Source organism: Ctenocephalides felis, unplaced genomic scaffold (genome assembly GCF_003426905.1).
Source record: "Ctenocephalides felis isolate EL2017-DRISC unplaced genomic scaffold, ASM342690v1 CF-g0.4_SCAFFOLD_03192, whole genome shotgun sequence".
NCBI classification, from domain to species: domain Eukaryota; kingdom Metazoa; phylum Arthropoda; class Insecta; order Siphonaptera; family Pulicidae; genus Ctenocephalides; species Ctenocephalides felis.
In genome coordinates, this window is record NW_020539346.1 from 1 (window position 1) to 52218 (window position 52218).

General features: G+C 28.6%; 2 protein-coding genes across 2 annotated transcripts; both read right to left on the bottom strand.

Annotated features, from left to right (window-relative positions):
* Positions 1–7212: 7212 nt before the first annotated feature.
* Positions 7213–25107, bottom strand: LOC113381900 (brain-specific homeobox protein-like). The gene is made up of 5 exons (XM_026620549.1): positions 24808–25107; positions 19539–19722; positions 18824–18949; positions 18557–18757; positions 7213–7451 (listed from the first exon to the last, which is right to left on the bottom strand). Exons 1-5 carry the CDS (start codon positions 25105–25107, stop codon positions 7213–7215), a joined length of 1050 nt encoding a protein of 349 aa, XP_026476334.1.
* Positions 25108–38923: 13816 nt separating this feature from the next.
* LOC113381899 (transmembrane protein 145-like) lies at positions 38924–44794 on the bottom strand. Its single transcript, XM_026620548.1, has 13 exons — positions 44702–44794; positions 44010–44159; positions 43443–43585; positions 42278–42512; positions 41738–41875; positions 41342–41426; positions 41047–41262; positions 40909–40972; positions 40728–40833; positions 40530–40661; positions 40296–40457; positions 40072–40217; positions 38924–39506 (listed from the first exon to the last, which is right to left on the bottom strand). Exons 1-13 carry the CDS (start codon positions 44792–44794, stop codon positions 38924–38926), a joined length of 2253 nt encoding a protein of 750 aa, XP_026476333.1.
* Between the last annotated feature and the right edge of the window lie 7424 nt (positions 44795–52218).

Consider the following 52218-nt stretch of genomic DNA (forward strand, 5'->3'; position numbering starts at 1 on the left):
TATACACAAAATTATGGTTCTTTAGCGTACGTTATATATTTTTTTTTGTCAATCAAAACTTTATTAAAGACGTTTATAATATATTACAATAATTTGATAATAAATACAAGCACTTAAATACAAAATTATACACAATAAATTAAATACAAGATAAAAAATGATAAACGTTTATTCGTGAAGCAAATTCTGTGTAAACGTCAATTAATATATGGTTCAATACAGTTTATAAAGGTGATTTAAAATTTTAATTATTTTAGGTGATTTTAAAATCGAATAATTTATTTTAGACAGTAAATATGCTTCAGTCACTGGTCCAAATTTTACATTTAGCTTTGTTTGATAATAAAATTAATAAATAAATGTACATATATTTGTGCATGAAACGATCGCAAAAGCCTATTTTGTAGAATCATATTGTTAAATATATTTCGAAACAATATATGACAGTTTGCCTTTTATAAACAGTCGATGATAGCTAACTTAAGAAATAATTTACATCTCTATATATACACTGCCCTTAAATTTCATGTCACGATTCAACTCAGACCTCATTCCTAGTTTTGAGCAGCGTGACCTTTTGGAACGCATGAAACGCTTCCTTAATTGCAGTAATAATCTTCGTATTATACATCCGCATATATATAAATATATGTATATATATATATATATATATATATATATATCGATCAGGCCCCCACTTAAGCCTCAATTGTACAGCGTACTTTCTCATTGGATGATCCACCGCCACTCTCTTTTGGGGTTTCGTGTTATATAAAATACAATTCAGAGATGGGGCAGATACGTATTTCTTAGATGTAAATAAAATATAAGTAAATGTTTTAAATTTAACTGATTTAATATTTCTTTATACAAATTATTATTATTTATTGCTATATTAATTTTATTTTTGAATAAAAATAATGGGATAAGGTATAAGATGCAAATTCCCGGTTTAAATAAGCTATCGTTCGTATTTTTGGTTTATAATTCATTTCTCGAAGGAAGTTGGTTTTCTCGACATTTCAAGTCTTTCGGAATTATTTGACACCAAATTGGATTATAGATGTGTTGTGTATATGGTAGCCAAAATTTGACTTTCCGTTAATAAATTTAAATCCATCCAGCCTATTTTATCTATGAAACTGAGGACTAACGTTTATTACTTTTGCGAGAGACGATTACCTTAAAACAAAATGTCACATACATCTAGTAATTTATTATACTTCCAGAAACAATTATATGTGGCAAATAATGTTTTAGTTGAGGCTTTGGGGGTAGCAGCGTTTAGATCGAAAATGATTGAAGTATATGGGGTGACTTTTAGTATTAATTTTTATTTTTCACAAAATATAAGCCTTTTCAATTCACCAAAAGGTAAATTTCACATCCAATTAGTTTTCGACTATTGAAAAGATAAATTGTTTTCATTGTCGGCGCGTGTGTTGCTTTATCTTTTCAACTCGATACACGTTTGGAATTATTTGATACAGGGGTTAGTTACTTCATACGTAACTATTGAAATACTGTTCAATGTTAGAAGTAAAATTTAATTATAAATGGTTTAATATATTTATATTTAATATATCCTTTTTCTATTAATGTCTACATGATTTTATTTTTACTTTTTACTTAACTTATACTTTATTCATTTTAAACTTCTCTTATTACATACTCTTTGTATCCTATTATATTTAATTACAAATATTTTAGCATATTAGGTATTCTCCAAGCAATCTCGAATATTATGTCTTTGGTATTATAATTTATTATTTCCTAGAAGTAGATTTGAGAATCTTTAATTATTACAATCTGTTTTAAATACATTAGAGCGAGTTTTTAAGGATTTTTGGACCCCCCTCCGTCTTGGTGATACATGGTGATATTCAAAATTACCCCCTCCTCCACCAAACATCACGAGTATTTTAGTTACGTGATAAAACTGTATTTTTTTTATTTTTTTGAAAATGTTGAATTAAAAAAAGCAGTTAAAAATAAATACACGTTATATCTTACTATACCCCTCCTTCCCACAAGTGATATTTCGTGATTTTTGTCAAACTCCCCCTCCCCGTAAAATCTCACGTGATTAATGGGCATCCCTTTATTGGTGAGAATTCACACTTCAACAATCAAACTGTTCTGAAATTTTAAGTTATAATTTTTTGAATATTTGATACAAGTGTATTTCGAAGAGTCAAACAACAATGACCTCAAAGTTTTTTCCCCCTGCATACTTGGGTAGTTGGCACGAGTTTTGGTCCGCAGTGGATGGTAATAGAGCATTGTTAGTTTAGTTCATTTAATAAACACCGCCTTTGCGTGCCCCGCGCGAAATCTGATTACACTTTCAATGGACTGAATCAATCAAATTATTTAGGTACGCGCTGAGAACTTTGTGCACGAGAATACATACATAGTTACTATTGTAATACCTGTTTTTTTGCTCTTGTATGAAAAATGTGCTAAGAGTAAGGAATATGGTAGGGGGAAGGGCAATAAGGGAAATAAGACAGACTGATTTGATAAACTTCATTTAAAATGAAAATTATTTATACCATCGAATAGGTTTGTAGCTGTCCCGAATCAAATAAAGGTCAAGTAATGGACCAATTCTGAGAAAAACCTTGATCTTTTTGGCAAAAAGTCGAGTCGTATAACATGGTTTATCTGAAAATGGCATGGGCCTGCTAGTACTAAATATTTACCAATTCAGATATCATAAGATGTCAAGAATCTCTTATTTGGCTCGAGATTATCTACAGATATTATTTATACCGAGTATTTTCTAATGTTTCTATATCCGTACCAAACCGTTACCAAGTACCGCACTCCAACCTCTATCTAAGCTTCGTTTTAGGTTGAGATCAAGTCGCCCGTACCGGCTGCGGAACAATTGATTCGAAGTACAATAATTGATGAAATAATGATAAATAAATATAAGTTTAAGCTCGAATATCATTCACGTGAAAATGTTACTACCTTCACTAAAATTAAAGTTCCCTTGTGTAAAAGTTGTGTAAGGTAGTGAAATTTTTAAATAAAAATAATGTTTTAATATGTAAATTACTTTAAAAATGTTACAAACATGTACATAACCATAGATAAACAAGTAATAAAAAATAGTAAAATCTAAACATAAATAAATAATAAAAATATTTAATTACAAATTTGTATTATGAACGACTTGATCTCAGTAGATATTGAAAACTTTAGTAAATAAAAATTAAAAAATAAATAACAGCTGCATATGAAAGTCTGGATAATTAGTACACGCCAGTATGCGAATTCATATTTGATAGTTTATAAAATTTCAATTGTTTTAAAAATTCTTTGATTTAGCGTAGGGTAATTATGTATGTAAGAAGTAACCACAACATTTTAAATAAATATGTCTAAAAGTCTATTGTAGCTGATGATACATATTTCCCCATTCTTAAAAGTTATGCTGGGGGATGGAATGAATCAAATATAGATAAGGTTTCATTGCAGGTCTTACACGCATTGCACTTTATATACTATGTCTGAATCGTGGGATCAAAGAACATTACCAATATTTATTTGTGTTATTAAATTATTGGTCACGTACACGTGCAATGTAACAGTATTGTTCTGAATCGTACATGAGATGAGGCATTCAAAGCGAATTTATTACCTAATGCAAAAAGTGTGCCGCAAATACGGGAGCATTGACGTCGCGATTGCAAGCTCAAAGGGAGAACAATCAATTTTTATTATCACTGAATTTTAGAAGCACTATTAAAATCATGGGGTAATAATTGTTGGAGCAAGTAAGTTGAAATATTTTTTCTAGAACGACGAGGCTATATTTTACATTTTATTTAATAATTATTTTTATATTGGATTTTAGATAATACTCTACCTTTTTGATGGAGAAATTGATACTGAACTAAATCAATGTATCGAACTGATAATTAGATTTTATATAAATCTTCACTTTTGCGCTATTTGTTTATTTAGTATATTTATTTATTCAATTCCCAAGATTTTTTTTTATATTACCATATAATTTACAAGTCTCCTTAGTGCTGGACACCTAGCAAATTTCATAAAAACTATAACAAATAATTGTTAATGAATAAAAATTTACAGTATTATTAGTCTAAGTTGAGTAAGTGTATAAATAAATGCACAAAAATTTAGAAATTGATATGATTACGTTTCTATACTCAGTAGAGTGCTAGTGGATGTGTTATCATCCATTGTTTTTTTGTAAATCACATCAGATTTCTTGATGTAGGAGCCACTTTGATATAATTTATTTGATTCTATGAAATTTGTTTTCAATCTACCATGGCAAGGCAACAAATCATATAATGAGCTTCAATAAAATATTTGGTTATTATAAAATAATTAAGTGTTACATTTTCTAGCTATGAGATATTTATTTTTAACAATTTCGATTTGGAAGTAGAAAAGATTTAATACGGGGTCATAGCAGTTATATATGAGTGACATAAAAAATAGAGTTTTTCCAGGAATTGTGACTTTTTCTTGTCTTAATATAATAATTTTGGTACCTTATATGGATAAATACGTTAAAAATCATTAAAAATTTATCTTAAATATTAAAGCTGGATTTACCTCGGACGCAATAATTGTTATAGTTCACGACACGGATTAAGCATAATTCTTTCAATAATTTATTTACCTTATCAAAACAATTTTTTGCAATACTTATGTTTTGAGATGGACAACAAGTAAAACTATAGAGAAATGACTGTCAAAATACCAGCTAATAAGTTTGGATAATCCTCGAGGCGGCTTTTGTAATTTAAAAAGTACTTAGGGGGCGTCCATTAATCACGTGAGGTTTTTAGGGGAAGGGAAGATTTGATAAAAAATCACAAAATATCACGTGGGGGAGGGTGGGGTATAGTAAGTTATCACTTGTATTTATTTTTTACCTGTTTTTTTTTAACAAAATCCAAACCTTTTCAAAAAAAAATTAAAAATTTTACAATTTTTCTTGTAACTAAAAATACACGTGATGTTTGGTGGGAGAGGGGAGTAATTTTGAATATCACCACGTATCACAAATGGGGAGGGGAGGGCCCAAAAATCCTGAAAAACGTGATTAATGGACATAGTCAAATAAAAATGGTGTGTGATGAAAACGATGACTGCAAATTAAAAATGATTCAGATCGATTAATTATTCTGCGAGAGTTTTAAGGCTAATTGTGGAAAAAAAGTTAATTTCGATTCCAATATTTATAAAAATATTTTCCGGATTTAAACATAATATTGTATGGAAGTTTCTACGTATAATCCGTGTCTGCCCTTGTTTCCAATGTTGAAATGCAAATAACTAACTAAAATAACTTTTTTTGTTATCCCTTAAATGTGAAATTGTATAGAATTTTTTTGAAAGGAGCTATTTTCTATTTCAAGCTAAATACCCATATTAATACAGTTTATATTAGTTAATTTTCGAAGAATGCTTTTGATAAGTACCTTCGGCATAACAAAGTTATTTCACCCTTTGGCTCTCCTGCTGCGTTCATTGTCATTTTATTAATACGTCAAGTTGAAAGTGCGATACGACGCATACAAAACGCAATATGCAAGGCGGGTGCCCTTTCGCTTCCTAAAAGGACTAAAAAGTTCTATTATTATCTGAGTTTTGATCTTTCAAAATCAAATTACATGTAGGATATTCCTACGGTGGCTTTATTAATGCCAGGCGGCAGATATTCGTCGGATTAGCTGTAGTAGGAACATGTTTATTAAATTTCTGTGGAAGCAGTTCCACTCCGTCAGTCGTACGATATTAGTGCGAGTTTTTCTCAAAGACTTGTAAAAACATGCACAAGAAAAAATCATATATGTTGTTTGAAATTTTATATTTTTCAAAATGTAATGAACACAAATTCAAAATTAATAGAATTTTATTAAAATTTAATTTATAATGTATTTTACCCTGTTTCCAAATAATTTCAAAATAGACCCTAGTAGTTAAAAATATTTTTGAATGCTTGTAATAATGCTTGTTTTAATAAACAATATTTTTCTAAAAAATCTGACATAAAATCACAAAACATATTTTCAGATCTACCTAATAAGTTTTTTGCTTTTCTAAGAATTTGAAAATGCATTTATGACCAGGATTTGTTTGAACCAATATTTTTATTACATATGTAACAGATGAAAAAATAAAAAAAATATTTAAATAAATTTACTTAATAATTAAGAATGATTTAAAATTCTATCCTAATCGATTAATACTAGATAATTCCTACACGAGCTTGCATTCAAGCAAGTAACAAAATAACAGAACCATTTAAATTTTAGGTATTTAATTTGAATTAATATTTAGATAAAATTTTCATAACCACAAGAAGTATACACATTCAAATATATCTAACATCCATATTGTCATTTTGGCTTAAATTGCTAAGGTAAATATTATAAATACTCGTACATCTAATTTTGTATATTAAGAAATAAGCAATATTACTATTAAGATTTGTATGCGTTCTGGATTGCTTATTTATATAAATTTTATGAACAAATCTGTTCCAAATATCTCGCAACGGTCACATTTATTTCTATTTAGTAGATCATGGTTGCTCATGTCGCTAGAAGTTTATTATATTGATTGTTTTAATTGTATTAATAACAAGTTTCAGCAGCTTTTTCTTAATATTTCTTATAAGTTGCCTATTTTAAAAACTCAAATGAACTGGTTGACCTCCAAAACTAATAGAAATTTAGCATGGTAAAAATCAATTACCAAATTAGGAAAAGGAAACAGAATTGCTGTGTTGTTTTTGGTTTTCTAAATACCTCATTCAATGAATATTTTTATTTGATCACATTTTTGTTCTGGAATTCACAGAAACATCTGTATAATATAAAATTAACATAAAGCTTTGCAATAGCTCGTTTTTGCATTCTTAGAATATACATATAATATATTAATCTATGTGAATTGGTTTGTTTTACTCGTACATTTACTTTCACATATTACGAATTTTTATTTATTATTTTTCATTTTAGAGATCAAAGTCTTTCATATTACTTCCAAGCCCAGCTTGAATATTAATGTGTGCAAACCTGATTGCGAGAACTTGTAAACAAACCAATACTGCGTTTGTCTTATTTTGTCAAATTTTTGCTATGAATATATTAGAATATATTAGATATATAGGAGTCTTCTTATTATTAACTCATAACTTTCATCAAACACCTATTATTTTTGCGAATGCATGTAATCTGTATGATGATCTCGGACAACTGTCGACATATCAACATGTCGATGATGGTTGGTAGAAGGGTCACCAATTATGTCAACATCGCTGTCGTCTTCGGAGTTGTCGGAGATGTCGGAGTTGCAACGGTTTGTTGTTGGTGAACCGTCTGCAAGTTGCCGAAGTTGGGAGGCGGATTCCACGGACAACTGGCGGCCGCTGAAGTCTACAGGCTCGGAACCTGAAAATAAAAATTACTGTAAAGAAATAATTCTTTTCATTTGTTATAAAATTTCTGAACATTGATTCATATGGATAGCAGAAGATGGGCTTCACCATGATTTAGTAAGTAGAACTATAAGATTTTTAACATAGGGTCCAAGCTTGTGTATCACTTTGAATAGCTGGATGTCAAGCAGTAGCGAAATCGATTTTCACTTTGAAATATAGATACTCATATGCCACATGCTTTCAAGCAAAAATAATTCTTGGCCACATTTCTGCAATATCCCAATTAAAAAGACAACCGTGGAGTTAGAACGCTTCTTATGGCGTTCAGTATTACAACTAAATTATATGCCAGATAGTAAGGATAATTAATGAATTGCCTAGTAATAACGTCGTTCATAGTAATAAGCAGAAATTCTGACTACATTAAAATAACAAACTAGTGGTGTATAGCATCGTGCCTTAAGGCAAATTGCTGGAACCGTACCGTAACGAAATGTTCGAGGAATATTGAATGTTTCAAATAGATTATTATAAATATTGTAACATTGTCTATTATTTATAAGAATTATATAAACTGAAAAAAAATGAAAAAAAAAATTGAAACAAACAAATTTTTTTGCCAAAAGCAATTATTTTGTTGAAACAAGCAGAAAGCTCTTTGAATCATTCAAATCGGACGCTTAGTTCTCTCAAAAACTGCAATTTTTGCACATTTAGCTCTGTATCTTTGAAATGGCTGGACCTGCCTTCGCCAAAAACTAATCACCTCTTCTCCTAATCGTTACAAATTGAATATTTTTTAGATCATTCAAATCAGATATTCCGTTCTCTCAAAAACTCTATTTGTATTTTCTGCATTCTTTGCTTTGTATCTCCGTAACGGTTGGACCTGCCTTTGCCAAAAACTAATCAGCACATCTTCCTATCAACAGGAATCGAATGCTTTTTGAACTATTCAAATCGGTTAATCCGTGCGCTCGAAAACGTGGATGAAAAAATGCGGACATACAAAACACACACACACACTCACATCCATTTTTTTGAGGTATGCCAAAATGTTCAAAAACCTTCAAAACGTCGAAAAATGCAAAAATTTTAGTTTTCGATTTTCGGCCCATTACTATAACTACCCTACGGGAAGTTAAAAAATGCAGCAAAGCTTATCAAAACAGTATGATGATATTGTTCGTACTTTTATTGGGAAATTAAGGTATCTTTTTTATTGTTCTTTAATTTAAATTGGTCTCAAAAGCCAAAAATAACTAGTTGAAGGTGCATTTAGCCTGAAGGCAAGTTGCATGAACTTCCCGAAATGTGTAAATAGTATACTTAATCGATCCAATTTTAGAATAAGCAACTTGATCTGCCTTTAACAATATTTTTTTATTTTATAATTATTAAGAAATTTATATTTATCACTATCATTGATTATAAAAAAAAATATTTTTATTCTTTTTTATTATTTTTAATATAATAATCTGAATACATAAGTGGTTCTCATTGTGACAAAATTGTATCGACGCATACGATTATTTTCCAAATTGTAGAAAACGATGATAATTATTATAACTTGATTAAAGTAAAGAATTTCTTGGTCATTTCACGACCTTGGAGACGAAGTATATTTTCTAGGCAGAGGCTTCATATGTTTTTGATTTTTCAAAATCGGTTCGGTAGGATGAGCTTAAATGTGGACGAAAATTTAACACTTTTTTTCAACAGTTAATTACAAGAAAATGGCTCGGTAGATTTTCACCTAAAATTAATCAGTACCATTCCCAACTAATATCTTTCGAACAGTTTTTGATTTTTCAAAATCGGTTCGGTAGGATGAGCTTAAATGTGGACGAAAATTTAACACTTTTTTTCAACAGTTAATTACAAGAAAACGGCTCGGTAGATTTTCACCTAAAATTAATCAGCATCATTCCCAACTAATATCTTTCGAACAGTTTTTGATTTTTCAAAATCGGTTCGGTAGGATGAGCTTAAATGTGGACGAAAAATTAACACTTTTTTTCAACAGTTAATTACAAGAAAACGGCTCGGTAGATTTTCACCTAAAATTAATCAGCATCATTCCCAACTAATATCTTTCGAACAGTTTTTGATTTTTCAAAATCGTTCGGTAGGATGAGCTTAAATGTGACGAAAATTTAACACTTTTTTTCAACAGTTAATTACAAGAAAACGGCTCGGTAGATTTTCACCTAAAATTAATCAGCATCATTCCAAACTAATATCTTTCGAACAGTTTTTGATTTTTCAAAATCGGTTCGGTAGGATGAGCTTAAATGTGGACGAAAATTTAACACTTTTTTTCAACAGTTAATTACAAGAAAACGGCTCGGTAGATTTTCACCTAAAATTAATCAGCATCATTCCCAAATGATATCTTTCGAACAGTTTTTGATTTTCAAAATCGGTTCGGTAGGATGAGCTTAAATGTGGACGAAAATTTAACACTTTTTTTCAACAGTTAATTACAAGAAAACGGCTCGGTAGATTTTCACCTAAAATTAATCAGCATCATTCCCAAATGATATCTTTCGAACAGTTTTTGATTTTCCAAAATCGGTTCGGTAGTATGGAGCTTAAATGTGGACGAAAATTTAACACTTTTTTTCAACAGTTAATTACAAGAAAACGGCTCGGTAGATTTTCACCTAAAATTAATCAGCATCATTCCCAACTAATATCTTTCGAACAGTTTTTGATTTTTCAAAATCGGTTCGGTAGGATGAGCTTAAATGTGGACGAAAATTTAACACTTTTTTTCAACAGTTAATTACAAGAAAACGGCTCGGTAGATTTTCACCTAAAATTAATCAGCATCATTCCCAACTAATATCTTTCGAACAGTTTTTTGATTTTTCAAAATCGGTTCGGTAGGATGAGCTTAAATGTGGACGAAAATTTAACACTTTTTTTCAACAGTTAATTACAAGAAAACGGCTCGGTAGATTTTCACCTAAAATTAATCAGCATCATTCCCAATGATATCTTTCGAACAGTTTTTGATTTTCCAAAATCGGTTCGGTAGGATGAGCTTAAATGTGGACGAAAATTTAACACTTTTTTTCAACAGTTAATTACAAGAAAACGGCTCGGTAGATGTTCACCTAAAATTAATCAGCATCATTCCCAACTAATATCTTTCGAACAGTTTTTGATTTTTCAAAATCGGTTCGGTAGGATGAGCTTAAATGTGGACGAAAATTTAACACTTTTTTTCAACAGTTAATTACACAGAAAACGGCTCGGTAGATTTTCACCTAAAATTAATCAGCATCATTCCCAAATGATATCTTTCGAACAGTTTTTGATTTTTCAAAATCGGTTCGGTAGGATGAGCTTGAATGTGGACGAAATTTAACACTTTTTTTCAACAGTTAATTACAAGAAAACGGCTCGGTAGATTTTCACCTAAAATAATCAGCACCATTCCCAACTAATATCTTCGAACAGTTTTTGATTTTTTTAAAATCGTTCGGTAGGATGAGCTTAAATGTGGACGAAAAGTTTTTTTCAAATTACAAAGAAACGGCTTGGCAGATCGTTGCACAAAACTGACAAACGATAGTCCTCACCGAAATACATCAAATGGCTTGTTAAATTTCTAAAATCGGTTCAGGCGTTTTTGAGAAAACGTCGATCAAAAGTCTAATTTTGACAAATGCCAAAAAGACCATACTGATTTTTGCAAACTTTGACGAATTTTTAAAGCTAAACCAGTTGTCGTAGGCCGTAATATTTTAGTATGACCTAGAAAAACTATGGTATCTATCGTCAAAAAAATAATCATAAAAATCGTCGAAATTTTTTTTTAAAACTTTATTACAAGAAAACGGCCCGGCCGATCTTTACCAAAAACTAATCAGCACGATTCCCAACCAATATCTATCGAACGGTTTTTGAATTTTCAGAATCGATTCAGAGTTGCGGGCTAAAACGTGGACGAAAAATTTTTCACTTTTCTGCAATTTACAAAGAAACGGCCCGGCCGTTCGCCGCAAAAACTCAGAGACGATAGTCCTCATCGAGATACATCAAATGGCTTTTAAATTTTTGAAATCGGTCCAGCCGTTTTGGGAGAAAACGTCGATTTACGGCAAAAAATCTGTTCACACACACACACCACACACACATACACAACACCACACACACACACACACACATACTTTTTCCAAATTTGGTCTCATTCGATTCAAAATGGCTTGAAACGTCCAGAAAACATAAAATTAGCGATTCGGATTTTTTGATGAAAACATAAACTTCTCCTTCGGGAAGTTAATAAAATCAATTTCACTCTAATCTTTCATTTAACTCCTTTCATTTAACTCCTTGGTATTAATGCCCATTAAGAATACTTATCAAAAGTATTTAATCAAATAAAAATAAATTATGATAAAATGACAAAGAATCAAAGAATCTAACATTGTCAATTATATATTCTTTAGCCTTGATGTTTTTATATGAATTGTAGAATTGATTGTGACTAGACTGTGAATTTTGGTAATGAAATATTTTTTTCTTCTATTCAACATGGCGATTGTTGATTTGATTTTTATAATATTATTCCAAGTTCTATTTGTGCAGGTTTAAAGATTGCGATAGTGCATATTGTAAATGTAACGTCTTGTAAGACTAAACCAATTAAGTTTCCAAGAGAGGATGAAATTAACTTGTTAATAGAACTAATGGAGTATTCTCTTAAGTTTAAACAAGAAGCGACGAAGGGAAAATGTGGTTCAATTTTCTTAGAACATGTTACTTCCTAAGTTTCCTTGACGAAATCATGCAATTAAATTAAAGTTGAACCGAAGACCACGAACTTAAGCGGTTTGATTACTTTGAAGGAGCTACAAGATGCGACGGAAAATTATATTTTGGTGGAGAAGATTATAATTTCCCGTATTTATGGTAATATACATTGATGATGAGACAAATCACGATCTGGAAACGTTATAACTTCAGGAATAAGTTATGAACTCTAGCGTTGTGAAATCCTATTTACACACTTACTATTAATATTCGTTTCACTCATAACAAAAACGTACTTAGATTAGTCATTTATTTTTGTGTCTTTAGTGCATTTGTGCAAAAGCTGTGATTTTTTTTTTTATAATTTAACTGTTATTGATTATCGTTGATTGGTTAAATATTCTGTTGATTGTAGGTAAGAGATTGGTACCAGAAATGTGTTTATAATAATATAATTTAGAAACAACACACATATGTAAAATTTAATAAATACCTTTCAATTTATTCATAGAAGTATAGACTAAAGTCCGAAAAAGGCAAAAAGTATAATTGTATATTTACTTAAATCTCATAAAATTCAAGAGCCCCAAACAATTTTTTATGCCAAACCCTAAGCCACAGTACGCTTCTGTTGAGTATTATCTTATTTTTGTATTTCTTTTATTAATTTACAATTAGAACATTAACTATATTCTGTAAGCTATTTTGTTTCAGATTATTTAAATATAGTTATAGATAGTAGTTAGTCCGAAACGTAATTACTATTAAATATGCCATATTTTTTTAAGTTTTCCTAATTGTGGCGAAGGAGCAGCGAAGCAACGAGTAAATTGAGAAGATTTTCTAATTTGTGATGATAATTAGGATAATTTCATAAAATAAGTTTTATGTTCAATCTTTGAAAGTCATATAGAATATGTACTTCTAAATTTTGTATTATTACTATATTTACTAATTTATTATATATACTATTTAGATAATATAAGGTATTATTGTGGCTTAAGGTTGATAAAATTGTTTTTAATTACTGGATGGATGCCCAAGAACAATTTTATCATATTATTTCACCATCTGAAGTAAAACCTCTCGTTTTATGTATATATATATATATATATATATATATATATATTTAGATAATTTTCTGAGTGTTATATCTTCCGTAATCGCATTCGAAGATTGTGTGCTAATAATGAATTAAATAGTAAATGATTTTAAATATTTAACTTCCCATATGTTATAGTAATCGCAAAAAACTCGAAAATGAAATTTTTTATATATCTTTACGTTTCGAACATTTTGGCATACCTTGGAAAAAATAGAAGTATGTGTTTGTGGGCGTGTGTGTGAATGTATGTATATGCGGATACAATTTTTTGTCGACGATTTCGAGAACTCGGATCAACCATATTCAATGATTCAAAAAACATTGCTGATTAGATTTTGGCAAAGGCAGGGTCAGCCGTACTGCCAAAAACGGTAATTCAAGCAAACAAATATTTATAAAACGTGTTATTTGTATTGACGAAATGAAGAACTGAGGAAGTTTTTGGGAAAACAAGTCTAGCGGTTTCGGAGATCCCATAAAAAAGTGAAAAAAATGCCATTTGGCGGATAAAAATGATTATTAGACATATGCACACCAAATTATCACATATTTTATAGATATTTTAATAATAAAAACAAACTTTGTTAACATTTCTATAGGACCCGTACCAATGTTTATCTGATATACTATAACGCGGCGCCCACGCGCTTCGATATTTCGTTTCTACGCAGCTAACGCATCGCGTTTGCTCTGAAAAGAAGTTCCCAAAATATTTCAAAATATAAAAAAAACGAAATTTCTCAAAAAGGTCAATTTTTTTAAAAAAAATTAAAAAATCCCAAAAATCGATTTTTTTCAGAGTTCTAAAAAAATTGAATCTGTTCTAAAAAAATTATTTTTTAGTACGGGAAGTTCCAGCAATTTGCATTAAGGCACGATCCCATGAACCACTAGTTTATTTTTTTGCATTGATTTATATTATTATTGAACTGTTGTGTTGATTTTACTTAATAATAATTAGTTCTACAGTCGTAAACCCTAGTAGTTGTTCCAATCTCTTTATGTTGAAGTATATTATTACAAAGATACCCAAGTATACGAAGATGTCCATTTTTTTTTTATTATTTTAATAATTTTTACAACTGTCCTGAAACGAACAACAAGTAAAATATTTGACATGAAACTGAAGGCGTTGGCAAAATACAAATCATCTGACCATTGCCAGTGATTTGTCGAAGGTCTTATCTATTGAAGATGTCCAATTGATTTGCACAATCGAAAAAGGCGCTCAGGTGATGAACTGTCAAAAGTCGGGTGTTTAATTCACCTGTAACAGCGACATATCCTGTTGGAAGAACTAAATTGCATGCATTTTTGACGTCACATCTATCATTTTAACAATTCATCTATCTTTGTTTACATTGCCGAATCCAGCCGAATCAGTCTTTGTCGTGTACGTGTACCTTTAGTTCTTTCTCCCGTAACCTTCGAGCTGTGCGGATGTCTGCAGCAAGTGACATGTCGACCACGTGATAAATAATATTATATACGTCCTAAGTAATAATTTTAGTATTTTAAGTGTTTTTATCATTTTATGGTATGAGTTTTAATCCGCAGTGTCCTGGAATTCGCGGAGAGTCATCATTGATAACTTGTTGGTTAGTATTAAAATATGAAATTGATCTATAAATTGTCACGTTATAGATATGAACGAACAATCTCTTGATCATGTGTACTCACTAAATGGCGGAATTCTGGTCTAAAGGCATGAACTTTATGCGAATTTTGAGAGGGCGCAAAAAGGCATTATTTTTAGTATATTTTTATAATTATTAATTGTTTTGAGTATACAAAAAAAATAACTAGTGGGGTGTATGGCATCGTGTCTTAAGGCAAATTGCTGGAACTTCCCCTACCGTAACGAAATGTTCGAGGAATACTGAATGTTTTCAAATAGATTATTATAAATATTGTAACATTGTCTAATATTTATAAGAATTATATAAACTGAATTGGAAAGTTGAAATTATTTGTTTAAAGTATATTAGAACTTTAGTCAGAATTAAAAATAAAATCTGAATTATTTTCAGTATACAAAAAAAAACTTTTTGAAAAAAAAAATTGACAAAAAAATTTTTTGAAACTAATTTTTTTTTTTAAATCAATTATTTTGTTAAAACAAGCAGAAAGTTTTTAATCATTTAAATCGGACGCTTAGTTCTCTCAAAAACTGCCATTTTTGCACATTTAGCTCTGCATCTTCGAAATGGCCGGGCCTGCCTTTGCCAAAAACTAATAACCACTTTTCCCAATCATTAATAATTGAATGTTTTTTAGATCATTCAAATCGGATGCTCCGTTCTCTCAAAAACTCGATTTCTATTTTCTGCACTCTTTGCTCTTTATCTCCGTAACTGCTAGACCTGTCTTTGCTAAAAACTAATCAGCACATCTCCCTATCAATAGGAATTGAATGTTTTTTGAACCATTCAAATCGGATATACAAAACACTCACACACACAGATACATTTTTTCTAAGGTATGCCAAAATATTCAGTAACTTTCAAAACATGCAAAAATTTTCAATTTCGATTTTTGGACGATTACAATAACATACCCTATGGGAAGTTAAAAATAGCTATAGTTTCAATTCTAAATGAAATGGGGAAACTCAAAAAATTGACACTTGTCGGTGCGCATGATTTTAACCCTCCAAATAATCTGAAGAAATATATATATATTATTAACCTAAAAGAATATCGCCTTCGAATAAACTAAATGCAAGTTACAATCTTTTTTTTCACAAAATATGGACTGTCTGGAAAAGAACTTTTTATGGTATTGTCGATTTTTAAAAAAAGTATTAAAATTGGGATTTGGGGATGGGCGTAGTTTACAGTATAAACTTTATACTGAAGAAAAGACTATAAAGAAGATAGAAGACCCTGTGAAAATTTCATGTAAATAAGTCCAGTAGAAGTAAAAAATCTTAAGTATCATATCGAAAAAGACAGTTTATAAAAAAAACGCATCACTCATCAAAACGCAAAAACTCATCTTGCAAAAAAAAAACGCAAAAACTCATCTTGCTCACGTTTTTTGAAACTTTTAGACTAGAATACATTCTAGACCTTAAGTAACAAACACTACTAAGTATTTGTTAATTCTAATTCATTTGTGTTTATTGCTATTTTGATTCAATATTATCCCATTCAGTTATACATATATATATATATATATATATATATATATATATATATATATATATATATATATATATATATATATATATATATATATGAGAATAAAGAATGTATAGTATATGAGTAACTGTTTTTTGAAATTACACTAAAGATGAGGCACACCATGGTCTCGAAACGTTCGTAATTATTAAATAAATTTGTGTTAAAAATCTGAGTGTTGCTTTGTTCATATTTAATATTTAATATATATATATATATATATATATATATATATATATATATATTTGTTTGTATGAATGTATACAATTATAATATGAACCAAATTGTTCGTTTCGACAAACTAACTCATGGCATATTTAGTGTTTTTTTAAATTGAAGCAAAACTGATTAATTAGTATCATATTCGAATGAACAAGAAAACAAGGTATCTAATATAACATCTTGTTTATTAATTACAAGAATTAGTTGAAACTGCGCCTTTGTTAATATTACACAAATTAATTTGTTTTCCTCCCGTTTAAATTACTTTGAAAGATCATGTGCTAAAATGTTTGGAATTAATAGATAGTATCTTCAATTTTCATTTCAACATCTTAATTATTATAAAAAATGTTTTATGTACATATAACGTAACATAATTATAATTTATTATACATAGAATTCATAATATATTTGTTTTTTTTTTATTTCAGGCTACAGTTTACATTCGGACGCGCCGGGTTGGTTTTAAAAGAATGTGTTTCGATTTTGGTGTTTTAATTTTAAAATGTCTTAGTAGTTATTTTAAAATAAGTATTGTGTTTGTTGTTCAGTTTTAGTGAAGTGATTAACAATTATTAACTGGTGATAGTTAAAAAAAAAAAACTGTTCAGATCCTGGTTATCTGCCTTCTGCAAACTGCTAGGTAAATGATTTTGGTGTTTTAATTTTAAAATGTCTTAGTAGTTATTTTAAAATAAGTATTGTGTTTGTTGTTCAGTTTTAGTGAAGTGATTAACAATTATTAACTGGTGATAGTTAAAAAAAAAAAAACTGTTCAGATCCTGGTTATCTGCCTTCTGCAAACTGCTAGGTAAATGATATTTTTTATTTTCAACTATTTAATTCATAAAATATATTACGTCAGTTTTAATATATTTAATGATTTTTTTTATTTCAGTCAACAAACTGATAGCAGCAGCAGGTTAGTTTATTTCTAATTCTAAGCATGTTGTTAAGAATTTAATCCTATAACAAGTATAGTACATTTATTATACTTATACGTATTTAAATCAAATTTAATTTAAATATTAACAAGCATATTATAGTTTTTTGTATAATATGCTATGTTTGAGTAGTTTTCTCTCATAACAATTAGGAAACAAAACGAGTATAAAACGAAAAATCGTAAGTTCAATTTTTCAATGCATTTACATTCACAAATTTTACGCAGATATAACTTGAATAAATTTATATGCATTAATATTTTTCTGAAGTATTAAATTTGAATTCAATTTCTGCTAAAAGCAGTGATACATAACTTACAGGATTATGAAAATTAAGTGAGATTCGCTAATTCTTATGATACGTTTTTAGAATGTTTTCTAGTTTTTTTTGTAAAAAATAATTTTATAGTTTTGCATTGTATGGATTTTTTCTAAAGGCTTTAATGTGCAGCCCTGGTTTTCTAGTGCAACTACTGCAAAAATAATTTGTTTGACGACTCCTGCCATTAATTTTTTCATTAGAAGATTATTAGGTGCTGGTTTCATGACTTTTTCGTCCCCTGCATTTCGTTGTTATCTGAGATCGATATATATTTTTTGGATAACTACTTTTATGATCTATATCTTTATCTTTTATGATCTTATATTTGGTATTATGATATTTATGTTTTTTTGTTACTATGACATGCGTCCAAAAAGGGATCGTTCAAGTATTACGTAAGCAGATTTAGTACAATTATTTACCCACCCCCATCCCCCATTGTCAGCAAAAGTAAGTAAAACTGTCACCAAAATGTCACAAAATAAGCAAATCAATAAACCCCCCGCTCCCCTATAGTGCTTACGTAATACTTGAACGGCCCCAAAGTGTTAATATGTAATTTGTTTTGAAAATTACCTGTGCTGGTTCCATGATTAGAGGCATTGGTAGTTGTTTCATTACCGACTGTGGCTCTTCTCCGGAGTTGTTTTTTATGTTTCATTCTTCTATTTTGAAACCACGTCTTCACTTGAGTTTCTGATAGACCTAAAGCCCCAGCTAATTCAACTCTTTCCGGAGTTGAGAGATATCGTTGGGCTTCGAAACGTTTCTCTAATCCTACAAATCAAAATAAGTAAATAGGTTATCAAAATTATTTTTCTTCAATTTATAAATTGTAACTACCTGTTAGTTGGGGATCTGAGAAAACTGTTCTCGCTTTTCTTCGCCTACAATGTCTCAGTGCTCCCATTCCTAATGCCAATTCATGCGCAGTTCCACCAAAAAGTGGACCTCCTGGAAAACTCAGTCCTGCTGATAACAAAAATATCGAAAATAGTTATTTATGAATAGCAACAAAAAGTTTGGATGTGGAAATGTAAATAATAAAATATCCCGATCAAAACCATTCGGTTCACATATTTTTTTTTAAACCGAACTTTCTATAATTTAATTTTTGTTTGAAGTTATGAATATTGGTAAAAATCCTTGAAGACATCAAGAACATCATTTTTTGAGAAATATTGAGAGCTGAATTAATAGAACATTATTATAAAAAAATCTGAAAAATTTAAATTAAGGTTTTGCATTTAACAGTACATTTTGATCATTTAAGAGTACATTTTGATTATTAATACTAATATAGAACTGAAAAATAATTGTTCTTACATTTCATTATATTGTTATTACATTGATTTAAAACTAGGTTGCTTAGTCAAGTATTTATGATTTGTTGTATTTGCACAGTACAGTGCATTTGAATTGAAAAGAGGCCAAATTCTTCAACCAGATTTCATCGACTATTTCTTTATCAATGTAATTTTTAATTACAAAATTTTCAGATTTCATTTGTTTAGCTTTTTTACATTTTTTACGTTTTAAATACTATTTGGGCTATTACCTTGTGTTATAAAATAAGGGTCGACGCTTTTGTAAGGTGAGACTCCTGCAGGATGGCCATTTGTAGAATTATTTAAATAGGCTCCTAGAGCCATTTGAAAATAAGATCCTTCGGCATAATGTGGTCCTTGATAAGGTCCCGTACTTGCGTAATATAGGGGTGAATCGTTATTTGTTGTGTACACCTAGAATTTAATTTGAAAAGTGCTAATTTAGATAATAAAATAGAGACAAATTGGAGTTCTAAGAAAAAGATACTTGCAAGAATCTTTACATTCGTATGAAATATCTACGCAGTGTACATTAGTTAGAATTAATGTTCTTGTAAAATCTTACTTGGCTCATCGATATCACTACCGCGAAAGAAATCATACTTGATTCTTATTGGACAATGAAAAATCTTATTTCTTTTTAGTACTTCACTCTAAAATATTAAATTATTTGTTTCATAAACTAGGTTTTTGACAAAATCTTAATTTATTATATAATTAATAAATTAATTATTTGATATCTATACATCATGCTAATGTCTGTACAACGAATAGTTCAGAATCAAATTAAAACAAAAATAATGGGAACTGTTAATTCCCAATATGTTTCTGTTTTCATTTGATCGTTTTACTTTTTACATATCTCTTTATTTAGGAAACGATTACTATTATTGCTTATTAACTTCCCGAAGGAGAAGTTTATGTTTTCATCAAAAAATCCGAATCGCTAATTTTATGTTTTCTGGACGTTTCAAGCCATTTTGAATCGAATGAGACCAAATTTGGAAAAAGTATGTGTGTGTGTGTGTGTGTGTGTGTGTGTGTATGTGTGTGTGTGTGTGTGTGAACAGATTTTTTGCCGTAAATCGACGTTTTCTCCAAAACGGCTGGACCGATTTCAAAAATTTAAAAGCCATTTGATGTATCTCGATGAGGACTATCGTCTCTGAGTTTTGTGCGGCGAACGGCCGGGCCGTTTCTTTGTAAATTGCAGAAAAGTGAAAAATTTTTCGTCCACGTTTTAGCCCGCAACTCTGAATCGATTCTGAAAATTCAAAAACCGTTCGATAGATATTGGTTGGGAATCGTGCTGATTAGTTTTGGTAAAGATCGGCCGGGCCGTTTTCTTGTAATAAAGTTTTAAAAAAAAAAATTTCGACGATTTTTATGATTATTTTTTTGACGATAGATACCATAGTTTTCTAGGTCATACTAAAATATTACGGCCCTACGACAACTGGTTTAGCTTTAAAAATTCGTCAAAGTTTGCAAAAATCAGTATGGTCTTTTTGGCATTTGTCAAAATTAGACTTTTGATCGACGTTTCTCAAAAACGCCTGAACCGATTTTAGAAATTTAAAAGCCATTTGATGTATTTCGGTGAGGACTATCGTTTGTCAGTTTTGTGCAACGATCTGCCAAGCCGTTTCTTTGTAATTTGAAAAAAACTTTTCGTCCACATTTAAGCTCATCCTACCGAACGATTTTAAAAAATCAAAAACTGTTCGAAAGATATTAGTTGGGAATGGTGCTGATTAATTTTAGGTGAAAATCTACCGAGCCGTTTTCTTGTAATTAACTGTTGAAAAAAAGTGTTAAATTTTCGTCCACATTCAAGCTCATCCTACCGAACCGATTTTGAAAAATCAAAAACTGTTCGAAAGATATCATTTGGGAATGATGCTGATTAATTTAGGTGAAAATCTACCGAGCCGTTTTCTTGTAATTAACTGTTGAAAAAAAGTGTTAAATTTTCGTCCACATTTAAGCTCATCCTACCGAACCGATTTTGAAAAATCAAAAACTGTTCGAAAGATATTAGTTGGGAATGATGCTGATTAATTTTAGGTGAACATCTACCGAGCCGTTTTCTTGTAATTAACTGTTGAAAAAAAGTGTTAAATTTTCGTCCACATTTAAGCTCATCCTACCGAACCGATTTTGGAAAATCAAAAACTGTTCGAAAGATATCATTTGGGAATGATGCTGATTAATTTTAGGTGAAAATCTACCGAGCCGTTTTCTTGTAATTAACTGTTGAAAAAAAGTGTTTAAATTTTCGTCCACATTTAAGCTCATCCTACCGAACCGATTTTGAAAAATCAAAAACTGTTCGAAAGATATTAGTTGGGAATGATGCTGATTAATTTTAGGTGAAAATCTACCGAGCCGTTTTCTTGTAATTAACTGTTGAAAAAAAGTGTTAAATTTTCGTCCACATTTAAGCTCATCCTACCGAACCGATTTTGAAAATCAAAAACTGTTTGAAAGATATTAGTTGGGAATGATGCTGATTAATTTTAGGTGAAAATCTACCGAGCCGTTTTCTTGTAATTAACTGTTGAAAAAAAGTGTTAAATTTTCGTCCACATTTAAGCTCATCCTACCGAACCGATTTTGGAAAATCAAAAACTGTTCGAAAGATATCATTTGGGAATGATGCTGATTAATTTTAGGTGAAAATCTACCGAGCCGTTTTCTTGTAATTAACTGTTGAAAAAAAGTGTTAAATTTTCGTCCACATTTAAGCTCATCCTACCGAACCGATTTTGGAAAATCAAAAACTGTTCGAAAGATATCATTTGGGAATGATGCTGATTAATTTTAGGTGAAAATCTACCGAGCCGTTTTCTTGTAATTAACTGTTGAAAAAAAGTGTTAAATTTTCGTCCACATTTAAGCTCATCCTACCGAACCGATTTTGAAAAATCAAAAACTGTTCGAAAGATATTAGTTGGGAATGATGCTGATTAATTTTAGGTGAAAATCTACCGAGCCGTTTTCTTGTAATTAACTGTTGAAAAAAAGTGTTAAATTTTCGTCCACATTTAAGCTCATCCTACCGAACCGATTTTGAAAAATCAAAAACTGTTCGAAAGATATTAGTTGGGAATGATGCTGATTAATTTTAGGTGAAAATCTACCGAGCCGTTTTCTTGTAATTAACTGTTGAAAAAAAGTGTTAAATTTTCGTCCACATTTAAGCTCATCCTACCGAACCGATTTTGAAAAATCAAAAACTGTTCGAAAGATATTAGTTGGGAATGATGCTGATTAATTTAGGTGAAAATCTACCGAGCCGTTTTCTTGTAATTAACTGTTGAAAAAAAGTGTTAAATTTTCGTCCACATTTAAGCTCATCCTACCGAACCGATTTTGAAAAATCAAAAACTGTTCGAAAGATATTAGTTGGGAATGGTACTGATTAATTTTAGGTGAAAATCTACCGAGCCATTTTCTTGTAATTAACTGTTGAAAAAAAGTGTTAAATTTTCGTCCACATTTAAGCTCATCCTACCGAACCGATTTTGAAAAATCAAAAACATATGAAGCCTCTGCCTAGAAAATATACTTCGTCTCCAAGGTCGTGAAATGACCAAGAAATTCTTTACTTTAATCAAGTTATAATAATTATCATCGTTTTCTACAATTTGGAAAAATAATCGTATGCGTCGATACAATTTTGTCACAATGAGAACCACTTATGTATTCAGATTATTATATTAAAAATAATAAAAAAGAATAAAAAATATTTTTTTTTATAATCAATGATAGTGATAAATATAAATTTCTTAATAATTATAAAATAAAAAAATATTGTTAAAGGCAGATCAAGTTGCTTATTCTAAAATTGGATCGATTAAGTATACTATTTACACATTTCGGGAAGTTCATGCAACTTGCCTTCAGGCTAAATGCACCTTCAACTAGTTTATTTATTTATTATACGCCAATCGGCTTATGCCCCTACTATTTGTATTTGTATGTGATTGTATGTAGTTTTTTTTAACAATTACTAGGTAGATTAGGGAATGGAACCAATATGAACCATTTGCAAAAAAATCTATTTTAAAACTGTAAATTCTGATTTACAGTGTTCATTAGACTTTATACAAAAACCGACATTAGGAACCGTCTTTTGAACAGATTTTTCCCGGGTTTCGGTTTTGTTCGGTTTCGGCCAGTTTCCAGTTTTCATAGAAAATCTATTTGCTCGAATAGTTTAATAGAAAAATTCCAGTGTTCATAAGTTTTTGGCTTGAATTATTTACTGTTAGATTTTATTGATAATAAATGAAAATTCATATTTTGGCTGCATTTGTCATTTTAAATTTTTCAAAAGTCATTCATACATTGAAAACCGGCATTTTCTACTAAAAACATGTTTTAGAATCTCAAGATTTTTTCCTGAAAACTGGTTTTTGAAAACCGTAAAACCATGTGTATATTTTAATAAATATGATTTCAACGGGGTAAACTTTGAGCTCGGACAAAATCTTGATAATGGACGATAAGTAGAATATTAAAAATTTTTGCTTCAAAATTACAAATGTACCAATATGATAATAAAGTATGACGTATAAATTAAAGAATACATTAAATTCAATGATTTTTATCTTCCCGAAGGAGAAGTTTGTTTTCATCAAAAAATGCAATTTACTAATTTTATGTTTTTTCAATAGAATGATTTTTATCTTCTGAATGGAATGAGACAAAATTTGGAAAAAGTGTGTGCGTGTGCGTGTGCGTGAGGACTGGCGTTTATCAATTTTGCGCGACGATCAGCCAAGCCGTTTCTTTGTAAATAGCAGAAAAGTGAAAAATTTTTCGCCCTCGTTTTTAGCCCGAAATTTTGAATCTATATTAAAAATTCAAAAATCGTTCGAAAAATATTGATTGGGAATCGACCTGATTAGTTTTTGGTAAAGATCAGCCGGACCGTTTTTTGACGGTAGATAGCATAGTCTTGTAGATCATACTAAAATATTACGGCCCTGCAATTCGTTCAATTGTAAAAATTCGTCAAAGTTTACGAAAATTAGTATCGTTTATTATTATCGTCAAAATTTGACCTTTATTTGACGTTTTTTTCGCCTGAACCGATTTCAAAAATTTAAAAGCCAATCGATGTATTTCGATGTGGATTATAATTTCTCGGTTTTGAGCGGCCATCGGCTGAGCCGTTTCTTTGTAAATAGCAGAAAAATGAAAAATTTTTGTCCACGTTTTAGTTCTCAATTCTGAATCGATTTAAAAAATCAAAAATTGTTCGAACCGAATTCAACTGTTTATTAACGAAATTAACTGTCGCAGAAAAAAATGCTGATTTGTATGAAACTTTTCTTACGAATGTATATCATAGTCTTATAGAACATACTAAAATGCTACGGCCCTACGACAAATAGTTTAATGTTAAAAATTCATCGAAGTTTGAGAAAAGTTTTGAGTTTAAATAAACTGATTTTACTTATCGTTAAAAACTAATAATAGGTAACCTACCTGAGGTGGAGGTCCAGTATTATGCTTAATATTCGCGAAAACTTGTTGACTTATACCCCGTCCTTCATTTGAACCATTATTAGAATTGATTCCGGCGGCGTCCAATCTTTTGGTCACTACATTTATCACGTTTCTTTGATTGCCACCAATTTGGCGTTGGCCTACCGCCGTTTGCGTAATATTTTCCTCATGAGGTGCCTTTTTGTCTGTGGCGGTTTGTTCGGCGTTGGAAGATCGGAATAATATGTCTTCTATTAGGAATGGCGTTTTTGCTATACCATTTGTCAATTGCATAGACATGGTGGAAGAATCTGATTTTTAAGTAAAAGGTAATAGAAATAAAATGCAGATTGTATTATTATTATATCAAATCATCAAATATCAGTGCTGATTAATAACTGCCATTTTTTTAATTTTACCACTTTCGTTCAATGTTCATTTTTTTAAACACATATTTCATTTAGATTACACTTATCATAGTTAATATGTTCAGGTAAATAGAAAAAAATATTAACAGTTCTTATTGTATAAATTTTACAATAGATAATATCTAAATAGGCAAACTTAATGTTATATAATTAATAGTTCTCAATTATCAGTTCACATTGTTTTGAAAGTAATTTTGATGTGATTTATTGTTTCTGATGTGACCAAATAAAAGTATTCACGTTGTCTAATGTTTATAACACATCACAATAAATACCACTGCAATCACTAATTATTATTACCACCAAAACTGAATTTAGAGTTTAGAATACTTTATTACAAAAATTATTGGTTCACATCATTAAACATTTAATCGTCTATAATAACAGATTTATAGTAACTGATTTCGCCGATCACAATTGACATTTCGTGCTCGTTTAAGCGCGGCACCCACTACATGAAAATCCTTGCTAAATCTCAATAAGGGTTGCTCTTTCGCGATTGGTTGCATGGTAAGGGATGATTTTATCTCCGATTGGCTGTTGACTTTAGGGAGGAGCTTATGAATTTTCCTACCCCGAGAAATTGTGATGTACGTGATTATGAAGTATATATGTGTGAGATTTTGCAAGGGATGTTATTAGTTAATTTTTGTCAGTATAACATTTATATTATGTGCTTTATGGAATTATGTACTCATTAGGTTATGAAGATTAAATGTTAAAAAATGATAATGAAATACTGTATATTGCGAGACAATGAATCAAAATATGTTTTAACAATATTAAAATATGGTATGGGAAAGCAGTTTAAATACGATAAACATGGATTTATAATGATGGTTGTCGGTGGTCGTTTTTAGAGGATTGAGTTTCACGCCGTTTTTCTTAAAACTTAAAACCAGGATTTTTTTCCACGGCCCGCCGAGTATTTTTCAACTACAAATTATTGTCTAGATATCTTATCAAATACGGCTATAAAGGCTTTTGTTTATGAAAAAGCTTCAATTTTATTCAAAAAAATGTTCCAGTTTTTGAGAGAAAACTGTAAATTTTTGAAATCTCACTCGATTCGCTAAGCATCTACGAACTCTAATTATCAATGTAATTTCTGTTAGCTGCCCCTTTCATTTTTATACCACATATTTATACATTCAGATTTAGTTACTTATCTATTCTACTCATAATTTTCTAGAAATATTCCTTGTGGCTACACATTTGCCGGGTCAGCTAGTATATATATATATATATATATATATAAATTACGTATGGCCCGCCATAAAATTTTAAAATTTAAATTGGCCCGTAGTTGCTCGTCCTTGCACTAGATATATATGAATTTATATTTTCTGCGTTGTACATGTTTCTGAAAAAGATTTTCAAAAGTCTCAGTTTATTACTTACTGTTTCAAGATTTTTATCAATGGGTAAATAAGTTATCTCAATCAAAACTACCCTATTATCACTATTATTTTGAACTTTTTCAGTTCATTTTCTTAAAATTTACTATTATTAAAATAATTTTAAAAGTACTACTATTATCTGTTTAATCATCAAGAACATTGTTATTTAAAAAAAAACTGGTATCAAATTAATGACATATTATTGAAAATCTTCTATGAATCGCAAAATGTGTTGGTAAGCGCATAACACAACAAGGCCTAGACCAATTTGGCCAATTCTTTTCCAAAATCGAATAATTGCCGGGAAAACCCTAAAAGCAGCCCTTTTCTCACATACAAACGTTTTCTAACTGAAACGTAGAATCAATTTGAGCTTTAATTTTTTTTATAATGCGTAAATAAATAAGGTGAATTAGAGAATTTATAAAGGTAAACTGGTGGAGAGGTAAATTGGAGGATATGTAAAATGATAGAGAGGAGAACTGGTAGATAGACGAATATGCAGACAAATAAACAGGTTGACAGGTTAAATGGTAAGCACGGAATGACAGGTAAATTTGTAGGCCGGTAAAATGGTAGATTGATGAAAAGGTTGATAGGTAAATTATTAGATTAATTGTTAAACAGGTAAATTGTTCAACAGGTAAATTATTGAACAGGTTAATTGGTAGATTTATAACGGGATGACAGGTAAATTGGAAAGCAGGTAAATTGATTGACAAGTAAAATGGTATATTGATCAACAAGTTGTTAGGTAAATTCGTAGGCAGATAGTAGTAACGTTAAACTAAATCTAACAAATACACATATTTGTTCAACTTTTTAGTTTAAACTAAATCACGACAAAGCGTGAACGGGTACAGCTAGTATTCAAAATTTAAGCACTTTAAGTATTTTATAATGCGAATGAGAGATTGTTATTTGTCCTCGAAAATTGAGTAAAATAATGAATAAATGCGCTATATTTTACAATATTATTGTGGTGAAGAAAAGTATGCTGTGTAGACTTGGGAAAAAAATTACTGTATACGGTAATAGTACTTCATGGAAATCTGCGGAAAAGGTTTGTTAGCTTCGTTTTAGTAATTTTGATGAGAATGATACTCCACGCTTTGCTAGTCCAATCATTAAAAAAGTTGATGCTTTTTGGAAAAGTCCGGCAAGTTAAATATATCAGCACTGTCGACAACGGTATGGACCTAACTATTGACTAGAAAACTGTTTTGAACCAATTACAATTTCCCGAGTTAAGCGCAAAAAACCGAATAGACCGAAGTAACATCTGTGATATGCTGATGAAATACAATGAAATCTGAAGCATTTCATAACTAAAGATCACATATAATCGCAGGCGAAAAAGATCATGATTAAGTGATGATGGGCGACCAAAGTTTTCACAAACCCAGAATTGACATCGAAAAAGGAGATGCTGTGTTTGTGGTGAGACTAAAGGAAATTGTCAATCGTGAGCAACTTCCAGTTGGTCAGACAATAGATTCAAGACTCTACTGTAAATAACAAGAGATTACGCAAGACATTTAAGAGAAAACGGCTAGAATTGAAGGTATTGTCTTTTATTATGACAATGCTCAATCATATACTTTTTTTGATAATCTTAAAAGCAGCGAAAAATTGCTTGAAAAATTTTGATGCATCAACCGAATAATCCAGATATAGCACTTTCTGACTGACACTTATTACGATCTCTGCAGAACTTTTTTAAGGGGAGTTAAACTGATTCTAAGGAGCCTTGAAAAACACTTGATACAGTTTATCAATTAGATACGACAGAAGTTCTATACCGATGGCATCATGATTCTTTCCAACAAATGGCAAAACAATGTCGATAATAAAGGTGCAATTTTTTTATAAAAATATCTTTGGAATAACCAAGAAAATCTACTTTGATCTTAATGGGGAGCTAACCCAATTAATAATATTATAAATATAATGAATCCTACTTTCTCATATGCTTTTATACAACAGCAAGAAGTTCATTAATGAATGAGTAATAACAATTAACAATTATTTCTAAAACTATTTTTTCTCCTAATAAATCTTCGAATTCGGCCCTTTTCTCTTAAAGAAAAACAGCTCACGCCCATGGCATGGCAGACATCTATAGGCGTATGGCGATTTCATATATTTTTTTTCTGTAAAAATATTTTCTTTTTCGTTTTTATTACATCCTCCACTTTGCGCTTGAATGAGTGGAATATGGCTTTGATTTTTATATGAGGAGCTCAAACATTTCATATCATTCAGAATGATTGAATAAGCATTTTGATGAACCTAATAATAATAAATATTTTTTTCTACTATTTTCTCGTGAATTTTAATAAATATTCCTTAATATGCATTTTTTATTCCTCTACTTATGTTGGGTATATAGCCAAATTACCTGTGAATTCAAAATATTCTATAATATACCTAAATACCTATAGGTAAACAAGTATAGATAAAAAAATATCTACGCGTAAATCATATCAATTTAAATTATATAATAAGTATTATGTATGTAAATTATACTTTTAGTTATACTGACTTAGATGCTTATCTATCACTTATTTAGGAAATATTTTACTTATTTATAATTTATTTATAACAATTAACAATAATAATACATAATGGTAGATAATCCAATATCAAATTACATATATTTTGAAGAACAAGTATACTCAAACCGTATGTAAAATTTGGATTTAGGAAGATAAAAAGTTTTAGTTAAAGTTTAATCTTGGTATATTATATTAGTAGTATTGCAATTTTGCAATAGACTTTACGATTAATTTGTATTTTAGAAAAAAGCTGAAAAAGTATTGACACTCATTACATCCATACTATTATTTTATCAAAGATAAATATTATTTTATTTTATCAAATTATAGGCAGATTATTATCAAACAGTATCACGTATTTTAATGGGACAACATAACTTTAGTTAAATATTTTCTTTATTTTTTCTGTTTTATATTTTGGGAAACTCTCATGTTATCTTCATGAAAAGAGCTCGTTTTGCTACGAAATGATCCAATTCACTTGGAATTGAATCAAAAAGCTTTTGGTCGTAATATACGGCCGTTTGTCAAGGTTTCTACTGTTCCGTAATATATTTCTTAGGTGATATGATTTTCCAATTTTCAATTTCCAAGTTTCAATGCATATAAATTTATTTCACCCTTGTTTTAGTATTTATCAATTAATAAAAATAATATTTATTTATATATATATAAATATTATATTAATTGACTCGGGCTTCGGAGCTATACGTAATTACAAGTTCTCTTACACTAATATTTTATATTTTATCCACATTATCAATAATATACACTGCAATATTCTAAATCTACGTAAAACAAATTTGTTTGTTAAAGACAAATTAGTTTATAGATGTTAGTGCTAACCTATGTGATGCAGGGGACCAAGTCTAATATACATTGATGATAACATAAAATTCTATACCAAATCTGGAAAATTAAAGATTTTTTTTAATTACAATTTGCCACTCTTAGGACATTCGGTAATTGTTTTGACTTTTTATTATATGGATTGGAAAATTAAAGATTAATTTATTATCTTTGTCTTATGTTTGATGTATCACCTTAGAAGGGCTAACTTATATATCTCAACATCAAAATTAACTACTCTAATATTAATAATAATAATTAAATATAAATATTTAGTGTCTCAAGAAACACGCATAAATATTGTAGATAATACGATACCTCCAATAGTTTTTGACTTGCCCAACTTATTGAAACAAAATGATATTCTTGCGTTTTTATTGATGCTGTAATAATAATAATAATACACTTTTGCTTTACCGGTTAATACACTTTTGCTTTCAAAAATAATGAAAGATTATTCTAAAATTGAAATCAAACTTTTTTTAAAGATTATATTCTGCGATCTGTTTATACAAAACAATAAGCCGAGACTAATCGTCGTTTACAGTAATAACATTAATCAACCGAATTTTGCGAGGAATTTTGTTGTTTAGAATTAGCAAGTCGTTGTTTAGACCGGACATGTTTTTGTCATCAAAATATTGAGTATGTGTTTAATCATTGATTTATCATACATTATATTTACTATATATACATATATACACACACACACACACACACACATATATATATATATTAGAGATGGGCTTATCATATCCGAAGCCCGATCGACTCGGATTTAACTCCGCTTCAGGGAGGAGTTATATCCGCTTAACAACTCCACGACTCCGACAACTTTGAAACCGAAATACTCGACACAAATGCGTCGAGTGCGTTGTTTATGCATCTAAGGATTTGCCAATTCCCATTTAATTTTTTTAAATGAAAATTTATGAATAAAATAAAATTAAAAAAATATTAATAAAATAATTTTTCTAAAAAATTCACAAATAAATGACGAGTTGTAAAACTTTTCGGTCGACCACATGATCGACTCAATGACTCGTAATTTTAACAGTGTTGACCAAAGTAAAAACGCAAAACTTTCTTTTGATGAGAAAATAATTGATTTTTGGAATAATTTTATATAAAAATAATGTAGTAAACTTTGTAATAAAAGCAAAACATTTATCATAAAATATTTTTATCAAATAATAATACTTCTGCTTTATAATTTTTTTTTCTGCTATTTCCATTCGAGAATTAATATTATATCAGGTAGTTCGATTAGCATATTATTACTTTTATACAATTATATAATTGTGTAAAAGTAATAATATAATATAAATATTTTTTGCTGCTTAAATACATTGACGTCACTGATATATTTTACACTCTAAAAAGTATTGTTATTTCAGGCTATGAAGAAAACAGACTAAATGTGTCCAAATTCACGGCCAAAGATTGTCGTAGTTAGAAATATGACCCCTCACTATTCAATAAATTATACATTGGAGTTATTCACACTTGAACACAATTTCATTGTTCTGTATCTTTGAAGTAATATTTTTGTATTTTCTGGAAAAAAACGTATACCTAAAAGGTCATAAAACTGCCTGTTTAGAAGACGAGAAAGCGACAGCTTCCTTAGTACCAGTGTTCGCGCCAATCAAAGCATGCGGTTATATTGATATATAAACAAAAAATCATCAGTCTAAAATCACATAATAAATAAAATCAATCAATACGTTATCAAAAAACATATTAAAATTATTGTAAATACACTTATAACTTGTTATTAACATAAAATAAATATTACTAGTTACAAATTATAGTATTTTACAATTGGTCCTTCAAAATTCAATCACAACAACCATTGAAAAAACAACCAGTTTAGGAAAGTCGGATATGACAAATCCGGCGAAACAACTCCACTCGGATTCACTCCGAGGTAGGAGTTGTATCTGAGTGATAACTCCGGAGTGAGTTACCCATCTCTAATATATATATATATATATATATATATATATATATATATATATATATTTTTGAATAGTCTTGAATTTGATGTTGATATATATGTTTAATTTGAGTTTAATAATCGGGCGTAACATCAATAAAAATAGTATGAGTTTTTTTTTAAAAATTTATTTATTTAAAATCCATACGTTTCGGCTAGCATCTTAGCCATCATTCAGTGGTAATCAAGTTAACTATAAAAATTGAAACTAAATAAATTATATGAAAGGAAATTTTGTGGAAAAACAATAATAATAATAATAGTAATAAAACACTTACAATTTTGTATCCTAATATAGCATATGAAACCATTATTAATCCATGGTATGAGTATGTGCACATTGATAAGATATATATTTTTTAACACAAACATCACAAATGGTAAAACACACTAATAATCATGATAACTTAACAAGTTGTCGAAACTATGTATTTACTCTTTGGAGTTTAGGATAGAAATGTCACATTTTTCTCAAAGCAGTTTTTAGCATGTGTTGATATTTTTTGGAAAATTTAAAAGGCGATGGGATTTTGTTATTTTTTAAGGAATTTTGACACGCTATTAAGAAACCACGTGTTCGTTTCGATAAGGGCCGTATTGTCATTGCGTTTATTTATGACTCTGTCGTTATGTAATTATAAAAACAACCCCTCAGCGAATCTTCTTTTAATTGTATTCTCTTCAAAATGTAAAATTTTAGGGTTAAAAAAATCGATATTATGATTTAAATTTTTAATATGCTCAGTTAACATTGTTTTAAATTGCTTAGGATTTTTTGAATTATTTTTGTGTTGATTAAGGCGTTTACTCAGGTCTTAATCAACACAAAAATAATTCAAAAAATCCTAAGCAATTTAAAACAATGTTAACTGAGCATATTAAAAATTTAAATCATAATATCGATTTTTTTAACCCTAAAATTTTACATTTTGAAGAGAATACAATTAAAAGAAGATTCGCTGAGGGGTTGTTTTTACAATTACATAACGACAGAGTCATAAATAAACGCAATGACAATACGGCCCTTATCGAAACGAACACGTGGTTTCTTAATAGCGTGTCAAAATTCCTTAAAAAATAACAAAATCCCATCGCCTTTTAAATTTTCCAAAAAATATCAACACATGCTAAAAACTGCTTTGAGAAAAATGTGACATTTCTATCCTAAACTCCAAAGAGTAAATACATAGTTTCGACAACTTGTTAAGTTATCATGATTATTAGTGTGTTTTACCATTTGTGATGTTTGTGTTAAAAAATATATATCTTATCAATGTGCACATACTCATACCATGGATTAATAATGGTTTCATATGCTATATTAGGATACAAAATTGTAAGTGTTTTATTACTATTATTATTATTATTGTTTTTCCACAAAATTTCCTTTCATATAATTTATTTAGTTTCAATTTTTATAGTTAACTTGATTACCACTGAATGATGGCTAAGATGCTAGCCGAAACGTATGGATTTTAAATAAATAAATTTTTAAAAAAAAACTCATACTATTTTTATTGATGTTACGCCCGATTATTAAACTCAAATTAAACATATATATATATATATATATATATATATATATATATATATATATATATTAGGGTGGTCCTTAATATAGACATTTTCGAATTTCCTTGCTCCCAAGGGCTCAAATAGTTCCAAATTGATAAAAAACAATTCTGTGAAAGTTTTAGCTCTTAATATTGTCTTTTAGATAGAGCGCAATGTAATCAAACTTTGTATATCTTTGTATATATATCCTGTTTTAGTTTGATCACTGTTTTTGTAGATATTTATTATATTTAATATTGATAATAATTTTTTATGTTCTTATCGTTATGACGTAGTTCTAGTTAAGATAACTTAAAATCATAAAATATGTTACATACATTTTGTTATATTTCTCTACTTCTTCCGGCTTGTGGAAATAAAGTACCTAAATAGAATTGTCTGGTGTTTCTAAGCAGAACTATCAACAACCTTTTTTTTAATTTGAACGATTTTTATCTATTTTAGAAGAAAACCAGCTCTATCTATATTCAATTTTTCTCTGACAATATTTTTCTAAAAGTTAAATTCTGTTTTCCTTAAATATCATACGAATCACATGCTGGTTGGTTGCCCATCTATGCAATCAAGGCTCGATTGTTGCCATAATAAGATCAATTTGCGACACTTTGCCACTAAACGAATTAAGTGGACATTAAATGAATCCTAAATAACATGTGTCAACATTGCTAGAAGAGCTAGAATTTGTTTGTGGCAAAATAATTCAATATATCATATCACGTGGCTACGGAAAAAATTCTTGAATCGTTTAACATTTTTTGCTCAAGAAGTAAAATCATTGTTAATAATTTGCAAACAATTTGTAAACAATTAAATATGATTGCCATAATTATACAAATATATTTTGCCGATTTAATAAAAGTAAGTTATAGTAATCGCAAAAAATTGAAAATGAAAATTTGTATATGGATGTGTGTGTGTGTGTGCGGATACAAATTTTCGTCGACGAACACTGATCACCCGATTTAAATAATTCAAAAAGCATTCGATTCGTATTGATAATGAAACATGCTGATTAGTTTTTGGCGAAGGCAGGTCTAGCCATTCCGAAGATACGGGGCAAAAGGTGCCAAAAACGGTAACGTAGTTTTTAAGAGAACGGAGCGTCCGATTTTAATATTTCAAAAAACATTGCACCTACTTGAATTCATGAGATAAAGAACTGATTAAATTTTTGGGAAGGCAGGTCCAGCGGTTATGGACTCTCAATAAAATGTCATTTGGCGGTCCAAAATGTTTATTGGACATATGTACATCAAATTATGAGATATTTTATAGAGATTTTATAGAGATAATAATGTGTACACATTTTGTGTAAATTTTTAATACACCCCACTAGTTTATATTTATTATTAAGTACTTCCAAATTACGTACAAAGCAATAAAAAACTGAAATAGTTACACATGTTAGAATATTATTTTTTTTTTAAACACTCACTTCATTACGAGTTTCTGGGTTTTATATGGGTCAATGTATAAAGATTTAGAATAAGGCTTAACCATACCACTCAATACCACAATATTAGACAGTTTTCACAATATTTTTTTCATATTATTGTTCAGTGGTAACGATCATCTTAAAATGTTACTTTTTTCTAATCGGCCTCCTAATTGACGTAAAGTACTCCTCAATCGCATTGATCTCTCGGTATATTTTCGTTAATCCTTGTTGTGTAACCTAATAGTTCGGTTTGCAAAGTTAAATGATATAAAACAAAATCTGAAATGTAAATAATAAAAAACCAAAGTAGCTTAAAGGGTGGATTATTGCTACAGAATCTCTCGTTATTAAGGGTCGCGTGCCACTGTGCGTAATTCGACACCGGCCTTCCCGCGGGAAATAGGTTTGGGCTTCATTGTTATAAACCAGACGTAATTATGTTATCACTCGAAATTTAGTCGATATTATTTACCAGCAATTCAATTTGCAAAACTATCTAAATATAATGTCGGGTTCGAACTATGAGCGAAATTGTTACAGGAAAAGTTGGATAAATAGATGTAGGGACGACGTGCTCTCGTCCATGGTCCTAGTTAGGGTTTATACAAAAACCGACATTTCCGAAAACCGGTTTTCGAATTTCAATTTTACTAAAAAACCGGTTTTAACCGGTTTTCGAGTTTTATATGGAAAATAAATTTTTGCTAGAATTATAATTTAGAGCAGTAATTGACCGAATTTATTTATTGCTCAATTTTATAGATTGTAAACAAAATTATTTTAATTTTAATTAGTAGAACTAAAAACTAATAGTTTATCTTGATTAAATAACTTTGAAAATAATTATTCGTTATATGCATCATTTTCTCATATAGGAATGAAAATATTTTTCCTGAAATAGAAAATACTCTCATACTTGCGACCAAATTATGCTTAATTGTTTTTGAAGCCTGATATAATAATTCTAAGTTTTTTGTTCTTTAATTGTGGCTTCTGGGGTTTAAAACTCTTCTTTTTAATTTGAGTAAAGGAAGTTACTTCTTCAAGAAGAAGTCACACTGATTTTACTATTTACTATATTTCATTGTTAATATATACACTGGTATGAAAATCTAAATTAATATATTATATACAAAACCTTTCTGGGAACCATTGCAGACTGATAAGATATCAAATGCTATTGAAACGATATGATTTTAAGAGTCAAAACGCTTTCATCTATCTTTTATATTTGGCTATATTTGTCATTTTCCATTTATACAGTGAAAACCGACTTTTTTCACTAAAAAACCGGTTTTCGAATTCCATAATTTTTCGCTAAAAACCGGTTTTTAAAACCGGTTTTTGAAAACCGACAAACCCTAGTCCTAGTCGAAGACTGTGCGAAAAGCTGAATTGTGGTGATTCTTACTTTAATTTTTAATATTTCATAAAATATAAAAATATCACATCACAATACATATATTATGATATTAAATTACGCCGTATTGTTTCGTAATTATTAAATAAAGCTTATACATCTATTAAATTTAGCATATATGCAATTAGATTAAAAATATTTCAATTGAAGTTTTCTTAATTACACTATTTTATGCAAATAAATTATATGCGTGTAGACAATTAAAAAAAATAAATCCATTCAGAAATAAATATCGGAAAATTGCTTATCATTAGTGTTATACAATATCTTGAAGAGCATTTGTATATTGTATATACATGTAATAGATGAATCCTGAATTTTTCAACAAATTAATTTATTTTCCAAACAAATAACCCGATAAATAAAAAACAATGTTTTTTGCAGATGTTCAATTACCTTTCGGGACTAAATATATTCCATCATTAAGTTTTTCTGACAAAAACATTTTTCTAATGATATTACAATGTTGGTGAATATTTTGATGATTACCGAGTATTAAAAAACTAAAGAAATGAATAAAATAGTTTTTTGAAAAAAAAAGAAAATTTATAAAATGTATTAGAAATTCAGAAACCTGCAATATATTGATTTATAATTACATCCATTTTTTGTCAGAAGCACTTGTTGGATCAAAAGGAATTATTGAGTACATGAAGAATATATACGTATATATATATATATATATATATATATATATATATATATGTGAGTGTATGTGTGTGTAATATAATATTACACTTCACAATCTTTGTTGGGACTATGCGGGCTTCCGTTTATTTTTACTTTTAATACTATAATAACCTTGTTAATTATCAAGTTTCTTGAACCTCTGGAAGAAATAATTATTTCAATTTTTTAAAATCTCTATAGAAATATAATTTTTTCTATTGTGAGACGCACATAAATAATGAATAATATCTCTATATAAATCATGTTTTACATGAAATAAATTGAACTTCTAATACCTCTAATAATTACTTTTAATGCCGTAATAAGTTATTTAAAATTTTAGGATTCATAGTTTTTCATCAATGTTATACAGTTACCTAAATCAAAGTTTCTTGAAACTCTTAGAACAGTAAGGATTTCTGAAAATTGGTAAATATCGAAATAGTGACAACAATATAATTTTTATTTCAATATTGCAATCATTAATGTTTCATATTTAAATAGATATTATCCCTACTCCCATTTAATAATAAACTACATGCAATTCAATATGCAATAAGATAATAAATTTAAAAAACAACAGAAATTTGAAATTTAGTCACTGAAAAATACCATTGGAATTTCCATATAAAAAATTGTGCATCTCGAAGAGTTAGGTAAATAGATTTTATATTTCTATAAGTCCTATACACAAATAAATTTTAGAATATTGAATCCATGTTCCTAAGTAATTATTACTTCATGTATACACTATTTTATCAGAATGAAATAGTGTTCAAAAGATCAAACGGCATTTGAATATGTATCCTTAACGGATAAATACTAGGAATAGAATATGATTAATAATTTCTAGGCATTTGCAACATATTTTTTATATGAAACACCCACTCAACCTGTTATTGTAGCCTATCATTGACATTTTGATCTCGATATATTGTTTAGTAACCATTTGTTTGCCCTATATTTATTTCTGATTCTTTCGAATTTAAGGGTCATTTAAAATTATCAGTGTTTTAATCTCTTGACGCATATGTCGTATGTGTTAAAATTGCAAGGGTGTTTTGTTAAAAGCGTATTTAACCTTTAATGACTATAAAATAAAATATTCTATATTTTGTTTATAATTTTATATATTTTATTTCACGCATATAAACACAATTTTAAAATACAAAATATATAGTAAATCTATATTATAATCTTAATGTAATATACTGTGTATTTTATGTAAAGTGTAAAAATATAAATATCATTTTAAATTATATAACTTACTCTCTACACAAGGCCGTGTGTGCGTGTAGTTGTAGTGATATTTTGCGAAATTCAATTTTAGTAATTTGTTTCATCGCAATATCTTTAATTAATAATTAATAACTTAATTATTATAATTCTGAATGATTTTGTAAATGATTTCATTAAACTTTATTGATAAATTTTATAATATTTTTTATCACAAAGTTTTCATTTAATTTTTAAGATGTTTTGAGAGTACAATAGAGAAATTTTGGACAATATTATTGGTTAAAATTTAAAAATTCGTATAAATTTGTTATAGATAGCTGAGCAGTGCTATGTAAGTTTACAATTTTACAGATTTTAAATAAACTCAATAACTACCGCATCGCATGCTATTTTACTACTGCAACATCTTGGCTTCGATTATTTCAGAACAGTTTAAAGAATTGCTAAATAGTAGCAAAAATTTTCTGAACTATCGATAAATGGTTAAGTATTGTTATTTGTCGTAAGGCCTAAAAAGGTTTCACACAATCTTCATTATTTACTATAAATTCTTCGAAGCAAACAAATGCAGAGGAACATTACTATCTTCTTCCTCTTCCCCAGAAAGCTTCGGGACCGTCGTTTTGATATCACCATTGGCTTCGGTTTCATTTTTTAATTGTCCACCCCTCCTAAAACTGAGTCTTGTGATTTCCGCATTTTTCAAAGTAATCTTGCTGCGATCTAACGGCTGCAATAACAACTTATTCCTCCTAGCCGCCTGGGGTTGAATCACAAAGGGGTTGGACTTTAGCTTGTCGAATTGCTCGTCGACATTTGGCGTCAGGATGGTGTCAGATGTCGGTGTACGTTGTCCGCTTTTAGATTGTTCTGGGGTTTGAACATTTGTTGATGGTGAAGCAGGGTTTTCGTTCAAGTCGCCTGTTGAGTTTTGCAGGAAATTTGGAGAAGTTGGTTGAGTATTATTTCCGTCTAGGTGCGTTAAAGATGGCGCGCTGGGTTCCTCCAAGGGGAAGGATATGTGGGATTTTCTACGAGCTGGTATTGGGGGCAGCTCGTTCAGGTGTGCTGAACCATTAGGGAGATACTGAGAATACACGCCATTTAGGAGTTCTTCAGTTCTTCTGAAAGAATTGATAAATAGTTTATGACATATTTTGGTAAATGTTTTATGATGGACTGATCATATATTATGCAATGCTACAGAAATTATATCACTATGGTCATAGACTGTGGCTCAGGGACCGATTCTGCCGCATAACAGACAAATGTTATGGCAAGGCCATGTTGCGCTCAACTTCCATACATTATGCTACTGAATCATACTGAATACTGTCGAAATGACATGTATTTGCCGTGCATTTAGGCGTTTTACACATTAACTTCAACGCTAAGCGTATGTTGTGAACCTGAGTCAGAAAGACTCCCTTATCTAACATCGTTTTTTAACATTTGTGACTCTGATAACCTGAAAAAATCGTAACAACCTCATAGCTTTTGTCAATATTTAGAACAAATTTGTATGATAAGTTCTTTATAACGTTGCCTTGCAATAACATTGGTCTGTCATGCGGCAGAATTGAATTACAGACCAGTAAAACTATAGAAATTTGTAATTTAGTACACTTAGTTGAGAGCAAAATTTTTTTTAAAAAAATTAGTTTTTTTTAATTTAAATTATATCAATACCTAGTTAATGGGATTATATAAGTTTGCTGGCTAGGTTCGTATGGATGATGAACAAAATCTCCATCTTGATTTTCTGCCACTCCTATTTGACTTGTTCGAATGTGATATGGAAAGTTTTTATTTGCTCGAGATGGTACAGTTAAAAACTGTAAAATGTATAAAAACCAATAATTATTTAAATGACATTATGTGATAAAATTAAATAATTGTCGAACCAAAATTACCAGAAAGAATGCATGTCCAGCAAATGCTATAAATAACTGGACTCCACAGACAACAGATTCTCTGACCCAGTTGTCGATGTGACTATTTGCAATCAATATGAAAGCTGGCCCAGAAATGAACCACAAAGATCCAAAAACGCTAAAAGGATAATAAAAAGTACCCTGCAATGAAATTAATAAATTTAATTAAATTATGTTATGAACGATAATCGTTATATTTTTGAAAATTTGTACTTTTTCGGGATATTTTTTTATGGTAGTAGCTACAGAGCATATAAAGATTCCCCAGGCGACTATTCTTAGACCACATAGTCCAAATCCAGCTACTGATTCGTACAAGTACAAAACCTCTCCAGGATCAAATTTCTAAAACAAATATGAATAATTTTTCATAGTAAATTTTTTTTAATAGCATGAGTTATAGTAACTTACTTCAGATTGCGCGTATAAAATGAAGTACGTTATCACATAAGTATTGATGAAAACCACTAGTTTTATAATTGTTTTGCCTGACAGTCTTGCTCGGGTTATGGTAAATCTAAAAAATAGTCATACAAATGTTAAATTGAATTCTTTCCTAAATATATCACCCTTCATATTTAAATATAATTACCCTTTCGACATGAGCAATAATAATGTGAGAAATACAACTTCACTTGATGCCATAATTACACTACCTGAAATTAAGGTATAATGAAGTAGTAACTTGAATAATATTCTTATGCCGAATTGGATATTTGTATATATGTACCCAACGTATTATGTGGTCCAAGTCCCGATAAAGCATATTTAACATAAGCAATACTGTTTGCTAATATTCCAAATTCTTGCAAAACCACAGAAGTACAAAAAACTTTATATGTGGTGTGGAGCAAATGCCTTGAACGCAATTCCACAGAACAGATTAATACAGCAAGAAACATGAGTAGATACACCATGCAGTAGAACATTAGTATAGGCAATATATCTGTAATAGAAAGAAGAAATAATCAACAAATCAATCACTGATTTTGCATAGGTTCTATCAGAAATATTGATAAACTTACACATTTCATCGGCAGAGAAATGTTCATGCCAGTAATCGCCAGGTTCTCCGTTGGTCATCAGAAATTTATAACGAATGTCCAATCCCTGGAAGCAACAAATTGAAAATTAAAATTATTTTAAACTCAATTATAAAAAAATATTTATTTTATTTAAATTATAATTTAATTTTAATTTAACTAATTATATTATTCTTTATTATTAATTTTTTTAATATAAATTCTCAGATCAAGTTGTACATTGTAGTCCTATACGTTATTGCAAGAGTACTTATATACATAAATAAAATTTAACTAAGTTTTTGGTTAAGTTGCTAAAACATAACTATTATCAAGATTATATTATTTAGAGTGTAAAGTATAAATTCAATATTTTTTTAAAAAATTTATCATAACTACCTTGTTGGTCCTGCAATTGCTAACAGCAATGTACCACCATCTTTCTCTGGCACTTAAGAATCTACCTTTTTGTCTACACACCACCGTCAGAGTAGCTTTTCCTTCAGTATCCAATGAATGCCTTTTTATTCTTGAATTCTGGAAAAATATTAGTAACATATAAAAAAATTACATTAATAATTTATGCAACGCCAATTTTTTTGTAATCAAATTAATAAAACCAATTCCATCATAAGCAAAATAAACTATATTCATGCCAAATATAAAATTCGAAGCAAATCGAATATTCATAATAAAAGAACTTTCTTGCAAAATTTTCACTTATTAGATGTTCACATATTTTAACCCCTTCCAATCGCGAATTCCGAGATTCATATGAATTGTGCCACCAGTGCGGCGGCATTCGAGTCGAAAGGGTTACTATTACATCATATTGAGTGTTAAGCATCTACCTTAGAGCCCTCCTTTCCAAATATGTTCAATGATTTATACAGCACAAAAAAACAATAATTGCAAATAATATTCAATTTATTATATTACCTCTTTAAGTGAAACATTAGGATCAAATAGATTTTCAGTTTGTTCCTCCAGTTTTGTTTCATAATTTATAGTAGTTATTTCTTCCATGGTTGTGGATTCTGCATTGGTATCGCTAGTAGTGATATTAAAATTTTCTTCTGTAGTCGTATAATCTGCAGTAGTAGTCTTTAGAAATTGATCGAAATATGTGGCATCTTCGGTAGTGGTCGGGTATTTTGGCTTTTTTGTTGTATTTCTACTTGAAACAATTATAATTTAAAAACATTATGATATAATAGATGAGAGGTATTTTGTATTATTTGGTAAATATGCTACAAGACTGGTCAGATAACGCATTTTTAATTTCTTCATTTTTCTTTAAAGTAGCTACTAAACTACTGAATCTATTTATCAAATATGAAAACATAAGCAATTTACATAAGTATCCACTATTACAAGAAGGGTATGTTAATTTATATTCGATATATTTTTATATGTCGAAGAAATACAAATTTAGTTCTCCACAGTAAAAGCATTTTCAAATGGTTAAGTGAATAATATATTATGATTCAATATCTTATATTTAAAATTTTCAATATTTTATATTTCTATATTCATCTTAGTGTGAATGAAGCTTGTATATAAAATATAAAATGAAAATATTTATGAAATAATGTTCAAAATTATTAACTTATTATTGGTTTATATTTATTACAAAAAGTGAAGTAGAAATTTAGGCAAATGTTAATTAATTCAATGAAATCTTAGTAAACTTCGTAAGGATTATGGCTATTTACTATTTTCTCATTTTTGAATGGGATTTAATAAACTTATTGCCGATGAAGCATGTTCACATTTAATTTAGATAAATAGAAATTCCGACGACTATATATTACAAAGCCAATAATTAATCACTTCCTTGTAAACGAGATGACGAGCAGTTTTATATTTTCAAAGCATTTATAATATATGATGTTATTATTTTATTTTTGATTTCTGAATATATTTTATCGCTATCTGTATGAATGTATACAATTCGTTTATTTCTAGAAATTTCTATTCGATTTAGTTCGTTTCTAGAAATGTTCCAATTTAATTAATAATTGATCCCTCTTCAGTACCTTGATTACATTGCTAAACCTACTTATATAATTTTACAAAATCTTTAGTTTTAAATTTATAATACCTTATATGTTTTCCATTATCGTCTTCTGAGGTTGCCGGATCTCTTATGTAGCATCCTGATCTTATACTATCAGGATAAAGTGTACTTAATGGTATTATTTGGTTGTCCTGAATGCTAAGGACAGCTTCTTTTTGAGCACATGTCTAAAATTAATTTTAAGAATCAAGTGTTATAAATATGGTAAATAATTTAGCTCACAAAAACTTTAAAACAGAAAACACATTTATTAAATGATGTTTTATACTTTCTATACATATACTACTTTATTACAATCAATTTATATTCTTATTACTACAAATATTAGGTGCTTTGTAATAATTTTTTGTAGAGCAATATTTTATTAGAAATCCTAAATTTTCGGCTAAATTTCGGTTCGGCTAAAATTAGAAAAAAATTGAAATCAAAGAAATGTAAAGTTCTGCTTCATATTAAAAATAATTATAGTAAGTCTCTACAAATTTTATAAGATATTCATTTTGATACGTTTAGTTTAGGTACTAGTCACTACTAAAATTTCAGATTATACGACTTTTATTAAGGAATATTATTATATTCTGAACATTTTACCTTCTTTGTTTTATACACTGCTGGCCATTGGGTTTCGCTGTCATAATAGAGCAGCAAATTTGGTACACCTAAACTTTTACTGTATTCAATATGATATTCATATTGGCCATGATGAGATAGAAAGCAAAATCTCGCCAAGAAAGCCCAATTCTGTAAAATCATCGAATGACAATTGTATGAATAGGAAGATCAATGTTTGAGAACGAATTAATTTGCAAATGCTTTGCCAATAGATATATTTATAACGATATTGAAGTAATTTTGTGCAATTAATTTCTAATAACTTAATAAATTATTAATAACTTAATAAATTAATTTCTAATAGCATAGTATTTCTTATGTCGAGAGCTGATGAATTTAGTATAAATATGAAGGTTAAACAAAAAATATCCATTATTTAAATTAAAAAATATCAACATATTATTGAATTACAAAAAGTGCAGTAGAAATTCAGGCTAATATTAATTAATATAATGGAATTTTTACAAGTGCCAATAAAAACCCTATTTATTATGATACAAATTAAAAACCCATTTCTATATATAAAAACTAAATTATTTACGATATAAAGATATTAAAATTAAATTATAGCTTCATTAATTATTTTTTCAACATAGTTCAATTTTTTAATATAATAAATAATTTTAATATAATAATAAATTGGTTCTAATTATTGATTTCAAAATGCTTACCTCAAACGTTTTCAAATGTCCTTCCACATATTTCCCATTTGCAATATTAAATCCAGAAATAATAATAAAAATTTGTACTATATACCGATACATAACTTAATTCTAATACTGAATTCTAAAATATGTATTGTGTTGTATTTATTCACATTTTAATTAATTTTTGTTTCAAATATGCTTTTATAAATTTTATAAATCGATTAGTTTATATCGTTATTTTTGTATGTAAATATTCAAGAAGCAAGTCACAATTTTCACACTTCGATATTGTTACATTTTCACACAAATCACTAGTTTTATCACAATAATTTAACATAGATTCTTTTTTACGTTCAATCATCACCGGACAACACATTTCAGTTTACCACAACCATCACTACCCGTTTCGAATTAATCATATTTTGTGACACTGGTTTCAAAAACATCTTTTTATCTGAAATCGCGTAAAATCAAATAGAAATCGCAATATTTATAAACATCTCTGATTCCTTCCGCGTCCCTGCATAGGCTGAATTTCGTCCTCACTGTCGCCAAGATCATGTTTTGTTTAGTCGATAAATTCGTAAAAAATCCACCGGTTCAAAAATCACCCCTGGTGCTTTATTGAGTGCCCCTTTACACGTTGCTTCCGTTGTTTGTGTATTTTATGCACTTTGTACGAGGTGTACGACTTTTATATACCTTTTGGCTTCCGAAGTAGAAGGCAAATTTTCTTTTATTTTCCGTCTAGCACTAGCATTTCCTGCATGGTGGTCTAACCGAGATTACTAGGCGTATGGTGTATTGAAATACGAAAGCTTCTCAAATTATTTCATATTGTTTTATATATTCACGATTTAAATATTAAAACATTTTGGAATAATTCTATGCCATTTTAAACAATAAATTTCATATTTTTTATTCATATTCTTAGCAAATAACTATATGTTAATATTTTTAATTTAACTACTAACTATAGAATACGTGATTTTAAACTGCTCGAAATAATTGATATTAATCCCAAATTAAAAAGAATTAAATTTAAATTACATCATCGCAAATGCATTTTACATCACTACCTCCAAAATTTTGAGCTGTTCCAGACTCAATAAGCTTGTAATTAGGAAGCCCCAGAGGTTCTAATCGTTTCATATTTTCACTTGAAAATATGAATGAAACTAGTTTTTTGTCCTTAAACCGTGCCTTAAAGCAAATTCTGGATCTTTCCATTTCATAATTTAATTTAAAATTTTGAAAAAAAAAGATTGAAGAATAGAATTTTAAATTATTTTGAACATTTTTTTCGAAGTCCGAAATCATTGGACCTGTTATTCCAAAAATTCAATCAATTCTTCATTCCGTCAATATAAGTGAAATAATTTTTGAATCATTCAAATCGGTTCATCCGTGCTCTCAAAATCGTCGACGAGAATTCATGTTCATACATACGCTCACACACATAAATACATACAATTTTTCTTTAAATTGTTAAGTATGCCAAAATATTGATGAGGGTCTTGTAACGTCAAGATATACAAAAAAAAACTATTTTAGATTTTTTTGCGCTACTTTATATAACTTACCCTAATGAAAGTTAAAAATATGCTTTCAATTTGAATAACCGTTCCCAAAAATAGCAATTATTACCATTAGAAAAAACCTAAGAAAAGAATATATCTAATATAGATGGGGTCACCATCCGAGACATGATCATTGAGTTGTCAATACTTTTGAAAAAAAATAAAGCTACAACTAAATTTGTGCACAAGCTCACAATTCAGAATCATCTATTTACATTTCATTCAACGAATTGTATATGAAAATTTAGTTTTGTATCAGGAATGGAATTGTTTTCTAAAATAATGGTTGCCCAAGATTTGACCAGGCCTTTTTTATTTAACTCGTGGCTTTTCGGGGTAGAGGATATAAATGTATGAATATATTTACCTGCAACTTATAATAACTAAAACACTAACAAAAGAAACAAGAAGGTTGTAGAGTGAAGATCAATATATATCGTAAGCTAAATAGTGGTTTTATTCTATATATCTTATGGTGACGCGATATTTTTAATTTGCAGTCTGCTTATTATCTAATTAATCATAGTGATGCTCATCAATTGTATAGATATTTATCATTTATGTTACAGTTTAGAAATATTGTTAATGCTTTAGTAATGACATATACGATGATCGATATACTCTAGACTCGTATTAGAACATTCGTTTCATTTGTCTGGTTCAACCGAATCGGTGCTATATCGTGATCAATATGGAATGGTGGTGGAATGGTTACCGGAGTAACGGAAATGTTAGAAATTGACAACAAAAAACAAGTATGAATGTGTACATAATTATACGATATATACAAATATATATGTATCATAATTAAGGTACGTAAACATAATCAATCTATTTGGTACACAAATAAAATTGAACTTACAGTGTACAAGAAAATTAAACTGTTAATGTAAATTCGAGTTTTTATTCGAACATTGGTTAATGGTAATTCGAATTTTTATTTGCAAAATTATTTTTTTATATATAGCCTTTAACGTCAATGCATTTGTTAGTGGTAATCTCATTTAATCTAATATATCAAGTCCATCTCAAAATCCGAATTATATCAAATTTCTGAGATAGGGAGTATCAAAGTATCAAGAAATCTGAATTATATTACGGTTTTCAGTAGCCTAGTGGTTAGAGCTTAAGACTTTCAATCAGAAAGTTGCCAGATAGATGGCAACATGTTTTAATTGAAAATAGCTCTTACCCGACATTGCTGAATCAAATTGAATATTATCACAATTAGAGATATTCTAATATTATCAATATAAAATGCTTTTCGATTTTTTAAAAAGAAAATTGTAACCTTTTATTTTCTTTCACCATTTGAACACTTCTTTATATATTTAATGAATATAGCATATTATAAATTATTAGGTAAAAAACCCGGGCTAGCATTAATGACCTATATTATTATACAAAAAAAAATTGGATGAAATAAATTGATACTTTGAAATTAAATCCATCAAATAGAGCTAGGTCTAGTAGTGTTGTGTTCCACCTGAAAAGCAAAAACAGTTAAGGAAATTATTACCACAGCTATATTATGGGTCTATTAAGTTCTGACCGTTTTTTTCACAAAAATGATAAAATAAAAAAAATCATATGGAAAAACTTTGATCCAAATGGCAATTACCCACTGGGGTAAGTACTATATATTATTATATGTAAATAATGTAAATCAAAATAATTTATAGAATGTATTGACATGTTCTAATGATTATTATTAAAAGAAAAAAAAAAGAAAAAACTTGGTTACTAACCACTGGTTTTAGATTCGATATTCACCTCGGTAGATATCAAGCAGTAGTAATATTAGATTTTCACTTGAGGCATTGATCTATACTATGATATCACTTGAAAATAGGCTTTCAGGGCATTGCTCTAAAAATAATGAAGTCAAAAATACTGATTAAATATAATAAATTATAACTGGAAAGAATAACACCTGGGTTGCCTTCGAATAGTCATCTGTTGAATTTTATACAATAATTACTGAATTCTGTCATATTAGTAGACACATATATGTGTCCTTCTATAGAAATAAAATATAATTTTATAGAAGTTCATGTTGACTGTGTATGTTGGTATTAATATTGCACTCAAATTGTGATTTTAAATTTTTATAGTAATAGTTGCACCGGCATCGATCATTATCTGATTTTCTACTATAAATACATCTATCTGATCACTAAAAAAAATTTCCTATTGATGCGAATTACTATGTTAAGCACTTTATATAAAATTGTTATCAAGTAATAAATAAAACACATGTATTCGGTATTCATATAAATGTATTAACTATTGGCCTTCTTTCTCAAACTTATCATTATTTGAAAACGCATTCAATATATTCATATGTATAATAGATACAAACTTTTTCGTATTTACAATAGCCATAATAATATATCTTTTTTAATATTATTTTCTAAATTCTATGCATGCTGTATGTATAATAACTAATGTATAATATCGTCTTAACAATTGCGCGTTTTACGTGAAGCTTAACATACTGCCTCATATTCATATTCTTAGAATTCTCGATCCTTTTAGTAATGGATCAAAAAATCGATTAGCAAAAATAGCGTAATTATTCATTAACAATTTATAGTATATATATATAGAACTTAACATTAACATTATTTATGTTATATACTTATGCCTATAAGTCGAGATGGATGCATGGATTCATTTGCAAGGTTATAGTTTTTATTCCATTGAAGAAATCGCACTAAGAAAATCTGATCTGCAAACTTTAATCATAAAAAAATTAATATTACTGTATTTTGATATTTTTTGATTAACTTAAATAATCAAATTTTTAAGATTGGTTCAAATTATGCTTTTTACTAATTTTAAATATATTTAGAAATTGTAAAGATTAATATATATAATGTGCTATTTCCTAAATAAGTGTTGGCAAAGAACCCTCGATCTACTCGAACAATTCTTTCCCATATTAAAGTGGTTTATTGAATTTCATCGATCCAAAATATTAATTTAAAATCCTTAGGTAATTTGCAGCGCTGATTTTTTCTAAAGTAATCTTATCAACTATTACAGAAGGATAAATTGAAGTAATTCAGTTTAAAATTCTTCCGCAATTTAGACTATAATTGCTAAAAAAAAAAGTACATTAATAGCGTATTTTAAATAACAACCAATTATAGTCAATTTCCTAATTTTTGATTTCTCAGTGCGATTTGCTTATAATAACACAAGGAACAAATGCAAACGGGAATTTATTTGGAAATTTTTTTTTCACAAATCTTTCTTTTAGTTGTTTTTTCTACTTAATAAATGTGATGTTTTATAGATAACTTGAAAATTTTCGGTATATTTTCTAAGCTGATATAAGGACAAAACACTCTATTCAAATTTATTGTAATCAGCATAGATGTTAGAAATCTTATCTAGTTTAATAATTTTTACATCGACATTTTATCATTGATTTTACATATTACTTTATCATATTCGGATTAACTAGTATAAACTAGTATAAAAAGATTTGCAAAAAATTCCAATCATTTTCCATGTATTCCAATTTAAATTTTTCGCCTGGCTTCAGAATAACTTAATTATTCACAAAAATCAATCGTTATCAGTACAAAATATATTTTCTTATGTATTAAACTTATGCACCAGTCTTAATTACAATATTAACTTCTATTATACTTTATAATTACGTATTAAATTTATATGATTTGAAATAGATGCAACTGAATAAATCTATGTTGTGCGATGACAATTTTTAATCATCAAAAATTCAGAAAATGCCATTTCATTTTCTAAATTCTAACAAAATATTATGCAAGTTTGAAATACTTTACACGTATTATTCACATGTAACTTTGTATAATTGTAAAATTTTGTAAATAATTATTTTCAACGAATTAATGTTCTTATTATCTAATGTATATAAATATCGCTAGGGTGTATATATTGTCTTTTTTAATAAATCTTATGCGTCTATAAAAGGATAGTAGAAAAGTTAGACATGATTTTTTTATTAAATAATTACATAGATTTATTAGAAATTCATATATTTCCTTTGATATGAAGTATTAGAATATGTATGATGAAGATGATTATGATAGAATTAGTTCGCAGAAATATAAATATTAAAAAATTAAAAATTAAAATTGAGAAAAAATACAAAATAAAAACTATTTTGTTTCAAAGTTGCAATAAATGAGTTCCACGGTTGTGACTAAAAAAATAAAATATTATTTGAATTAGTAAATAAAACTAAATAAATAAAACTCCAAATTATAATATATTGACTTTTAATTAAAATATAATATAAATATGTACAAAATATACAAAATTAATAAATCAAATTTAAATTATAATATGTACATTCAAAATAAAATTTAAATATGAGGTTCTAGAATATTTTACATCTTAATTTTATATAGTTCTAAATATGAATAACCTATTGTAGGGTAATATGCGTTATACGAGTAATCATTTACGTGAAATAATTCTTGAATGAGCATTTTAGTTCATTATCATTATGTTATAGATTCATTTAAGTAAACATAAAAAATAAAGAAAATGATTTCAGAAATATTTTTAACCTGTTCTGTAAATAAATCTACAACAATTTCATGAACATATTATCATTTATAAGCATCTATATATTTTCTCTATAAATATTTATCTTATAATTAAAAGCAGGAAATAGCTTTTCTGTTTTATGGTAATTTTTACAGGCTAAAATAGAGATAGTTTCATTATTATAGCGTAGCTTAAAAAATAAATGACTGCTTTTTTGCAATACCTTCGGTATTATTTTGTATGATGATGAAATGTATGCAGATGATATATAAATGGGGTTTTATGATATAATACCGATATATTATATTAAAAAGTTGTAATTATTACAACTTAATTTTTTTATATACTATATCAAAGATATGCATCATGTGACAGTGCCTTTATTTACATTGATTTTGTTTGAACAAACTGTGGTGGAAAATGCCTTGAACTACTGAACCTCAGGAATTAGAAATAGCCCAAAGATTTGTTTTAAGGAAATATACTAGAACACTTTTTAATCGAAATTTCTAGAGTTCCAGAACAGAAATTTTCAAAATTCATGCGTATTTATATTTTGCTTAGATATATGAAAACTGACGAAAGGCGTCGTACATAAATAATTTTTGTAATTTTTGTATAAGGTTATTGAAGATCCATACATTTTAATTCAACATTTTAATTTAATATATATTAATATGGCTAATATTTCATAAGAATGGCTAATATTTCTTGTGAGATTTTAATAAGCATATGCTTATGGTTTTAATTTATGGCTAATTCTTTTTATTTATGGCAGTTTTTAGTATTCATATAAATACATTCCATCAACAATGAAATGTGTATTAAATATGCAATATAACCCCTTAGAACATCTTGATTCTTTTGGTTCCTCTAAATTTCAATATTCTATTGCTAATAACAATGACTGAATAAGATATAAAATAACCGAAATAAATTTAGATTTTTTAATGAAAAAAAAATTGGATTATAATGTTATCTTAATGCATAATATTTTGATAACAAAATTGGAGTTTAAACGTATGGATCTTCAATAAATTATTCATAAAGTTTTTATTCGTGCAACGCCCGATTTTTAGTAGTACATCCTCCATTGTATTAGTTTGTATAAAAATATTTAGTTTAAAATAATTCCAGATGTAATATCAAGATTCTATAAAAAGATATAAAATAGTACGGATCTATAATTAATACGAATCTAGAAATTGATATTTCTAATAATACATATAAGGGGTCAATTCTTCGATAAAATAGATCGTACCATAGGCCAACGCTTCTTTCTTCATATGAATTGATAGTAAAAACTGTCAAATGCAACTTTTGGGCGTTTTAGATATAAAATCTAGCCTAGAAAACGCACAAATGTAAAAAAGTTAATCTACATTTCTGATGTGTATAGATAACACATACGTGAAG

Coding starts and splice junctions, on each gene's coding strand:
- LOC113381899 (XM_026620548.1), bottom strand. CDS start 44,794: ATGTATCGGTATATAGTACAAATTTTTATTATTATTTCTGGATTTAAT. Junction 41,263..41,341: donor TTTCTCTGCCGATGAAATGT/GTAAGTTTATCA, acceptor TTTCTATTACAG/ATATATTGCCTATACTAATG. Junction 40,973..41,046: donor TGGACCACATAATACGTTGG/GTACATATATAC, acceptor CCTTAATTTCAG/GTAGTGTAATTATGGCATCA.
- LOC113381900 (XM_026620549.1), bottom strand. CDS start 25,107: ATGTCTATGCAATTGACAAATGGTATAGCAAAAACGCCATTCCTAATA. Junction 19,723..24,807: donor ATACTGGACCTCCACCTCAG/GTAGGTTACCTA, acceptor ATTAAATTCTAG/GTGTACACAACAAATAACGA. Junction 7,452..18,556: donor TAATCATGGAACCAGCACAG/GTAATTTTCAAA, acceptor TTTTATTTTCAG/GTTCCGAGCCTGTAGACTTC.